The 70,820-nt window shown below is 45.5% G+C and overlaps 4 protein-coding genes and 1 pseudogene across 6 annotated transcripts; 1 reads left to right on the top strand and 4 right to left on the bottom strand.

Annotated features, from left to right (window-relative positions):
- The first annotated feature begins 18,760 nt into the window (after positions 1–18,760).
- Positions 18,761–25,233, top strand: LOC109761476 (phospholipase D gamma 1). Its single transcript, XM_020320290.4, has 10 exons — positions 18,761–20,781; positions 21,163–21,279; positions 21,590–21,784; positions 22,052–22,300; positions 22,400–22,468; positions 22,550–22,697; positions 22,906–23,054; positions 23,157–23,318; positions 23,912–24,109; positions 24,575–25,233. Exons 1-10 carry the CDS (start codon positions 19,045–19,047, stop codon positions 24,866–24,868), a joined length of 3,318 nt encoding a protein of 1,105 aa, XP_020175879.1. The 5' UTR covers positions 18,761–19,044; the 3' UTR covers positions 24,869–25,233.
- A 250-nt stretch (positions 25,234–25,483) lies between these two features.
- LOC109761481 (protein HOTHEAD-like) lies at positions 25,484–27,676 on the bottom strand. The gene is made up of 3 exons (XM_020320296.4): positions 27,448–27,676; positions 25,717–27,331; positions 25,484–25,626 (listed from the first exon to the last, which is right to left on the bottom strand). The coding sequence occupies exons 1-3, from the start codon at positions 27,554–27,556 to the stop codon at positions 25,584–25,586; spliced, it is 1,767 nt and encodes a 588-aa protein (XP_020175885.1). The 5' UTR covers positions 27,557–27,676; the 3' UTR covers positions 25,484–25,583.
- A 10,742-nt stretch (positions 27,677–38,418) lies between these two features.
- Positions 38,419–43,719, bottom strand: LOC109761482 (uncharacterized). Of its 3 annotated transcripts, none has more exons than XM_045234581.2 (9): positions 43,441–43,719; positions 42,918–42,965; positions 42,261–42,435; positions 41,878–42,044; positions 41,166–41,481; positions 40,397–40,563; positions 39,880–40,161; positions 39,630–39,776; positions 38,419–39,148 (listed from the first exon to the last, which is right to left on the bottom strand). In XM_045234581.2, the coding sequence occupies exons 2-7, from the start codon at positions 42,937–42,939 to the stop codon at positions 39,947–39,949; spliced, it is 1,062 nt and encodes a 353-aa protein (XP_045090516.1). In that variant the 5' UTR covers positions 42,940–42,965; positions 43,441–43,719; the 3' UTR covers positions 38,419–39,148; positions 39,630–39,776; positions 39,880–39,946. The 3 variants fall into 3 exon arrangements, with proteins under 3 accessions (XP_045090516.1, XP_045090518.1, XP_045090520.1); XM_045234583.2 differs by having other exon boundaries at positions 43,473–43,719; XM_045234585.2 differs by lacking the exons at positions 38,419–39,148; positions 39,630–39,776; positions 39,880–40,161 and having other exon boundaries at positions 40,220–40,563; positions 43,441–43,699.
- On the bottom strand, positions 38,693–39,912 carry LOC123495653 (uncharacterized). Its single transcript, XM_045232134.2, has 5 exons — positions 39,880–39,912; positions 39,630–39,776; positions 39,419–39,444; positions 39,145–39,148; positions 38,693–39,052 (listed from the first exon to the last, which is right to left on the bottom strand). The coding sequence occupies exons 1-5, from the start codon at positions 39,910–39,912 to the stop codon at positions 38,693–38,695; spliced, it is 570 nt and encodes a 189-aa protein (XP_045088069.2).
- A 503-nt stretch (positions 43,720–44,222) lies between the features above and the next one.
- LOC141028854 (uncharacterized) lies at positions 44,223–60,315 on the bottom strand (annotated as a pseudogene).
- Between the last annotated feature and the right edge of the window lie 10,505 nt (positions 60,316–70,820).

Raw genomic sequence — 70,820 nt, 5'->3', positions numbered from 1 at the left:
ACCATTGCTACAGTTCGTCGTGCCGAGACACCACGTGATGATCGGGTGTGATAAGCTCTATGTTCACATACAGGGTGCAAGCCAGTTTTGCACATGCAAAATACTCGGGTTAAACTTGACGAGCCTAACATATGCAGATATGGCCTCGGAACACTGAGACAGAGAGGTCGAACATGACTCATATAGTAGATATGATCAACATAGAGATGTTCACCATTGAGAACTACTCCATCTCACGTGATGATCGGACATGGTTTAGTTGATATGGATCACGTGATCATTTAGATGACTAGAGGGATGTCTATCTAAGTGGGAGTTCTTAAGTAATATGATTAATTGAACTTTAATTTATCATGAACTTAGTACCTGATAGTTTTTGCATATCTATGTTGTTGTAGATCAATGGCTCGTGCTACCATTCCCTTGAATTTTAATGCGTTCCTAGAGAAAGCTAACTTGAAAGATAATGGTAGAAACTACACGGACTGGATCCGTAACTTGAGGATTATCCTCATTGCTGCACAGAAGAATTACGTCCTAGAAGCACCGCTAGGTGCAAGACTCATTGCAAGAGCAACTCTGGACGTTATGCACGTCTGGCAGTCGCGTGTTGATGACTACTCGATAGTTTAGTATGCCATGCTTTGCGGCTTAGAATCGGGACTTCAAAGACGTTTTGAACGTCATGGAGCATATGAGATGTTGCAGGAGTTGAAGTTAATATTTCAAGTAAATGCCCGAGTTGAGAGATATGAAGTCTCCAACAAGTTCTATAGCTGCAAAATGGAGGAGAATAGTTCTGTCAGTGAACACATACTCAGAATGTCTGGGTACCATAACCACTTGACTCAGCTGGGAGTTAATCTTCCTAATGATAGTGTCATTAACAGAGTTCTTCAATCACTGCCACCAAGCTATAAAAGCTTCGTGATGAACTATAATATGCAAGGGATGGATAAGACAATTCCCGAGCTCTTCGCAATGCTAAAGGCTGCGGAGGTAGAAATCAAGAAGGAGCATCAAGTGTTGGTGGTTAACAAGACCACTAGTTTCAAGAAAAAGGGCAAAGGGAAGAAGGGGAACTTCAAGAAGAACGGCAAGCAAGTTGCTGCTCAAGTGAAGAAGCCCAAGTCTGGACCTAAGCTTGAGACTGAGTGCTTCTACTACAAAGGGACTGGTTACTGGAAGCGGAACTGCCCCAAGTATTTGGCGGATAAGAAGGATGGCAAAGTGAAAGGTATATTTGATATACACGTTATTGATGTGTACCCTACTAATACTCGTAGCAACGCCTGGGTATTTGATACTGGTTTTGTTGCTCATATTTGCAACTCGAAACAGGGGCTACGGATTAAACGAAGATTGGCTAAGGACAAGGTGATGATGCGCGTGGGAAATGGTTCCAAACATGTGATCGTCGTCGGCATGCTACCTCTACATCTACCTTCGGGATTAGTTATTCATTTAAACCAGAGAATAATGGTTGTTCTATTTATATGAGTAATATCTTTTATGGTCATGCACCCTTGATGGGTGGTCTATTTTTATTGAATCTCGATTGTAGTGATACACATATTCATAATATTGAAGCCAAAAGATGCAAAGTTAATAATGATAGTGCAACTTATTTGTGGCACTGCCGTTTAGGTCATATTGGTGTAAAGCGCATGAAGAAACTCCATGCTGATGGGCTTTGGGAATCACTTGATTATGAATCACTTGATGCTTGCGAACCATGCCTCATGGGCAAGATGACTAAGACTCCGTTCTCCGGAACAATGGAGCGAGCAACTGACTTGTTGGAAATAATACATACGTGTTGCTAAGTGTTAGTAACTCGAAATAAAAGCTGCGGAATAAACGGAGACTAGCTAAAAGTGAGATGACGATATGTGTTGGAAGTGTTTCCAAGGTTGATGTGATCAAGCATCGCATGCTCCCTCTACCATCAAGATTGGTGTTAAATCTAAATAATTGTTATTTGGTGTTTGCGTTGAGCATAGACATGATTGGATTATGTTTATCGCAATACGGTTATTCATTTAAGGAGAATAATGGTTACTCTGTCTATTTGACTAATACCTTCAATGGTCTTGCACCTAAAATGAATGGTTTATTGAATCTCGATCGTAGTGATACACATGTTCATGCCAAAAGATATAAGATAGTAATGACAGTACACATACTTGTGGCACTGCCACTTGAGTCGTATTGGTATAAAACGCATGAAGAAGCTCCATGTTGATGGATCTTTGGACTCACTCGTTTTTGAAAAGATTGAGACATGCGAACCATGTCTATTAGTATATATGCATGAAGAAAGTCCATACAGATGGATCGTTTGGACTCACTTGATTTTGAATCACTTGAGACATGCAAATCATACCACATGGGCAAGATGACTGAAAGGCCTCGTTTTTAGTAAGATGGAACAAGAAAGCAACTTGTTGGAAGTAATACATTTTGATGTGTGCAGTCCAATGAGTGCTGAGGCATGCAGTGGATATCGTTATGTTCTTGCTTCACAGATGATTTGAGTAGATGCTCAGTATATTTACTTGATAAAACACAAGTCTGAATTATTGAAAGGTTCAAGTAATTTCAGAGTGAAGTTGAAGATCGTCGTGACAAGAGGATAAAATGTCTGTGATATGATCATAGAGATGAATATCTGAGTTACGAGTTTGGCACACAATTAAGAAATTGTGGAAATTGTTTCACGACTAATACCGCCTGGAACACCATAGTGTGATGGTGTGTCCGAACATCATAACTGCACCCTATTGGATATGGTGCATACCATGATGTCTCTTATCGAATTACACTATCGTTTATGGGTTAGGCATTAGAGACAACCGCATTCACTTTAAATAGGGAACCACGCAATTCCGTTGAGACGACACCGTATGAACTATGGTTTAGAGAAACCTAAGCTATCGTTTCTTAAAAGTTTGGGGCTGCGACGCTTATGTGGAAAAGTTTCAGGCTGATAAGCTCGAACCCAAAGCGGATAAATGCATCTTCATAGAATACCCAAAACAGTTGGGTATACCTCCTATTTCAGATCCGGAAGCAAAGTGATTGTTTCTAGAAACAGGTCCTTTCTCGAGGAAAAGTTTCTCTTGAAAGAATTGAGTGGGAGGATGGTGGAGACTTGATGAGGTTATTGAACCATGACTTCAACTAGTGTGTAGCAGGGCATAGGAAGTTGTTCCTGTGGCACCTACACCAATTGAAGTGGAAGCTTATGATAGTGATCATGAAACTTCGGATCAAGTCACTAGCAAACCTCGTAGGATGACAAGGATGCATGCTACTTCAGAGTGGTACGTAATCCTGTCTTGGAAGTCATGTTGCTAGACAACAATGAACCTACGAGCTATGGAGAAGCGATGATGGGCCCGGATTCCGACGAATGGCTCGAGGCCATAAAATCCGAGAGAGGATCCATGTATAAAAACAAAGTGTAGACTTTGAAAGAACTACTTGATAGTCGTAAGGCTGTTGGGTACAGATGGATTTTAAAAGGAAGACGGACAATGATGGTAAGTGTCACCATTAAGAAAGCTCGACTTGTCGTTAAGATGTTTTCCGACAAGTTCAAGGAGTTGACTACGATGAGATTTTCTCACTCGTAGCGATGCTAAGAGTCTGTTGGAACTATATTAGCAGTTACTGCATTATTTATGAAATCTTGCAGATAGGATGTCAAAACATTGTTTCCTCGACGATTTTCTTGAGGAAAGGTTGTATGTGATACAACCAGATGGTTTTGTCAATCCTGAAAGATGCTAACAAGTATGCAAAGCTCCAGCAATCCTTCTAAGGACTGGAGTAAGCATCTCGGAGTTGGAATGTACGCTTTGATGAGATGATCAAAGATTTTGGGTTTTTTTACAAAGTTTATGAGAAACTTGTATTTCCAAAGAAGTGAGTGGGAGCACTATAGAATTTTTGATGAGTATATGTTGTTAACATATTGTTGATCAGAAATGATGTAGAATTTCTGGAAAGCATACAGGGTTATTTGAAAAGTGTGTTTCAATGGAAAACCTAGATTAAGCTACTTGAACATTGAGCATCAAGATCTATAAGGATAGATCAAAAACGCTTAATAATACTTTCAAATGGATACATACCATGACAAGATTTTGAAGGAGTTCAAAATAGATCAGCAAAGAAGGAGTTCTTGGCTGTGTTACAAGGTGTGAGTATTGAGTAAGACTCAAGACCTGACCACGGCAGAAGAGAGAGAAAGGACGAAGGTCGTCCCCTATGCTTAAGACGTAGGCTCTACAGTATGCTATGCTGTGTACCGCACCTGAAGTGTGCCTTGCCATGAACTAGTCAAGGGGTACAAGAGTGATCCAGGAATGGATAACATGACAGCGGTCGAACTTATCCTTAGTAACTAGTGGACTAAGGAATTTTCTCGATTATGGAGGTGGTAAAAGAGTTCGTCGTAAAGGGTTACGTCGATGCAAACTTTGACACTAATCCGGATGACTCTGAGTAGTAAACCGGATTCGTATAGTAGAGCAGTTATTTGGAATAGCTCCAAGTAGCGCGTGGTAGGTACATCTACAAGATGACATAGAGATTTGTAAAGCACACAGGATCTGAAAGGTTCAGACCCGTTGACTAATAACCTCTCTCACAAGCGAGATATGAAAAAACCCCATGGGTGTTGGATTCATTACAATCACATAGTGATGTGAACTAGATTATTGACTCTAGTGCAAGTGGGAGACTGTTGGAAATATGCCCTAGAGGCAATAATAAAATGGTTATTATTGTATTTCCTTGTTCATGATAATTGTCTATTGTTCATGCTATAATTGTATTAACTGGAAACCGTAATACATGTGTGAATACATAGACCACAACATGTCCCTAGTAAGCCTCTAGTTGACTAGCTCATTGATCAATAGATGGTTATGGTTTCCTGACCATGGACATTGGATGTCATTTATAACGGGATCACACCATTAGGAGAATGATGTGATGGACAAGACCCAATCCTAAGCATAGCACAAGATCGTGTAGTTCGTTTGCTAAGAGCTTTTCTAATGTCAAGTATCGTTTCCTTAGACTATGAGATTGTGCAACTCCCGGATACCGTAGGAATGCTTTGGGTGTACCAAACGTCACAACGTAACTGGGTGGCTATAAAGGTGCACTACAGGTATCTCCGAAAGTGTCCGTTGGGTTGGCACGAATCGAGACTGGGATTTGTCACTCCGTATGACGGAGAGGTATCTCTGGGCCCACTCGGTAATGCATCATCGTAATGAGCTCAATGTGACTAAGGAGTTAGCCACGGGATCATGCGTTATGGAACGAGTAAAGAGACTTGCCGGTAACGAGATTGAACGAGGTATTGGGATACCGACGATCGAATCTCGGGCAAGTAACATACCGATAGACAAAGGGAATTGTATATGGGATTGATTGAATCCCCGACATCGTGGTTCATCCGATGAGATCATCGTGGAACATGTGGGAGCCAATATGGGTATCCAGATCCCGCTATTGGTTATTGGCCGGAGAGGTGTCTCGGTCATGTCTGCATGGTTCCCGAACCCGTAGGGTCTACACACTTAAGGTTCGGTGACGCTAGAGTTGTTATGGGAAATAGTATGTGGTTACTGAAGGTTGTTCGGAGTCCCGGATAGGATCCCGGACGTCACAAGGAGTTCCGGAATGGTCCGGAGGTAAAGATTTATATATGGGAAGTCATCATACGGTCACCGAAAGTGTTCAGGGGTATGCCGGTATTGTACCGGGGCCACCGAAGGGGTTCCGGGGGTCCACCGGGAGGGTCCACCTGCCCCGGAGGGCCTTATGGGCTGTATGTGGAAGGGAACCAGCCCCTAAGTGGGCTGGGCACCAACCTCCCCCTAGGGCCCATGTGCCTAGGGTTGGGGGAAACCCTGGAGGGGGCGCCCCCCTTGACTTGGGGGGCAAGCCACCCTCCCTGGCCGCCGCCCCTCCCACCAGATGGGATCTAAAGGGGCCGACCCCCTCTCCCTTGCCCCTATATATAGTGGAGGGGTGGGAGGGCAGCCGCACCCCTGGCCTGGCGCAGCCCTCTCCTCCTCCAACTCCTCCTCCTCCTCCGTAGTGCTTAGCGAAGCTCTGCCGGAGAACCAAGAGCTCCATCGCCACCACGCCGTCGTGCTGCTGGAGTTCTCCCTCAACTTCTCCTCTCCCCTTGCTGGATCAAGAAGGAGGAGACGTCCCCGGGCTGTACGTGTGTTGAACGCGGAGGCGCCGTCCGTTCGGCGCTATTTCGGATCTTCCGCGATTTGAATCGCCGCGAGTACGACTCCATCAACCGCGTTCTTGTAATGCTTCCTCTTAGCGATCTTCAAGGGTATGAAGATGCACTCCCTCTCTCTCGTTGCTAGCATCTCCTAGATTGATCTTGGTGACACGTAGGAAAATTTTGAATTATTGCTACGTTCCCCAACAGTACATGAGTGAATACATAGACAAACACAGTGTCCCTAGTATGCCTCTACTTGGCTAGCTCGCTAATCAAAGATGGTTAAGTTTCCTGACCATAAACATGTGTTGTCATTTGATGAACGGGATCACATCATTAGAGAATGATGTGATGGACAAGACCCATCCGTTAGCTTAGCATTATGATCGTTTAGTTTTATTGCTATTGCTTTCTTCATGACTTATACATATTCCTCTGACTATGAGATTATGCAACTCCCGAATTCCGGAGGAACTCCTTGTGTGCTATCAAATGTCACAACATAACTGGGTGATTATAAAGATGCTTTACATGTGTCTCCGAAGGTGTTTGTTGAGTTGGCATAGATTGAGATTAGGATTTGTCACTTCGTGTATCGGAGAGGTATCTCTGGGCCCTCTCGGTAATGCACATCACTATAAGCCTTGCAAGCAATGTGATTAATGAGTTAGTTACGGGATGATGCATTACAGAACGAGTAAAGAGACTTGCCGGTAACGAGATTGAACTAGGTATGATGATACCGACGATCGAATCTTGGGCAAGTAACATACCGATGACAAAGGGAATAACGTATATTGTTATGCGGTTTGACCGATAAAGATCTTCATAGAATATGTAGGAGCCAATATGAGCATCCAGGTTCCGCTATTGGTTATTGACCGGAGATGTGTCTCGGTCATGTCTACATAGTTCTCGAACCCGTAGGGTCCGCACACTTAACGTTCAATGATGATTTGTATTATGAGTTATGTGTTTTGGTGACCGAAGTTTGTTCAGAGTCCCGGATTAGATCACGTACATGACGAGGAGTCTCGAAATGGTCGAGAGGTAAAGATTGATATATTGGAAGGTTATATACGGACACCGGAATGGTTTCGAAGAAGATCGGTGATTTTTCGGAGTACCGGGAGGTTACCGGAACCCCCCGGGAAAGTTAATGGGCCTATTGGGCCATAGTGGAGAGAGGAAAGCTGCCACAGGAGGTGGCGCCCCCCCAAGCCCAATCCGAATTGGACAAGGGGTGGGGGGTGCGGCCCCCCTTTCCTTCTCTCTCTCCCTCCTTTCCCCTGTCCCCTCTCCGTTAGATGGAAGGAGTGGGGGCGGATGTTGGGGAACGTAGTAATTTCAAAAAAATTCCTACGCACACGCAAGATCCATCTAGGTGATGCATAGCAATGAGAGGGGATAGTGATGTCTACGTACCCTCGTAGACCGAAAGCGGAAGTGTTATGACAACACGGTTGATGTAGTCGTACGTCTTCACGATACGACCGATCCTAGTACCAAAAGTACGGCACCTCCGCGATCTGCACACGTTCAGCTCGGTGATGTTCGAAGAACTCTCGATCCAGCTGAGTGTCGAGGGAGAGCATCGTCAGCACGACGGCGTGATGACGGTGATGATGAAGTTACCGGCGCAGGGCTTCGCCTAAGCACTACAACGGTATATGACCGAGGTGGATTATGGTGGAGGGGGCACCGCACACGGCTAAGACAATGTCAACTTGTGTGTCTATGGGATGCCCCCTTCCCCCGTATATAAAGGAGTGGAGGAGGGGGGAGGGTCGGCCCTCTATGGCGCGCCCTGGAGGAGTCCTACTCCCACCGGGAGTAGGATTCCCCCCTTCCCTAGTTGGACTAGGAGAGGAAGGAAGGGGGAGGAAGGAGGAAGGAAAGGGGGGGCCCCACCCAATTCGGATTGGGCTGGGGGGGGCCCTCCTAGTCTCCCTTCTCCTCTCTACCACTATGGCCCAATAAGGCCCATATACTTCCCGGGGGGTTCCGGTAACCTCCCGGTACTCCGGTAAATGCCCGAACTCACTCGGAACCATTCCGATGTCCAAACATAGTCATACAATATATCGATCTTTATGTCTCGACCATTTCGAGACTCCTCGTCATGTCCATGATCATATCCGGGACTCCAAACTAGCTTCGGTACATCAAAACACATAAACTCATAATGCTGATCGTCACCGAACGTTAAGCGTGCGGACCCTACGGGTTCGAGAACTATGTAGACATGACCGAGACACGTCTCTGGTCAATAACCAATAGCGGAACCTGGATGTTCATATTGGCTACCACATATTCTACGAAGATCTTTATCGGTCAAACCGCATAACAACATACGTTGTTCCTTTTGTCATCGGTATGTTACTTGCCCGAGATTCGATCGTCGGTATCTCAATACCTAGTTCAATCTCGTTACCGGCAAGTCTCTTTACTTGTTCCGTAATGCACCATCCCGCAACTAACTCATTAGTCACATTGCTTGCAAGGCTTATAGTGATGTGCATTACCGAGAGGGCTCAGAGATACCTCTCCGACAATCGGAGTGACAAATCCTAATCTCGATCTATGCCAACTCAACAAACACCATCGGAGACACCTGTAGAGCACCTTTATAATCACCCAGTTACGTTGTGACATTTGGTAGCACACTAAGTGTTCCTCCGGTATTCGGGAGTTGCATAATCTCATAGTCATAGGAACATGTATAAGTCATGAAGAAAGCAATAGCAAATAAACTAAACGATCAAGTGCTAGGCTAACGGAATGGGTCAAGTCAATCACATCATTCTCTAATGACGTGATACCGTTAATCAAATGACAACTCATGTCTATGGCTAGGAAACTTAACCATCTTTGAATCAACGAGCTAGTGAAGTAGAGGCATACTAGTGACACTCTGTTTGTCTATGTATTCACACATGTACTAAGTTTCCGGTTAATACAATTCTAGCATGAATAATAAACATTTATCATGATATAAGGAAATTTAAATAACAACTTTATTATTTCCTCTAGGGCATATTTCCTTCAGTCTCCCACTTGCACTAGAGTCAATAATCTAGATTACACAGTAATGATTCTAACACCCATGGAGTCTTGGTGCTGATCATGTTTTGCTCGTGAGAGAGGCTTAGTCAACGGGTCTGCAACATTCAGATCCGTATGTATCTTGCAAATCTCTATGTCTCCCTCCTTGACTTGATCGCGGATGGAATTGAAGCGTCTCTTGATGTGCTTGGTTCTCTTGTGAAATCTGGATTCCTTTGCCAAGGCAATTGCACCAGTATTGTCACAAAAGAATTTCATTGGACCCGATGCACTAGGTATGACACCTAGATCGGATATGAACTCTTTCATCCATACTCCTTCATTTGCTGCTTCCAAAGCAGCTATGTACTCTGCTTCACACGTAGATCCCGCCACGACGCTTTGCTTAGAACTGCACCAACTGACAGCTCCACCGTTCAATATAAACACGTATCCGGTTTGTGACTTAGAGTCATCCGGATTAGTGTCAAAGCTTGCATCGACGTAACCATTTATGACGAGCTCTTTGTCACCTCCATAAACGAGAAACATATCCTTAGTCCTTTTCAGGTATTTCAGGATGTTCTTGACCGCTATCCAGTGATCCACTCCTGGATTACTTTGGTACCTCCCTGCAGGTCTGGTACACAGCATTGCATACATGATAGAACCTATGGCTGAAGCATAGGGAGTGGCTTTCATTTTCTCTCTATCTTCTGTAGTGGTCGGGCATTGAGTCTGACTCAACTTCACACCTTGTAACACAGGTAAGAACCCTTTCTTTGCTTGATCCATTTTGAACTTCTTCAAAACTTTATCAAGGTATGTGCATTGTGAAAGTCCAATTAAGCGTCTCGATCTATCTCTATAGATCTTGATGCCCAATATATAAGCAGCTTCACAGAGGTCTTTCGTTGAAAAACTCTTATTCAAGTATCCTTTTATGCTATCCAGAAATTCTATATCATTTCCAATCAACAATATGTCATCCACATATAATATTAGAAATGCTACAGAGCTCCGACTCACTTTCTTGTAAATACAGGCTTCTCTGAAAGTCTGTATAAAACCATATGCTTTGATCACTCTATCAAAACGTTTATTCCAACTCCGAGATGCTTGCACCAGTCCATAAATGGATCGCTGGAGCTTGCACACTTTGTTAGCATCCTTTGGATTGATAAAACCTCCAGGTTGCATCATATACAACTCTTCTTCAGGAATGCAGTCTTTACATCCATTTGCCAAATTTCATAATCATAAAATGCAGCAATTGCTAACATGATTCGAATGGACTTAAGCATCGCTACGGGTGAGAAAGTCTCATCGTAGTCAACTCCTTGAATTTGTCAAAAACCTTTCGCAACAAGTCAAGCTTTGTAGACAGTAACATGACCGTCAGCGTCAGTCTTCTTCTTGAAGATCCATTTATTCTCGATGGCTTGCCGATCAACGGGCAAGTCAACCAAAGTCCACACTTTGTTCTCATACATGGATCCCATCTCAGATTTCATGGCCTCAAGCCATTTTGCGGAATCTGGGCTCATCGTCGCTTCCTCATAGTTCGTAGGTTCGTCATGGTCAAGTAACATGACCTCCAGAATAGGATTACCGTACCACTCTGGTGCAGATCTTACTCTGGTTGACCTACGAGGTTCAGTAGTACTTGATCTGAAGTTATATGATCATCATCATTAGCTTCCTCACTAATTAGTGTATGAGTCACATGAACTGATTTCTGTGATGAACTACTTTCCAATAAGGGAGCAGGTACAGTTACCTCATCAAGTTCTACTTTCCTCCCACTCACTTCTTTCGAGAGAAACTCCTTCTCTAGAAAGGATCCATTCTTAGCAACGAATGTCTTGCCTTCGAATCTATGATAGAAGGTGTACCCAGCAATCTCCTTTGGGTATCCTATGAAGACACATTTCTCCGATTTGGGTTCAAGCTTATCAGGTCGAAGCTTTTTCACATAAGCATCGCAGCCCCAAACTTTAAGAAACGACAACTTGGGTTTCTTGCCAAACCACAGTTCATAAGGTGTCGTCTCAACAGATTTAGATGGTGCCCTATTTAACGTGAATGCAGCCGTCTCTAAAGCATAACCCCAAAACGATAGCGGTAAATCAGTAAGAGACATCATAGATCGCACCATATCTAGTAAAGTATGATTACGACGTTCGGACACACCATTACGCTGTGGTGTTCCGGGTGGCGTGAGTTCTGAAACTATTCCGTATTGTTTCAAATGAAGACCAAACTCGTAACTCAAATATTCTCCTCCGCGATCAGATCGTAGAAACTTTATTTTCTTGTTACGATGATTTTCCACTTCACTCTGAAATTCTTTGAACTTTTCAAATGTTTCAGACTTATGTTTCATTAAGTAGATATACCCATATCTGCTCAAATCATCTATGAAGGTGAGAAAATAACGATACCCGCCGCGAGCCTCAATATTCATCGGACTACATACATCAGTATGTATGATTTCCAACAAATCTGTTGCTCGCTCTATTGTTCCGGAGAACGGAGTTTTAGTCATCTTGCCCATGAGGCATGGTTCGCAAGTACCAAGTGATTCCAAAAGTCCATCAGAATGGAGTTTCTTCATGCGCTTTACACCAATATGACCTAAACGGCAGTGCCACAAATAAGTTGCACTATCATTATCAACTCTGCATATTTTGGCTTCAATATTATGAATATGTGTTTCACTACTATCGAGATTCAACAAAAATAGACCACTCTTCAAAGGTGCATGACCATAAATAGAACAACCATTATTCTCTAATTTAAATGAATAACGTCTCGCATCAAACAGGATCCAGATATAATGTTCATGCTTAACGCTGGCACCAAATAACAATTATTCAGGTCTAAAACTAATCCCGAAGGTAGATGTAGAGGTAGCATGCCGACGGCGATCACATCGACTTTGGAACCATTTCCCACACGCATCGTCACCTCGTCCTTAGCCAATCTTCGCTTAATCCGTAGTCCCTGTTTCGAGTTGCAAATATTAGCAACAGAACCAGTATCAAATACCCAGGCACTACTGCGAGCATTAGTAAGGTACACATCAATAACATGTATATCACATATACCTTTGTTCACCTTGCCATCCTTCTTATCCGCCAAATACTTGGGGCAGTTCCGCTTCAATTTACCAGTCCCTTTGCAGTAGAAGCACTCAGTCTCAGGCTTAGGTCCAGACTTGGGCTTCTTCACTTGAGCAGCAACTTGCTTGTCGTTCTTCTTGAAGTTCCCCTTCTTCCCTTTACCCTTTTTCTTGAAATTGGTGGTCTTGTTGACCATCAACACTTGATGCTCTTTCTTGATTTCTACCTCCGCAGCCTTTAGCATTGCGAAGAGCTCGGGAATTGTCTTATCCATCCCTTGCATATTATAGTTCATCACGAAGCTCTTGTAGCTTGGTGGCAGTGATTGAAAAATTCTATCAATGACACTATCATCTAGAAGATTAACTCCCAGTTGAGTTAAGTGATTGTTATACCCAGACATTTTGAGTATATGCTCACTGATAGAACTATTCTCCTCCATTTTGCAGTTGTAGAACTTATTGGAGACTTCATATCTCTGAATCCGGGCATTTGCTTGAAATATTAACTTCAATTCCTGGAACATCTCATATGCTCCATGATGTTCAAAACGTCGTTGAAGTCCCGGTTCTAAGTCGTAAAGCATGGCACACTGAACTATCGAGTAGTCATCAGCTTTGCTCTGCCAGACGTTCATAACATCTGGCGTTGCTCCTGCAGCGGGTTTGGCACCCAGCGGTGCTTCCAGGATGTAATTCTTCTGTGCAGCAATGAGGATAATCCTCAAGTTACGGAGCTAGACCGTTGCTACCATCATCTTTCAACTTAGCTTTCTTTAGGAACGCATTAAAATTCAACGGAACAACAACACGGGCCATCTATCTACAACAACATAGACATGCAAAATACTATCAGGTACTAAGTTCATGATAAATTAAAGCTCAATTAATCATATTACTTAAGAACTCCCACTTAGATAGACATCCCTCTAATCATCTAAGTGATCACGTGATCCAAATCAACTAAACCATGTCCGATCATCACGTGAGATGGAGTAGTTTTTAATGGTGAACATCACTATGTTGATCATATCCACTATATGATTCACGCTCGACCTTTCGGTCTCAGTGTTCCGAGGCCATATCTGCATATGCTAGGCTCGTCAAGTTTAACACGAGTATTCTACGTGTGCAAAACTGGCTTGCACCCGTTGTATGTGAACGTAGAGCTTATCACACTCGATCATCACGTGGTGTCTCGGCACGACGAACTTCCGCAATGGTGCATACTCAGGGAGAACACTTGTACCTTGAAATTTAGTGAGAGATCATCTTATAATGCTACCGCCGAACTAAGCAAAATAAGATGCATAAATGATAAACATCACATGCAATCAATATAAGTGATATGATATGGCCATCATCATCTTGTGCCTTTGATCTCCATCTCCAAAGCACCGTCATGATCACCATCGTCATCGGCTTGACACCTTGATCTCCATCGAAGCATCGTTGTCGTCTCGCCAACTATTGCTTCTACGACTATCGCTACCGCTTAGTGATAAAGTAAAGCAATTACATGGCGATTGCATTTCATACAATAAAGCGACAACCATATGGCTCCTACCAGTTGCCGATAAGTGTGTTACAAAACATGATCATTTCATACAACAATTTATATAATCACGTCTTGACCATATCACATCACAACATGCCCTGCAAAAACAAGTTAGACGTCCTCTACTTTGTTGTTGCAAGTTTTTACGTGGCTGCTACGGGCTGAGCAAGAACCGTTCTTACCTACGCATCAAAACCACAACGGTTTTTCGTCAAGTGTGTTGTTTTAACCTTCAACAAGGACCGGGCATAGCCACACTCGATTTAACTAAAGTTGGAGAAACTGACACCCGCCAGCCACCTGTGTGTGAAGCACATCGGTAGAACCAGTCTCCCGTAAGCGTACGCGTAATGTCGGTCCGGTCCGCTTCATCCAACAATACCGCCGAATCAAAGTATGGCATGCTGGTAAGTAGTATGACTATTATCGCCCACAACTCTTTGTGTTCTACTCATGCATATAACATCTACGCATAGACCTGGCTTGGATGCCACTGTTGGGGAACGCAGTAATTTCAAAAAAATTCCTACGCACACGCAAGATCCATCTAGGTGATTCATAGCAACGAGAGGGGAGAGTGATGTCTACGTACCCTCGTAGACCGAAAGCGAAAGCGTTATGACAACGCAGTTGATGTAGTCATACGTCTTCACGATTCGATCGATCCTAGTACCAAAAGTACGGCACCTCCGCGATCTGCACACGTTCAGCTCGGTGACGTCCCACGAACTCTCGATCCAGCTGAGTGTCGAGGGAGAGCTTCGTCAGAACGACGGCGTGATGACAGTGATGATGAAGTTACCGATGCAGGGCTTCGCTAAGCACTACAATGGTATGACCGAGGTGGATTATGGTGGAGGGGGGCACCGCACACGGCTAAGACAATGTCAACTTGTGTGTCTATGGGGTGCCCCCTTCCCCCGTATATAAAGGAGTGGAGGAGGGGGGAGGGCCGGCCCTCTATGGCGCGCCTTGGAGCAGTCCTACTCCCACCGGGAGTAGGATTCCCCCCTTCCCTAGTTGGACTAGGAGAGGAAGGAAGAGGGAGGAAGGAGGAAGGAAGGGGGGGGGGGGGGGCGCCCCCCCACCCAATTCGGATTGGGCTTGGGGGGGGCCCTCCTAGGCTCCCTTCTCTTCTCTCCCACTATGGCCCAATAAGGCCCATATACTTCCCGGGGGGTTCCGGTAACCTCCCGGTACTCCGGTAATGCCCGAACTCACTCGGAACCATTCCGATGTCCAAACATAGTCATCCAATATATCGATCTTTATGTCTCGACCATTTCGAGACTCCTCGTCATGTCCGTGATCATATCCGGGACTCCGAACTACCTTCGGTACATCAAAACACATAAACTCATAATACTGATCGTCACCGAACGTAAGCGTGCGGACCCTACGGGTTCGAGAAATATGTAGACATGACCGAGACACGTCTCCGGTCAATAACCAATAGCGGAACCTGGATGTTCATATTGGATCCCACATAATCTACGAAGATCTTTATCGGTCAAACCGCATAACAACATACGTTGTTTCCTTTGTCATCGGTATGTTACTTGCCCGAGATCCGATCGTCGGTATCTCAATACCTAGTTCAATCTCGTTACCGGCAAGTCTCTTTACTCGTTCCGTAATGCATCATCCCGCAACTAACTCATTAGTCACATTGCTTGCAAGGCTTATAGTGATGTGCATTACCGAGAGGGCTCAGAGATACCTCTCCGACAATCGGAGTGACAAATCCTAATCTCGATCTATGCCAACTCAACAAACACCATCGGAGACACCTGTAGAGCACCTTTATAATCACCCAGTTACGTTGTGACGTTTGGTAGCACACTAAGTGTTCCTCCGGTATTCGGGAGTTGCATAATCTCATAGTCATAGGAACATGTATAAGTCATGAAGAAAGCAATAACAAATAAACTAAACGATCAAGTGCTAGGCTAACGGAATGGGTCAAGTCAATCACATCATTCTCTAATGATGTGATCCCGTTAATCAAATGACAACTCATGTCTATGGCTAGGAAACTTAACCATCTTTGATTCAACGAGCTAGTCAAGTAGAGGCATACTAGTGATACTCTGTTTGTCTATGTATTCACACATGTACTAAGTTTCCATTTAATATAATTCTAGCATGAATAATAAACATTTATCATGATATAAGGAAATATAAATAACAACTTTATTATTGCCTCTAGGGCATATTTCCTTTCAGCCGAATCCTACTAGGAACGGAGTCCTAGTAGGACTCCCCCCTTGGCGCGCCCTCCTTGGCCGTCGGCCTCCTCCTCCCCCTCCTTTATATACGTGGCCAGGGGGCACCCCAAAGCACAACAGTTGTTTCTTAGCCATGTGCGGTGCCCCCTCCATAGTTTACCACCTCGGTCATATTGTCGTAGTGCTTAGGCGAAGCCCTGCGCGGATCACATCACCAACACCGTCGCCACGCCGTCGTGCTGACGGAACTCTCCCTCGACCCTCTACTAGATCAAGAGCTCGAGGGACGTCATCGTGCTGAACGTGTGCTGAACACGGAGGTGCCGTACGTTCGGTACTTGGATCAGTTGGATCGTGAAGACGTTCGACTACATCAACCGCGTTACTAAACGCTTCCGCTTTCGGTCTAGGAGGGTACGTGGACACACTCTCCCCGCTCGTTGCTACGCTTATCCTAGATAGATCTTGCGTGATCGTAGGATTTTTTTTGAATTACTACGTTCCCCAACAGAAAGGGTACACTGCTCATGTGCAATGTCGAAGCATCGAATAATCTCTTTTGCGAAAAGGAATCGGAGCTTCACGCTTTCAATATGGCGGTTGCTCCAAGTATGAAGGGAGTAGGTTTGGCGAAGAGGAGTTGGAGTCGCCGGAGAGGGCCTAGCCTGCCAGGGGGTCATCCATGCGGTTGCGACGACTTTAGAGGAACCTTGGAATTTCATCCAGTATGACTCGACTGAACCGGGTATAGTGTAACATTGGATACAATCTCTACTATTAAAGGGGAGTTTGTTGGTTTCGCTTCCATCGCTTTCACCCCTCACACCGTTTTTTTTTCCTCGAAACCACGCGATAACCCCAGTTTCTCCAAACCGATCCCCACCTCCTCGTTTATGGGGAAATAAATCCCTAGCAAATCAATCAACAGAAATAAAAAATGGCAATAACAAGAAATTCTTTGCAAGAAAAAAATAAAATAAAATCAACTTACATAGTTGTACGTACGCAATCTGAATTGTATCGTATCTTCCTTACATTTGCTTATGGACCCCCCCCCCCCTCCATAACATATCTCAATCTGAACCTAATCAAAAATTTCTTATGTTCAACCACTAGAATAAAGTTGTCCTTGTTACATTGCACATGTAGTTAGCTAGTAATAGTATAATTTACTTCCATAAAGAAAAATAGTAGTAGCATTTGTCAACTGGTCATGCTTTTGGCATTGGTGTTGCCTAGCTTCTAACACGTGGAAAATAATTTCTGATATGTAAGACCGCTCTTAAGAGCCAACCAGGGGCTTATACAGTGAAGGTTTTTTAGTACGCTATAACATAACTATTGAGACCCACCATAGGACCAATTTAAAATGAAAATTGTTAAAAAACAAACGCCAAATTTGACCAGAATTAACATGCGAAAACAGATAAATCTGCCATACTGTTTGTAAGGGATTTGTTAGGCTCTAAAGCAAAAGTTGCCAAGTGGTAAAAAAAATGACAGGAAAATTGCCGCGTTGCCATATATTAGTGACGCTCTATGACGCCCTGTGTGTATCGTGTACAAGCACATATACTCAGACCAAGAGTTTTCACAACCAAAGCAATAGAAACTGCTCCCTCCCATGAATCACAGCTTTTTAGACGCACTGCTTGAACACCATGAAGCAAGATAGAGAAAAAACCCATGTCTAAGAAGACTGTTCCATCGTCTCGTCTACCCGCTGCATACACGATTGTGCGCATGCATTTCTTAGCAAGTAAGGCAATTTCTTAGCCAGTAAGACACGAGGAGGAGAAATTTTATGGCACATGCAAAGAAATTGTTGTTGCCCATAACTGGCATCCATTGAATGTCGCCGAAGGATGCAAGACCACGCGATGTATGAAAGTTACCTCTAGTGTACTGGTTGCCTGAATTGTCATCTCGGTGAGATCATAGCCAAGGGATGTGATAATAGGTGTTGAAGATAGAAAGGAAATAGCACCACCGCTGCAATTATTGAGGAGTGCTAAGCTAAACAAAATACTCCTCTATTTAGAGTTGTCATCGCACACCCTGTGGCGACTATGGATGTGGCTAGGAATGCTAAAAGCAATTTCTTAAAAGAATGCTAAGGAGGTGAATTAAGAGAAAATAAATGAACTGAAATATAGCACACTTTTGACGTCCAATCCATGAGCTTTTGGGATGCGGATGCAGTAGTCAGTACAGAAGAAATTGATTCTGATCCGCCTCCACGGATCCACTAAACAACGCTTAATTCCCATTCCAAAGCTACAGATTCGTGCCAGGTTCAGGGGAACGAGCACTTCGGCTAGAAGAAGAGTTCATCAGCACTAACTAATTTAATAAAATTTGTCAGAAAGCCAAAACTAATCAAATCGAAGTCAAAACAAGGCGTAATCGCATCCCGTCACGTTATCTTCCGGAGTTGCGTCCAGCGGAGGATGACATGTGGGCCGTCCGTGTACGCAGCATCGCACCGCACGGACAGAACCCGAACGTTGGAACCGAGGGCCGGTTCAGAATCGAGCGAGGGAACTGGTCAGCGTCCACATCCGGCCGGGCGTGGGGAACCCAGTTGGCCTTGGCCGCCGTCCCGGGCCCGGCCAACCCCAACGACCGTCCCCGATTTCGATCTCATTTCCGTCGTGGTCGCCGCCCACGACTCCACCATTTTCACGCACGCCACCCCGCGGCCGCCGCCCCTAGCCGCGCCCCCCTCACCTTCGTCAAACCGACGACTGGGCGGCGAGAGCCGGATCGAACAATTCGGGGGAAAACAATCTAGGGATACACATCCGCAGCGAGATCGGCAATGGAGGGAAGCAACCACGGGGGGCAGGGGCAGCCGCCGCACCAGTACCACCAGTACCCGCCGCATCCGCAGCCGGAGCCCTACCCGTACCCCTACCAGCACCAGCAGTACCCGCCGCCGTCCGCCGCGCCGGCGTCCCCCTACCTCGCTCCCTCGACCTCCTTCCCGGCCTACTCCCCCGCGCCGCCGCAGCAGTTCGCGCACCACTCCGGCCCTCTCCAGCCCTACCCGCCGCCGGCGCCGCACCAGCAGCAGGCCTACCCTCCGCATCCGCAGCACGCGTACCCGCCGCACTCGCAGCAGCACGGGTACCCACCGCCGTCTCCCTCGCCGTACGGTTACGACCCCTACCCGGCGTACCCCTCCTACCCGAGCCCGGCGCACCCCTCCTACCCGAGTCCAGAGATCTCCCATAGCTCCAGCTTCCACCACCAGCCCCATCCCTCGGCCCCAGACCCCACCGCGGCCTCCTACCCGAGTCCGGCGATCTCCCATAGCTCCAGCTTCCACCACCAGCCCCATCCCTCGGCCCCCGCGGCCTCCTACCCGAGCCCGGCGGTCTCCCATAGCTCCAGCTTCCACCACCAGCCCCATCCCTCGGCCCCTGAATCCCCCGCGGCCTACTACCCGAGTCCGGCGATCTCCCCTAGCTCCAGCTTCCACCATCAGCCCCATCCCTCGGCCCCCGAATCACCCGCGGCCTCCGCACTGCACTATCCCATCGTCGATGGGTTCGCCAACATGCACCTCTCCGGCCGCCATGACTACACGCCGGCGCCCATGTCGTCACCCTCCGTACTACCGCATTCTGCCTCCTTCTCAAACGGTGGAGGGATGCAGATGGTGCCGTACGGTACTGTGGCCGGAGGGTCACAGCATGGCAGCATGAGGGCGTCGCTGAAAGTGGTGCTGCTCCATGGCAGCCTCGACATTTGGGTGCACGAGGCCAAGAACCTCCCCAACAAGGACATGTTCTCCAAGAGGGTCAGCGAGCTCCTCTCCGTAGGCGGCAAGTCCAACTCTAAAATGACAAGCGACCCCTACGTCACCATCCAGGTCTCCTATGCCACCGTCGCTCGCACCTACGTCGTTTCCAATAGCGAGAACCCTGTTTGGGCGCAGAACTTCCATGTGCCTGTTGGCCATGAGGCTGCTGAGGTTGAGTTCGTCGTCAAGGACAGCGATGTCTTCGGAGCTCAGCTCATGGGAACTGTGGCCATCCCTGCCGAGAATCTCCTTTCTGGGGACAGGATTGAGGGCATCTACCCTGTGCTAGAGCCCAATGGCAAGCTGTGCGCTCCTGGTGCTGTATTACAGCTCTCTATTCAGTACATCCCAGTGGCTCGCCTTACAATGTACCACCATGGTGTCATTGCTGGTCCGGACTGCCTTGGAGTGCCCAATACTTACTTCCCGCTACGCCGTGGCATGAGGGTGACCCTCTATCAGGATGCACATGTGCCCGATGGTTCTCTCCCAGATATCTGGCTTGATCATGGATTGCGCTACCAACATGGGCAATGCTGGCGTGACATGTACAATGCCATAAGCCAGGCACGGCGGTTGATTTACATTGTGGGTTGGTCAGTGTTCCACACGATCGACCTCATACGGGATGGAGCTGAGAAGGCACCATCACTTGGGGACCTGTTGAAGATGAAGTCGCAGGAAGGCGTTAGGGTATTGCTTCTTGTATGGGATGATCCAACATCAAGGAGTATTCTCGGCTTTAAGATGGTATGAATTATTCATAGAGTCCAAACTGCTGTCTCGAGGTCTTTACACTACATGAGGAACTTTTTTTTGAGGGACAGTACATGAACAACATATCTTGCATTCAAACTGATAATTTATAGAACAACATTGTTATGTCTTTTCAAATGTTTAGATGCTCACCTTATTAAAGGATGGCATAGCCCATACATGTTTGTTGCTGTAAACATACCATCATATCTAATGTTATCAAGTAAAGGAGTTACTAAAATATCTAGCTGTCATATTAAACAATATCGAGAGGATATTCCTGAAACTACTGTCTGTATTTTCTATGTTATTTTCGTTAGATGCATATTCCATGTCTGGCCCCATTCCTGATTTTGGGAATTGATGTACTTGTAGGATGGTTTCATGGGCACACGAGATGAGGAAACACGTCGGTTTTTCAAGCACTCTTCAGTTCAAGTATTGCTTTGCCCAAGATCTGCTGGGAAGCGTCACAGCTGGGTGAAACAGCAGGTTATCCCTGCCGTGATGGCCCACAATTTATCCATTATAATAGATAATTTGTTTCACTGAAACTATATGTTCACTGCACGTAGTGAATGTGAATGGTTTCATTTATCTACCAGCCATGACTTATGTATCCTTGGATGTTATATGATATATCATGCTGTTGTGTTATATACTTCCGAGTAGGTTCACTGTTTGGCCAGTAAAATAAATATAATATATCTAATCACAAAATGCAGTTCTATGGTATATCAAGTATTGTATTGTGCCAATCATTAGTGCCATTTGTTTAACATATGAAGGTCTTGAAAACCAGGAAACAGGAACCATTTTTACTCATCATCAGAAAACAGTTATTGTGGATGCTGATGCCGGCAATTATAGGAGAAAAATAATTGCTTTTGTCGGAGGTCTTGATTTGTGTGGTGGGCGCTATGATACACCTGGGCATCCTCTGTTTCAGACTCTTCAAACTTCACACAAGGAGGATTATTACAATCCAAACTTTGCTGTAAGTTTCTGATTCCTTATCATATACTTGTGTCTTGAAGCAGATTGTTTAGAAAGACATACTTGTGTGTTGGTTCAGTTTCTCATGTACTGAGTAACAGTTACCATAGTCTTAATTTTGAGAAGAGTAGGAACCTTTTGTGATGTTTGGTTCTTAGTCATCAGAAGGAGATCATCTTGTACTAGGAATAATAATTGCATGTCACCATATTCTCAGTTTATTTTTGTCACTGCTCTGAAAGTATTTGTCCTTGTCATCTGCTTGCAGACAGTTGATGCCCGTGGCCCAAGGGAACCATGGCATGACTTGCATTCCAGGATCGACGGTCCAGCAGCTTATGATGTTCTGAAGAACTTTGAGGAGCGTTGGTTGAAGGCATCCAAACGCCATGGGATTAAAAAGTTGGGGAAATCAAACGATGATGCACTTCTCAAGATTGAAAGAATACATGATATTGTAAACATTGATGATGCAATTTATTTTAGCGACAATGACCCAGAGACATGGCATGTTCAGGTATTTACAGTTTTCTGTAATGGGAGATTCAAAGTGTTCTCCTTCTTGTTTTGACTCAGGCGTTCAACTCTCTTAGTCTCCTTTTACTTTAAAAAATAGGTGTTTCGCTCTATTGACTCAAACTCTGCCAAGGGATTTCCAAAGGACCCACGAGTAGCAACCATGAAGGTAACTGATAAACCGAAACACAACATGACATTATATTCTACAGTTTGTGCTGCTGACTAACACTTTTATTTTTGCTAACAGAATCTTGTCTGTGGGAAGAATGTACTAATTGATATGAGCATACATACAGCTTATGTGAATGCCATCAGGGCAGCCCAACACTTTATTTACATTGAGAACCAATACTTCATCGGTTCTTCATTTAATTGGGATTCAAACAAAGATATTGGTAATCATGTTCTAGAGTTCTCTGTTTCTTCTTTTGTATGATCTGACTAATGAACAGACACCCATCCTTAGAAGAATATTAGTGCACAGTCCAGTTGTATCCATTTCTGATACAACTCCTTGATTCTGTGTCCATCTAATGAAAATGCAGAATATACCAAATTCTTTGATTGATCCCAACTCATGATGGTAAAATTGTTGTCTTTCAGGGGCTAACAATTTGGTACCAATTGAAATTGCTCTCAAAATTGCAAACAAGATTAAGGCAAAAGAGAGGTTTTCTGCATACATAGTAGTTCCTATGTGGCCCGAGGGTAATCCAACTGGTGCTCCTACACAAAGAATTCTTTACTGGCAGGTTCGATTAAGCACCCTGTTTCTTCCTAATTTGTTGTGGTGGAGCATACCCAGTCTGTTTATATTGTGTAATCACTTGTTTTGTCTTTCTCTTATATTGTAGAACAAAACAATGCAAATGATGTATGAGACAATATATAGGGCCTTGAAAGAAGTAGGTCTGGATGATATATATGAGCCTCAGGATTATTTGAACTTCTTTTGTCTTGGCAATCGTGAAATTGGGGACAGCCCTAGTACTCCAAGTACTGCAAATAATCCTCAGGTGTGAATTTCTCTCTTGTTTTTCTTTCAAGTTTCAACACGCTATGCTGGCTCTAACCTGCAGTTTTGGTTTGTTCCAGTAAGGTTGAACTGGTTTAGTTTCAATCATGATAGTAAAGAGAGTAGTCATGACACGTTGAGCTTATGTGACCTTAGCATGAACCGAGTTTCTGTTATTCTTGGTAAAATATTGACATGATTCTGGTAGCCTTTATGATGCATGATGCACCACAGCATCAAAGTGTCAGTTTCTTTCTGCCACTGGCTCTTTGCAGATGAATCTTACTGTGAACGGCCATATCCCTAGTTCTTAAAAGTAACTTGATAGAAGGTCTTGTTCTTTTGGTCATACATGTAGACCAAATGGCCCGTGCATACAACTGAGTTTTTCTGCCAGAGACTACTTGAGCACTTTTGCTTAAGACAGGCCTTTGGATGAACAATTGAAGTGATTTCGCAAGTTATGTTGATGCTCTGCCAAAATTTTACATTTTTTGTGGGGATAGTTTGAACTTCTCGCAGTATTTGAATTTTCACTAGTTATTTGATGTACTAGTTGTTGTGACATGAAACTTATTTTTACTTGCTATTCAGGATCAAGCTAGGAAAAATAGGAGATTCATGGTTTATGTACATTCAAAAGGTATGATTGTAGATGATGAATATGTGATCATTGGATCAGCTAATATCAACCAGAGGTCGATGGAAGGGATCAGAGATACTGAGATTGCAATGGGAGCATATCAACCACAGTATACATGGGCAAATAAAATTTCTGCTCCCCGTGGACAGGTAATGCCTCATGTTTCAAGTTCAAGCTGCTGAATCACATTTTTTGGTACCTGCAGAAGACAGGTGTTCTCATGAGCTTGCATTTTGAGATTGTGCCTGCAGATTTTGTACTTGTCTTCCTGATGTTATGCGTTGCTTAGAACCGCTGCTTCATTACAATTGTTTTAACTTATTTTTTACGTTTTCAGAGAGACTGCCTCCAACTACACCTATTTAACATTTACCCTTTTTTATTATATATACACTAAACTATAGACACGTAATGGCACATAAATACTGTTGGTGGCAATTATACAAGTACAGTTCTTATGTGAATATAAATACTAATATGTGCATTCTAAAACAGCAAGTGAAAAAGGTTGTCGGGGTATATCATCTCATCTCTTATAGGGTAATAATCTAGTTATGACGCAGCTGGTATTTCTGGATTATACTCTAAATCAAGTTTGGTGATCTTTTATGTAGATTTATGGCTACAGAATGTCCCTCTGGGCTGAGCATATTGGAATTATCGAGGAAGACTTTAACCATCCAGAGAGCCTAGAGTGCATGAGGCGGGTTCGTCAACTCGGGCAACATAACTGGGATCAGTTCTTTGCCAATGAGGTGACTGAGATGAGAGGCCACCTCCTCAAGTACCCTGTAAGTGTTGACCGTAAAGGCAAGGTGAAACCCTTGCCAGGATGTGCGACATTCCCAGACATGGGCGGAAACATTTGTGGCTCCTTCACGGCCATCCAGGAAAACCTCACAATATGAATTCTGCTTATGCAAGAATGCAATTGTTGGTGACTTCTTGGGTATTCTGGACAACAGAGATGCCGAAGTAGCACTTTCTGGTTCCTGATAACATAGGTAGGGAGAGAATTTCGCAAGCCAATATGTAGGTAGCAGGCAAGTAGGGCAAGTTGGAAACAAGGAAAAAAAATTCAAGTCATTTCTGCCTTTTGGTTGTTCCCGTCTTAACTAATCATGTTCCTTTTACATGTATTCGGTCCCTGTATAGGTAAGATGATTACATGCTGGATCCCTCTGAAGGGAACCTGGCGTTTGTAGCAAGTGACAACCACCAAGAGAAATAGTAGTATGTTATAATTTGATGAAACTAAGTTTCTAGTGCAAAACTGTAAATGCATCCTGCACAGTTTTTTGAAGCAATGTTGGGCCTTGGTTTGCTACTCTTGTCATCAATGGAAATTGGTGGGTGGATGTTGCAACCGGTTTCCATTTTTTTACCGAAGTATTGTTGCTTGAATCACCATCATGCCTTTGCAACATAAGTTTTCCTTCTTATTTTGCAATGCAGAGAAATGCATGTTAAAGGGATGTCTGGGTTTCATAGTAATCAACAAACAGGCACTAAAAGACTATGCCTAGAGAATAAGTGGAAAAACCAAATTAATCTGTTCTAAACCAGGTCCCCCAAATACAATATTATGCCACGAATTACATGCAAATTTGGCTCCGTGAAATATCATTTCCTCCATCTCTCGGCCTGAATCTTTATGCCCATATACCTGTACAGAGTTATCATAGTTGTGTTAGTAGAGTTGATTCATTCATTCAGATCAGTATAATTGCGGGGGTCATCTCAGACTTGCGTTTACCTGCCGAGCATCATGACGGTGGCCTGTGGGTTGGTGCCGGGGGAGTACCTGAAGGTGGAGCTGTCGATGACCCTGAGCCCCCTCACCCCGAACACCCGGTAGTTGTCGTCGACGACGGCGCCGACGTGGCACCCGCCGTGGTAGTGCCAGATGGTCATGACGGTCTCCCTGCAGTACTGCTCCGGCGAGCGGGAGTCGTTGACGTGCCGCGGCAGCAGGTTGACGGGGAAGTTGGCCGAGTCGGTGAAGATGGACTCGACGGTGGTGTTGGCGTAGGTGAAGTTGGAGAAGGCGCGCGACTGGATCACCCGCTCGATCGTCTGGATCCCCCGGACGCACCGCTCCAGGTCCTCCGCCTCCTGGAAGTAGTTGAAGGTCACGGCCGGGTTGGCGCGCGGGTCGGTGCTGCGCAGCTCGATGTGCCCCGTCGACACCGGCCCCAGGATCTTCTCCAGGATGAAGCCGCCCCGGAACGCCCGCCTGTCCAGCCGCCTCATCGCCTCCGCCGCGCGCTGCAGCGCCTCCGGCGTCCTCTGCCCCGGCGGCAGCGTGCCGAGCTGCCCGGTCTGGGGGGAGAAGAGGCCGAAGCTGGCCAGGCGGCGGGCGCCGTCGGAGACCGGGATGCCGAACTCGGAGCCGCTCACGCCCTCGATGAAGCTGCCGGACTTGGTGATCCCGACGACCTGCACCAGGGAGAGCCCCACCGGCACCGGCGACGGGATGAAGACCGAGTTCATGGGGTTGTCGGCCACGCCCTGCCCGACCATGGGCTGGTCCACCAGCACCTGGATGCCGTGCGCCTCCAGGTGCGCCTGCGGGCCCACGCCGCTCAGCATCAGCAGCTGCGGGCTCCCCAGCGTCCCCGCCGACAGTATCACCTCGTTCTTCCCGCCGTCCCGGAGGTACACCCGGTGCTGCACCCCCAGCGGGTCCGCGAACACCACCCCGTACGCCACCGGGTACGGCACCCCCTCCTGGCTTCTGAACAGGATCCGCGACACCGTGGCGTAGAGCACGACGGTGAGCCCCCGGGGCCGGGCGTGCCGGAGGAAGTCGGCCGCGGTGTGGCGCTGCCCGCTGTTGTCGAAGATGGTGCCGCCGATCTTGGTCCCCGTGACGTGGTCGAAGGTGAAGCCGTTGTCGGGGGTGACGCCGGCCTCGAGCAGCGCGTCCCGGAGCGCGGCCTGCCACGGCGGCACGTCGGGGCGGAACACCAGCGCGCGCTCCACCCACCGGTACGACGAGTTGACGAGGCCGGCGTCCCACCCGGCCGTGCGCACGTACTCGTTGCTGGCCCGCGTGTAGAACCCGGCGTTGAGGCAGCTCCCGCCGCCCAGCACCCGCGCCCGCGCGTTCACCACGCCGTCCGTGGAGACGAACCGCTGGGCCGGGGACGCCAGCGACGTGTCGGCCAGCGCATCCGTGAAGTGCTCCTGGTTGGACATGTTGCGGTAGGGGAGGCCCCCGCGCTCCAGCAGCAGCACCCGCGAGTGCTCCGACAGCGTCGCCGCCAGCGGGCACCCGGACGTGCCGCCGCCGACCACGATGTAGTTGTAGTGCGACACCAGCGGCGCGTCCTGCGCGTGCTGCACGAACCGCAGGTTCTCCAGTTGCTCTGCACACGTATGGCACCATTGGTCATCACAGCGTCCAGTGATCATGATAAAAGAGACAACGCACGTAGCTGACGTGCAAAACCCCCAGAAAAACCATGCAGGTGAACACACGCACCGTCCTCCGAGAGTGCGACGACGCAGAGCGCGCCAAGGACCGCGGCGGCGAGCACCAGCGTCGGCGATCTCGCGCGGCCAAGTGCCATTTGCGCCGGCGAGCTCGGCATCCTTTGCGCTTCAGGGACGCGAAAAGTTCGCTTGGTTTATAAACCTCGAGTTAGCGCGCGGGTAGATCGAGGGTAGATCTGTTAAATAATGCGGAGGCGGTTGCAGTGCAAAGAACAGCTGCGAGGAGCCCATAAACTTGTGTTACTATAGAAAGGGAATGGTTATATCAAATGCAATGCATTGGTTGTGAAATGCAAAAGTGATGAACTTTCTTTTTACACAGAAGGAGTATATCAAATGCGATGGAGCAGTAAGCAGGAGGGTTTACTGGCCAATCTTGAGACGGTTTTTGCGCGTGCACTATATTTTTTTTCGAAAGGATTACATTTGACATTCTGACGTGAGGAGATCGGTCCAAACTATGAGAAAAATAATAAAATACTAAGAAAAACCTAGATACTAAAAGAAAGCGGTAAAGATAATCTGGGGAACGTTCGCTAGAAACCAATCCCCAGCAAACGCCCCATAGCACGGATGTCACTAAAGAAATTTGCCTCAAATAAATGAACCTTGGCCGGCTGGCCCGCCATCGCGACGGCTGGCCGGATGGCCCTCTCCGGTTTCCTGACATGCGCCACCCCGATCCGGGGGTGTGCGCGGCTTGCCTGGCACAAGCGAACTACACCAACAGGGTCGGCCCGTCACGCGCAAGGCAACCAACAAGAGGGCACAAACTGGTGTGATCGAAAACACCACATCACGATGGACCCAACCGTGCCCGCAGCCCCCCCGGCATGGACCCATAGGCAAGTCGTCCGGGTGTGAGGCGCATGCCTAGATCGGACGGCCCAGAGCGCCCCAGGGAGCCAATCGCGGGTGGCCAACATGCAACGAACAACGCGGAGGACATTTTCACACGCAAAGGCTCCCCGAAGACCTGATACTCCAACATTCTTTATAGAAGTAATAAATATTAGTTTAGTTCCGGGACCAGGAGTTCTAAAATCTGGCCCATGGGATCAAAATAAATGGACGGTGGACAATGGAAAGAGCCGTTTTCCTTCCCAAAATAAATAGAAGCAAAGCGCTTTACATGGAACCATTCATCAACTGGAACATCCATGGTGCACAAAAACCAAGCGAGAGATAACATGGTTTAGCTGAATCAAACATCCATGTAGCGAGACAAGCTGACCGACATAGTTGCATCATCCATGCAAACACAAGTACTTCCAATATCATATTTCTGCTTGATATATAATACCTAGAAATATATGCGTGAAGTCATCTCACTTCTCAAATCCAGCTCATTACTACTAATCACCCCAAGTTTTTAGTGCTGCTCCTTTTCTAAAAAAAAGTTTTTAGTGCTGCTACCACAACATCATCTCATATATAAGTCTTGCTAGGAGGATGAAAGGGCTTTATCTCTCCATAGGCATGAGGTAAAGATCTAGCCATCATTGTATAAACCAACGATAGTGAGATCTGCCTTCACAATGCAGCTCGACCCTACAACATAGCCTTTCTTGAGTTTCTTGAGTCCAAGAAAGTTAGGCCAACCCCATCCGCCATCACATACGAAGAGACCTGTGATCACCACAAAAGTAAGATCAACTGTAATCAGAGTAAATTGCATAAAACCACCACTTTGAGGGCTAGGTTTGCGGAAAACATTAGGTTACAGAATTGTTGCAGAAAGCACCACGTCTATCGTAATTGTTTTGCAAAAACCACTGATCGGCGGATCGGGCCGTGTTAAGTGAGTTTATGACAGGTTGGGCCCGTTTTTCGCCTACGTGGCACTCCAGGCCGTCCCGACAGCCGGCAGTCGGCGTTAGACGGCGCCGTTAGGGCTCGTCTTTAGTCATCCACTCCCGCATCCGTCTCTTTTCCCCCTCCTCGCTCCCGCCGCCGTCGCCCTCCCCCATTCTTCTTCCCCCTCCCCCTCGCTCCCGCCGCCGTCGCCCTCCCCCATTCTTCTTCCCCCTCCTCCTCGCTCCCGCCGCCGTCGCCCTCCCCCATTCTTCTTCCCCCTCCTCCTCGCTCCCGCTGCCGTTGCCCTCCCCCATTGGTGCCGTCGCCATTCCATAGAAACACAGAGATGCGCAGTCCGACGAAAGGTGGAGATGCTGGTGGCGGCTCTCCGCCCGGCAGCGCCGCACGCATCGTACGTAGTGGAGGAGGACCCGCAGTGGATCTAGGCGAGCTGTGCGCGAGTTCGAACCCTAGCAAGCCGTCAGAGGAAGAGGAGGAGGAGGACCCGCAGTATTCGATGGAATACAGGGCGGCCAGAGCATTCGCCGCGGCGGTGAAGGCCAATTCGACGGGAAGCCAGCACATCGCGTCATCCTTCGGCGGCGTATAGTGAGATCCACTTTTCTTTGCTCTTCCCTTCCCGTTCTCCATTCAATTGCGTTGCCAGGGTACTCCATTCAATTGTGTTGCGAGGGTACCCCTAGGGTTAGTGTTCATATTGTTCTATCCTATCAAATGCAGTACAAGTGTCAAATGTTGTGATTTTGTTGTCATGTGCCCTAGGACATTATTTAGATTAGTTCAGATTATGTGCTTTGTTTGTCCCGTGCCTAGGGTTGACATTTTTAGATTAGTTCTGATGTTGTGCTTTGTTTGTCCTGTGCCCTAGGGTTTACATTTGGTTATTAGTTTTATTAGTGTTTCATTAGTGCTTTATATTATTTGCAGTCTGGATGATGAGGTTTGGGAATTGAGGATGCATTTCCATGACAGAGACAACATTGAGAGATCTATGATGGTGTCAGACATAACATTTTACAACCTAGTAGCACTGATAGAAACAGAAGGTTATGGATTTAAAGATTACATGTACTATGTCAGGGATCCTGGGCTAGGGATAGAAGGAATGGAAGAAATAGATGATGATGACAAGCTTGAGGAAATTCTAGACAACATAGCATTGCAAAATCAGTAGATATTGAATGTGACAGTTGTTAGGGCCAGTTCTCCCAATGCTGCAAGTATAAACACCAGCTCCAATGTTATTGAGCAGCAAATCCCTCTAGAAGAAATTGGAGAGCCCAAACTGTATCAGATAGATGAAGAAGGAGTGTTGTTCAGTGCACCAGATGTGCATGTAGCAGCAGCAAGTTCAGAAGCAGCAGAAGTGGAGCCAATGCCCATACAGTTTCAAACACAGCATAGCACCAATTTGGAGGAGCAACTTGCTTTAGGTTATGTACAAGTGGAAGAAAATCATGTATACAATTCAGAGGAGCAAATGGAAATTGAAAAGGTTATGGAGGAGACAAGGAGGAAGGAAATTGAAATGTTTAGAAAGAATAAGAAAAATAAAGAGAAGGTCACTTCTGTGAAGAGAAAAGCTGCAGTGATGGATAATCAGGAGGACAGTGATGATGATGATTTGGAAGAATATGGTGATACCCTTGCTAGGCTTGAGGAGATGAAAAGACAGAGGGAAGATCCACTCCTTCATTTTGAAGGGGACACAGATGTTGAGGAAATGTATGAGACAGAGGAGGAGGATGCACTATATGAGCCTGAAAGTGAAGAAGAGGAGGAAGAGGATGAAGAGAGTACTTTGGAGGAAGAGAGTAATCTGGAGCAGGAGCAAGATGGACAGAAGAAGAAAAAGGAGAAGAAACACAGAAAAGGCCCAACAAGCAGATCACATGCAAGTGTAGAGGAGTTGTTTGAGGAGGACTGGATACCATCTTCTGATGAAGACAAGAAACCAATGGACTTGGGTGTGGAAGATGATGATGGTGCAGAGGCATTGGCATATGTTTTGCCCAATGGCAAGAAAAGCAGAGCTAAGAAGATGAAGAAAAGGTTATGGTATGATGAGAAGAGAGCTCATCCAGCTGAGCAATTTGTGAAGCATCTTTGCTTCATTAATGTGTACCAGTTCAGGAATGCACTTCAAACAATGCACATTGCACAGAACAGGAACTATGAGTACCATAGAAATTGCAGTGACAGGGTTATAGCACAATGCATAGATGAGACATGCCCTTTTTATTTAGCAGCTTCTCAGATTGCAAATGAGAAGACTTTTACCATAAGGAAGCAGTATGTGGTGCACACTTGTCCTTCTGTGTCAGAGAACACAAAAGTTACTGCTAAGTGGGTTGCAAAGTTTTGTGAGGAAGCAATCAGAAATGACCCATGCACAACAATCACTACTATAATTAACACTGCAAAGAGCAAGTATGGAGTGGAAATATCAACCCACATGGCATACAGGGCTAAGAAGGCAGCAAAGTGTAACACCCTGAGAATCATGCTACAGTAACCCCCTGTGATTAAGCTAATCATGTTGCTAAACAGGGCTTGATCACATTTGAATCACCTTCCTTTCAAACTCCTAGCTCAAACTTCAAATATAATTAAAGTGAAAAATAAAAGTTTTCAAAAATTCAAACAAAAATGTTCAGTGGGTGCTAAATAATACACTGGTAACTATGGTGGAGAAAACACATTTTTATAAAATGTCTAAATACTTTTAAATGAAATAAAACAGAAAAGGGAATAAGCAAATAAAGAGAAAACAGAAAACAGAACCCAGGCAGAGAAAAAGAAAAAAAGGGGAAAAAGGCCCGCTTCCCCCCCACTGCCCCCCCGGCCCAAACTGGGCCGCAGCCGCGCCCCCGGCCCAGCCCACCTCCTCCCTCGCCCCTTCCCTGTTCCCCCGACCGGGTCGGAACAGGGGCGCGCTGCCGCCCGACCCCCTCGCCGGCACCGACGCCGGAGGGGATAAGGTCGCCAGCTCCCCCGCCTCCTCGGGCCTCCCTCCCACTCACCCCGCTCTCCCTCTCGGCCCCCGCGCCTCCCTCTTCCCTCCCCCGGATCCGCGCCGCTCTCCTCTGCCCCACGCCCGACGCGCTCGCCGCCGTTCCCGTCGTTCACGCGGCCACGGTGCCCCACTCGCCACCTCGCCGTGTCGTACGACGTCGCCGCCCTCGACTACACCCCCTCCGCCTCTCCGTCGAAGCTCGGAGCCACTACAACGACCTCTCCGAGCTCGCCTTCATCTTCGGACGCCGGCGACCCCCTTCTTCCCCGGCGACGACCTGCTGCTACTAAGCCACCCACGGGCCTTTCTTGCGCCGCGCGGTGAGCTCCTCTACCTCCTCCCCCTCTCCGTTAGCTCGCTCGCGCTCCGTAGCTGCTTCCCCGCGCGCGCCCGAACGCCACGCCGCGGAGCTCGCCGCCGGCGTGTCTCCGGTGACCAAATGGTCACGGGCGTTGGCCCGCTAGCCCGACCGCACCGAGCCGCACCCGCCTAGGTAGTTAGTTCGGCCGTTCGCGCGCTCTAGCGTAGCTTCCGTCGGGCACCCGTAGCACCTCGCCGCCGGCGAGTTCATAGCGCTCGTCTCCGGCCGTTCCAGCCCCTCCGACCACCGCCGTTGGACGCGCGACGTCGAGCCGCGTCGAACGCGCCAAGCCCCGCCCCCGCAAACCCACTGTGGGCGAAACCCGAAGCACACCCGCGCATCGCCGCCGCGTTGGAGCTCGCCGGAGCCCCTCTCCGGTGCCCTGCCGACGTGGCCGGCCGGGCCCCCCCTGGCTCACCGCCAGTGGCCCCCACGGGCCCCAGTTGACTGGGTTGACCCAGTCAACTGCTGACTGGGCAGGCCCAGTCACTGACATGCGGGCCCCGCCGCAAAATTTAAAAAAAAAGAAAAGAAAAAGAAAATGTTTTATAAATAAAAATAATTAGTTTAAATAATCTCTCACTGACAGGTGGGCCCATTAGTTAATTAACTAAAAATTAATTAGTTTAATCCTCTGTTAACCCACTGTCTATGACAGGTGGGTCCCCCGTGTCAGTTTGACCAGTCAACCCGGACTGTTGACCGCTGACGTCACTCCTACGTCATGCTGACGTCATATCCCTTTTTCTGTTAATTAAATAATTCCAGAAATTCAAATGAACTTTGAAAATTCATATCTTTTAAACCGTAACTCGGATGAAAATGTTTTCTATATGAAAGTTGCTCAGAACGACGAGACGAATCCGGATACGCAGTCCGTTCGTCCACCACACCTCCCTAACCTATCGAACTAGCAACTTTCCCCCTCCGGTCCGTCTGTCCAAAAACGCGTAACATCGGGAATACCTCCCGGATGTTCCCCCCCTTCACCGATACCACTTACTGTCGCGTTAGGACACCCCTAGCACCGCTCATTGTCATGTCACGCGTCGTCATGCTTATGTTTGCATTGTATTTACTGTTTCTTCCCCCTCTTCTCTCCGGTAGACTACGAGACCGACACTGCTGCTGCCCAGTTCGACTACGGAGTCGACGACCCCTCCTACTTGCCAGAGCAACCGGGCAAGCCCCCCCCTTGATCACCAGATATCGCCTACTCTACTCTCTACTACTTGCATTAGAGTAGTGTAGCATGTTACTACTTTCGATATCCTATTCTGATGCATAGCCTATCCTTGCTACTATTGTTGATACCTTTACCTGCAATCCTACTTGCTTAGTCTAGGATGCTAGATTTCCATCAGTGGCCCTACATTCTTGTCCGTCTGCTGTGCTACACTATCGGGCCGTGATCACCTGGGCGGTGATCGCGGGTATATACTTATATACTATATACATGACACATGTGATGACTAAAGTCGGGTCGGCTCGTAGGAGTACCCGCAAGTGGATCTTTGTGGCGGAGCGACAAGGCAGGTTGAGACCGCCTAGGTAAGAGGTGGGCCTGGCCCTGGTCGGCGTTCGCGGATACTTAACACGCTTAACGAGATCTTGGTATTTGATCTGAGTCTGGCCATTTGGTCTATACGCACTAACCATCTACGCGGGAGTAGTTATGGGTATCCCGGCGTCGTGGTATCAGCCGAAGCCTTCATGACGTCAGCGACTGAGTGGCGCGCGCCGTGTTGGACCGCTTTGACGTAACCGCCGTGATCGTGTGGGTTGCTAGGTCTGCTCGCGGCCGCGTTCGCAACGTGCAGGTGTGCATAGGGCGATGGGCCCAGACCCCTGCGCGCTTAGGATTAGACCGGCGTGCTGACCGCTCTGTTGTGCTTAGGTGGGGCTGCGACGCGTTGATCTTACGAGGCCGGGCATGACCCAGAAAAGTGTGTCCGGCCAATTGGGATCGAGCGTGTTAGGTTATGTGGTGCACCCCTGCAGGGAAGTTTATCTATTCGAATAACCGTGTCCCTCGGTAAAAGGACGACCCGGAGTTGTACCTTGAGCTTATGACAACTAGAACTGGATACTGAATAAAATACACCCTTCCAAGTGCCAGATACAACCCGGTGATCGCTCTCTAACAGGGCGACGAGGAGGGGATTGCCGGGTAGGATTATGCTATGCGATGCTACTTGGAGGACTTCACTCTATTCTCTTCTATATGCTGCAAGATGGAGATGACCAGAAGCGTAGTCTTCGATAGGACTAGCTATCCCCCTTTTAATTCTGGCATTCTGCAGTTCAGTCCACTGATATGCCCCTTTACACATATACCCATGCATATGTAGTGTAGCTCCTTGCTTGCGAGTACTTTGGATGAGTACTCACGGTTGCTTCTCTCCCTCTTTTTCCCCCTTTCCTTTCTATCTGGTTGTCGCAACCAGATGTTGGAGTCCAGGAGCCAGACGCTACCGTCGACGATGACTCCCACGGCACTGGAGGTGCCTACTACTACGTGCAGGCCGCTGACGACGACCAGGAGTAGTTAGGAGGTCCCAGGCAGGAGGCCTTGCCTCTTCGATCGTTGCTACTTTTGTGCTAGCCTTCTTAAGGCAAAACTTGTTTAACTTATGTCTGTACTCAGATATTGTTGCTTCCGCTGACTCGTCTGTGATCGAGCACTTGTATTCGAGCCCTCGAGGCCCCTGGCTTGTATTATGATGCTTGTATGACTTATTTATGTTTTAAAGTTGTGTTGTGATATCTTCCCGTGAGTCCCTGATCTTGGTCGTACACATTTGCGTGCATGATTAGTGTACGGTCAAATCGGGGGCGTCACACAAAGAATGTTGTGTTAGGAGATCAGAAGGCCCAGTACACCAGGATTAGGGATTATTTGCAGGCTGTGCTAGATACTAATCCAGGTTCAAGGTGTATAGTGACAACAAGACATTTGAGGGAGCATCCAAGCACAAACCCTAGGTTTCATGCATTATTCTATTGCCTAAATGGATGCAAAGAAGGGTTTCTCAGTGGCTGCAGACCATTCATAGGTAATTCCTTGGTATCTAATGTGTGTTTGAATAATGTGTGTTTTCAAATAGTTTGCCTAATGTGTTAATTTGTTATAGGTCTGGATGGATGCTTCGTAAAGCTCACTACCGGTCAACAGATCCTTGCTGCTACTGGAAGAGATGGGAACAATAATATATTTCCCATTGCATTTGGAATTGTTGATAAGGAGGACACAGATTCCTGGACTTGGTTTCTGTATCAGCTGAAGGTAGCACTAGGTGGCCAATCTGGGAAGTTTGGCAACTACACAATAATTTCTGATAGGCAGAAGGTAATGAAATCCACTTGTGCTAGCTTTCATTTAGTTCTTTCTAATAGTTAGTTGCATTTAGGTGTAGCTACTTTCTGTACACAATCATTTAGTTCTTTGTAGTAGTTACACAATTATTTAGGTGTAGTCACTAAGTTAGCTTTACTTAAATTCACACAGGGCCTGCTTAAAGCCATAAACAGAGTCTTTCCCAATTGTCCACAAAGGTTTTGCCTCAGACACATTTACCAGAACTTTCAAAATGCTGGGTTTAGAGGGACAGAATTAAAGAAATACATGGATGAAGCAAGTTACTCATACACTGAACATGGTTATAATGTTGCAATGGATGAGTTGAAGAGAGAGTGTGAGGCAGCATGGGCTTGGCTTAGTAAAATCCCAAAGCACACTTGGGCCAGACATGCCATGGACACAAATTGCAAAACAGATTTAGTAGTTAACAACTTAAGTGAGGTTTTCAACAAGTGGGTTCTAGATGTCAGGGCTAAGCCAATAAGGACCATGGTTGATGGAATTAGAACAAAATTAATGGTCAAGTTTAATGCAAATAGAACCAAGACTCAGACTGTCAGATGTGAGATTTGTCCAACATATGCAGAGAAATTGGAGGAAGCAAAGAAGTGGTCTAGAAACTGCCAATCATTGATGGCTGGCCCCAACCTTTACCAAGTTACTAGTGAGGAGAGAACATATGCTGTCAACCTAGCACATAGGACTTGTGGTTGTAAGAAGTGGGATATGACAACAGTTCCTTGCAATCATGCTGTTTCTGCTATACACAAGGCTAAGCTTCAGCCAGAGGACTTTGTTGATGATTTCTTCAAAAAACCTATGTACCTGGCAGCTTACAGTCCTATAATATATCCTGTACCTGGCCCTGACATGTGGCCAAGGACAAATAGTTTGGACATTGAGGCTCCTGTTTTCAAAGAACACAAGGGCAGAGCACAGACTAAGAGGAGAAAGGGCCAATTTGAGAAGCCAGCTCCCAAAGACACTTCAAGAATGGCCTCAATTACCTGCTCCAACTGTAAAAAGGTGGGCCATAGGTACACCAATTGCCATGATGCTCTAAAGCCTGTACTTGCTATGAGAAAGAACAAACAACAGGTAACCACTCTGCTATGAGAAAGACTAAATTTGTTGTTACTTTGTTGCTTACTAATTAAACTACTTGTTTCATTGCAGCCAAGCACCAGCTCTTACCCACCTGATAGTAGAAGCACACCAGCTCCAGCAAGGACTGCAGCCTCTGCTGTTGCCACTGCTGGTGGATCATCAAGGAGGGCAACATCTGCTGCTAGTCCAGCTCCAGCAAGGACTGCAGCCTCTGCTGCTGCCACTGCTGGTGGATCATCAAGGAGGGCAACATCTGCTGCTAGTCCAGTTCCAGCAAGGAGGACAACATCTGCTGCTAGTCCAGCTCCAGCAAGGAGGGCAACATCTGCTGCTGCTCCAGCTAGGAGGCAGCCAGCTGCTCCAGCTGCTCCCAAGGGTAAGGCAGCAGCCAGTAAATCTTCATCATCTGCTCCCAAGAGTAAGGCACCAGTTGCTCCCAAGGGTAAGGCACCAGCAACCAGATCTTCATCAGCTGCTGCAAAGGGACCAAGGTTAGCTTTCATGCCTCCAAGACCAAGTGATGGTTCCCAGAGAGCCAGGAAGCCCAGCAACAAAATGAAGGATTACTTGACTGCCTCTGGTGCAAAATGGTGATGATGGTGATTTGGTTGTGTTGATGTTGTATCAAACTATGGCATTTTGGTTGTGTTGTGAAACTATGTTGTGTTGTTCTGCTACTCCAGCTATGCTACTCTGGAATTCTATTAGTCCTGTGATCATCAACTGTTATGATCAATTTGTGTCAAACTATGGCATTCTAGTAGTACTGCTGATGCTGTGATACTCTTGATGCTGTGATAGTCATGATGCTGTGATAGTCATGATGCTGTGATATTCTTGATGCCTCGGCGTCGACAAAAAGCCAAAAACCCTAACTTGGCCTACTTGATGCCTCGACATCGACAAAAAGCCAAAAACAACCCTAATTGACCCTACTTGATGCCTCGGCATCGACAAAAAGCCAAAAACCCTAACTTGGCCTACTTGATGCCTCAACATCGACAAAAAGCCAAAAACAACCCTAATTGACCCTACTTGAAGCCTCGGTGTCGATAAAAAGCCAAAAACCCTAACTTGGCCTACTTGATGCCTCGGAGTCGATAAAAAGCCAAAAACCCTAACTTGGCCTACTTGATGCCTCGGCGTCGACAAAAAGCCAAAAACCCTTACTTGGCCTACTTGATGCCTCGGCGTCGATAAAAAGTCAAAAACAACCCTAATTGACCCTACTTAACTCAGAATCATCAGTTGAACAGGAACATACTAAAGCAAAAATCATCAATTGCAAACAGATTACTTAAGATAACATTAACCAGCTCTAAATACCACCAAATTCAGCACTAGTTCAACTCCATACATAATCATAGTTTGACATTCAGCACTAGTTCAAATAGCACCACATTCAACACTAGTTCAAATGCAAACATCTTACTTAAGATTACATATCCATAGTTCAGGAGTACTTATAGTTAATAGAATTTAAACTACTATCATTACAACAAATGCCAAACCACACCCTGCAAAAGGTCAGCAAATGCCAAATGATATTGCCCATTCTTCTCTTGCATTGCTTATCCATTTATGATGGCCTTGATCCCCTCCAGCTTCACATTGCTCTCTTCAATTGTCTTCTTGAGCTCATCAATGTGGATCTGCAAATTCTTCTTCTCTCTTGCTAGCTTCAACTTCATGTTCCTAATGACAGTACCTTGAGCAGCTGCTATGTTCTTCAAAGTGTCATACTGCTCCTGCAACTTGGTTGTTTCAGCATCTTTCCTTTCTATCACTGCCCTCTGCTCCTGGGCATCCATAAGTGCATTGACATCTTCAATCAACTTCTCATAGCTGGCCTGGAGTTTCTTCTTCTCTTGTGTCAGGTCATGAACAGTAAATGAATGCATCAGACATTCCTCATTCCTGTCCATCTTACTCTGTTCATACATAGACCACAACTTGGACAGTGCATTCTCAAGGGTAGTGGGCCAAGATGGATCAATCCATTCTACTAGTCCACAGTTTTTACCTTCCTGAAAAAAGAGTATTAACAAAACGAATTACATAACAGTGACTTGCTTACAATGATAGGCTAGATTACTTTATACTAAAATTCAGATCATGCTCTAAAGTAAACAACTACTAAGTAAACAATGCTGGTGTGCTAACCCATGAATATTCTGTCCTAAAATAAGCTAACATGGCAGAGTTAAAAAATGACCTAACTAAACAATATTGCCAGATCCAAACTAAACAATGCTGGTCTGCCAACCCATGCATCTTCTCTCTTAAAATATGCTAACCTGACAGAGTTAACAAAATGACCTAACTAAACAATGTTGCCAGAACCAGACTAAACAATGCTGGCAGAGTAAACAATTAATGAATCCACTGTCCGAACTTCACATTATAATACAATGCCTGCTGGAGTGCCACATTACATGTCCATGGCAAACAAATGACAGATCTGTTAAGTTAATCAACAACTTCCAATTAGTTAAGTTGGAACCATACCTTCTCTGCACAACAAAGAAACCTCCTGCCAGTGTGAATCCCTTCGAAAGCAACACGCCTTTCTGCTGCCTTCCCGTGTCCATGGCACAAAACATACATATCTGTCTCAGGGCCCTCGAAATCCGAGTCTTCGGTGCTAGCAGGAACCTGGAGTGCGAAGGAATGACAGAGATTTGGTCCAATGTTTGAAAAGAAGCTCATTCCAGAAATCCCCAAATATCAAACCCTAACCCTAACTCTGAGAACTGACCTTAATGGTGCCGTCGTCGGAATCTGAGCTCATGTACTGCCTGGTGTGCTCGCTGCTATCCGACCCATCACTCCACGACACCATGGCGCTGCGGCGGCGGCGCGGCGGCGACGGGTGCGGCGACCAAGAACAGAGCGAGAGCGAGAAGAGAGCGAGCGAGCAGAGTGGAGAAGGAGTAACGGTTCGCGCTTTTGACTGCTAGGACCGAACGGCGCCGTCTAACACCGTCTAACGGCTGTCGGGACGGCCTGGAGTGCCACGTACGCGAAAAACGGCCCCCACCTGTCATAAACTCACTTAACTCAGCCCGATCCGCCGATCAATGGTTTTTGCAAAACAATTACGCAAGACGTGGTGCTTTCTGCAGAGAATCTGTATCCTAGTGTTTTTCGCAAACCTAGCCCTCAAAGTGATGGTTTTATGCAATTTACTCACTGTAATCATCATGAGGTTACAAAAACTAGCTGCTTGAATCACACACATGAGTAGCACTGATACTTGCTAAGGAGAGTTGAACCTGAATTTTTAGTCAAGTGTTTCCCATTCTTTTGGTTCAGGATGGACAGAGTCATTACAGCCACCTTCTTGGACTCGAGATGGAGCTCATCCGAGGCATCCAGGAATAAGTACAAGCTGAGGCAATCAGTGCTGTACAAGTCACCACGCGGGTACATGCGGATGTACCTGTTGACAAAAATATAATTAGGTACCCGGGAAAAATTTATTTACAGAATGTGGTTAGTTATTGAAATCAGAAAGTTGTGGCTGAGCTTGGGTGTAGCCAGCGATTAACTTTGGACACAACTTCATGGCATTACACTTGTTCAAAAAATTTAAGCAAACCATCACTACGGGTACAAGATAATACAATGTTCCGCAAAAACAATCTGAGAAAATAATTGATGGTATGTGACACATACTAGGACCATACCAAATATATACGTTAGAATGAAATTTCTGTGAAAAATATATCCTAAACAACATAACATATGACCATGACATTTTACGCCAACATAGATTTTAGCACTACATTGTTTCAAATTTGTTCCTGAATTTTGGCACACCGTGATTACAAAACCCCTATGCTATTGAAATTGGAATGCGCTACCACATATCTGTAAATATCTGTATTGCATGCTTAGAGATTAAGCTAAAATATCCAGTTGGAATATCTGGAGGACTGGTAAGCTAAAGGATACGTTTAAGCTAAAATGTTGGATAACACATGCATACCATTTATATAAATTATTTGTGATGTAACTGTCTAATTGGTAATAGGTGCATACCATTTATGCCCGCCAACTTCAAATGTAGGAGAACGGACAGAGTGATCCAAGTCCAGTTCAAGGAAATTGTTCATGTTCCAAGTGTATGTCCCTTTGACGAACCCCTTCTCCTGGACAAAGAGGTTCTGAACTGTGGTAGGCTTCTTCTGAACCACAACAGCCTTCTTTTCCGGAGAGCAGGCATCAATTTTTAATATCTCCACAGCAAAGACACAACTATCTTCAACTAGAAAAGCAGATGATTTCAGTAGCTTCTTAAGAGGAATCAAGCAATGCTCCTTCGAGTAGAAATTCTTGAAATCAAAGCTGTAGCTAGCTGCGTTTAGGTAAAGGTTAGAAGATTAGAGAACAAATAACTTGTACGTAAGGTGCAAATATACCAAATAATATATAGCCAACCCCCACTAAAAACAGGTATATATTATCTATATAACCAACCATCACCCCAGTTCAGAAAGCCAGAGAAGATATCAAGATAGTGAAGTACATCCAAGTAATGTTGATCAAATTTAAAGAGAACATGTGTATGTAGTCCGAATCAAACAAACTTGACGGCAAAGAAAAATACAAAACGACTTCTTCATGGCAAAAGTAATATTTGATCGTAATGATGGAACCATGGTATTTATATCTCAAACTTATGACACACAGACTACGAACTCCTAGCTGTAATAGGATGGATGTGCTTGAAAAAATAAATCCATAAGACTACCTTTGCATCCATAGTACATTCCTTTTGAATGGTTGTATATTGACAACTCAAACACCGCATGCACTGTGTGAGCTGGCACCAAGCTTAGTTCGGATGGCACAAGACGAAGAGCAGCATATGGAGTTACAGAACCAGCTTCTTTATGCATTAGACTCACTTGCAGGTCCCTGGAAAATGAAATCATGGGAAGAAACCAAAGTCAGTCTAGAATTCATAACTGAAGTAGGAGTGAAGTCCAATTTCCTCACTTCATGCACCGTATCAAGCGTTAGCATCTGACTGTTTGTTTATGAGACATATAACGTGTATTAGAAACAAACCATATGGTATTTACATCTAGTACATAAACTCTGCAGAGTTTCTTTTGCAATTATGATACATACCAGTTATAACCAGAGCAGTGAAAAGGGCCAGATGTTGCTCTCTTAGCTCCAGTCTTAAGCAGTGATGAGAAGTCATCAATCCTCCATTCGAAATCTGGAACATGGGTCTTTCCGAAGTCCGGAATCCTCCATTCTGGATCCGGAACAACATGGGCCTTTCCTAGGAGTGCACGAGCTGATGTTTGCACAAGTGCAATAACTCAAAATTACAAAACAAAGAAAGAGAGAACATGCAATGGAAAAATTCATGTGCATGTCGCAGTTCCAATAAACAGGCTACAATATCGACCAGCGCAAGAATGGCCAACAACATATAAGTTCTTTATGTTCTGATTATATGAATCAAACTCTTGGATGCAATTATTTGTGATATGTTATTCATGTAACCAAGCAAGGGTAGAACAAGGCAGAAGATACCTGTAGTTTCTTATATATCATCATTCTGATATATCAACAAGACATCAAGACCAACTAGTTAGCAATCTTGCTAATTTATCAGCATGATGGTGATGGCAAGTACTTGTTCAATTCAGAGCTAGGATTTCATATTCTTACCTTGACTTTTGCCAAGGAATTAATGCTGTCAATTGCATCTAAGTTTTAGTTTATACTGTAAAACATACAGTCCAAACATCACAATTAACCGGACAAACATACATGAACTCTTGCAGTTGCCCATAGATCTGCCCCTTCCTCTTGTCTCCTCTGCAAGTAAGATCAAATCATACCACATCTCAGAGAAAGGTAGCAGATCATGCAAATACTACTGTACTAATTACCACGGCAGACAAATAATATTATCACGCCATAATGCAGGGTTAAGAGCATACAGATTCTTCAAGGGTAGAGCCAATCTTGGTCAAAATAACTACCACGGCAAGTGAAAATTATTGCCGGCGAAAAAAATAAAGGAGAGAACAAGAAGTGGAAATCCCTATACACGAGCAGGTCGATTAAAAATCTACGCGCTTTAGGCTTTAGACCTCGATTGATTACGAAATAAAGACAAGAACTTGCAGCGCAAAACCATGGATCCATGTTTCGTGAAAAGAAAAGAAAAAACTGCAAGTCTGAAAAACCCTCAGGTCCAGAAGAAAAAGTGAAGAAGAGTAGGATGCGATAATCCGCGGTAAGAGACGGGATTTGCGACTTCCATGAAGAATCCAAGGAAGAGGGAGACCTGGATTTGGGGGCAGAATGAGAGTAGCTCACAGTGGCTTCCTCGGCGTTCGTCGGGGTCCCGGAGCCGGAGGTGCGAGGGAGTGGGGTTTTAATCCAAGGAGAAGGGGATGGTCGCCTCTCCACCCTCCACAGTCACGAGTCACAAAGAGGAAGAGCACCTGCCCCTCACTTTTCTCTCCTCTCTCTCTCCGCCCGTCGCTCCGTTTTCCTCCCCAGCTCCCTTCTCGCTTGTTAAAGGACTTGCCATTCAGGCGCAAGGTTTGCCATTCTCGTGCAAGGCTTACTAAAGCAGACTGACGCGTTCACTGTTCTTACTTCTCTCCTTTTTCCTCTGCTCTGTGCTTTACTTCACTCGGCATAGGAGCTGTTGGTGGGTGGTAGCTGCTCTTTTCTTTAAAATAAAGGAAAACTTATTGTGTGAATAGGAACTCAAATTCACATTCAACTTAGAACCGGGATGCAGAGCTCAACTCCAACCGGCTGACCAAAACGGACAAGTTTGGGTCGGCCCAGCGGACACCCATGTCCGCTTTGGCGTTGCGCTGACCCGACCATTTTCGAGGTCGCCTGAAAAAATAAATAATGCAAATATTTGAAACTAAAAAACGTTAATTAAACATAAATACCGGCCACAAAGACCGGCGAGAGTTCGCGAGTCCACATTACATTAAATAAAAATATTTAATAAAACTAAAAAGTAGGAGGACGCGCGCTATCCTAGGCGTCCTCGTCGTCGTCGTTGGGGCTGATGAGGTCGATGAGCGTTGACGCCAGCCCAGCCTAGGGGAACGCCGTCAGCCAGGCTGTGGCGACGTTCTCCGGCGCCGGCGCGATCGCCACCGGCTGGGCTGCGCGGGCACGGTGCTCCTCTTCCTCCGCCTCGCGTCGCTCCTCGTCGCGCTCCCACTGCTCGAGCCGCTCCTCCGCCAGCCAGCGCCGCGGCCAGCGCTCGAGGTAGATATGCTCTTGCGCCGGTGTCGCCCCGTACCAGACGGGTGGCACGCTGACCCTCCCGCGTGTACCGCTTGGTCTTGACGGGGGTCGGTGCCGGTGTTCGCACACGAACACGTCACCGTGTACCCTCGACGCCGGGGGTGATGCACCGCAGCTCATGTCGAAGGAGACCTGCCGGAAGCGCGGTACGCAAGACAATCCGGCGGGCGCTTTTGTAGACCCGAAACCCCACACGTCCGGGAGGGACCCCGTCAGGGCGCGCGGCGGCTATGGGCTGCCCTAGGTCGGCCTGACCGCCCCTAGGGCCTCGAGGTTCGCCGCCCTGCAATGAAGAAGAACGAACGAAAAACGAGGAAGAAGAAGAACTAGAGTTAAGGAGAAAAGATAAAAGATAAAAAATGGTAGATGTGTTGTTCGATTGTGTGTTGTTCAATCGGCCGTCACCCCTTAAGTATATAAGAGGCGGCTGAACTTCCCGTGCAAGGAAAAAGCTTCAATTCACGTCCAAAACCCTAGTCCAATTCGGATTTGTTTGGTCCGAACTTTCCAAAACTGTTCGGTAAAATCTGGCTGCACCTTGCGAGCCATGTTTGGGGGAGTAAACGACCTCGGATGGAAACGAGCGCAAAAGCAATCTTGACCGTTTCGACGAGACGAACAACTTTCATGTTAAACGTTTTTTGATCTGAGGCCATCTTAAGAGGGTTTTCGGCTGTTTTCCAAAGTCTGCAGCAGCGAAATTCAAAACCCGGACGAACATACCCGGAGTGTCCAGCCATCCACACAGAAAATCAAAACCCGGATGGTTTGTCCCCGGAGTGTCCAGCCATCCACACAGAAAATCAAAACCCGGATGGTTTGTCCCCGGAGTGTCCGGCCATCCAGTGCAGCAGCGTCTTGTACTGACTGTAACTTTTGCATACGACCTCAGATTAAGACGTTTTTTTTATATCAAAATCGACCGTTTCGACGAGACGAAGACAATTCGTGTAGAAAATTTTCTCATATGAGGCCATATTGGGGGAGTAATCAGTCGAATAGTATTCTGGATACAAAATCTCATTACTTCGAACACAACTTCGGCCTTAGAGATGAGACGGGATGGCTATGGCCCAAATATCAAAGTTTCTCCTTTTGACGATCCGGAACTTTCTCACACTTTTCCATTTGAGGCCTTCCTAATTATGTTTTCGACCATGCCAAAATCTGGTGTCAACACATGCCCCCCTGTTTTTCGGCAAAGCTCGTGTGCCGAAAAATAACTTCTGCATAGCTTGTTCTAAGGACGATGTCAACACTCCATCGGCTATTTTGCATGTTCTTAGGACGATAAGTATATATCGGCCATTGCTTGTTTGAACCTCTTGATGCAAACTTGGGTGAAGACTTCTCAGCTTCTATAACGATCCGGTGATAAGGTTCCATAGATCAAAACCATCCTCCGAACCATATTTTTCACCATTTCGCTAGGATTTTGCAGATAATCAAGAATTAACTTCCTCCAATCCTTACTTCGCCTGCATAAAAGTTTTATTAGTGGTCGAAGCGGTGGGCTTTGGTTCGGCCTTGCCTATGTTGACAGGACCTAGCATCGGCTATTGATAGAAATGCAATACACCATGGTTAACATAGTAGCCGGATGCTTGCTGTGCCAACTCTTTCGAATTGTCATGTCTAGATATATGAACAATTTTAAAGCAACCCAAGGTAAATCTTGCATCTAGACATACCAAAAGATAAACTATAAGTGATTCGTCAAAACGTTGATAACTCTTGGATATTTGTTGCACTACTAATAACGAATCACCGGAAGCCTCAATATGTATAGCACCTATAGCAAGGCAAAGCTCCAATCCGAATAACAATGCATATTCGGCTTTGATCATTGTGCAAAAATATTTTAAGCGGCATGAGGCTTCACAAAATAGCTCCATATGGAGATAAATAAACAACACCAACACCTTGGCCATTGCTACAAATTTAACCATCAATATATAATCTCCATGGTACTAGAGAGATCAAGCTAAAATCAATATTATGCATGATGTCAATATGATGCTCAATAATAAACTCAACCATGATTTGGCCTTACGTAAATTCTGAAAACTAATAAGCCAAAGCACACCCAATCAAAACGTAAGTTCACTTTGCAATTTTGGTGAATTGGTTTATGTATAATATCTTCAATGGCATCAATTTGACAAATTCCTTTGCAAGCACTTATTTCAGTCTCTGCTCAAACTAAGGACGATGTTAGAATACCACACCGGACATTCTTAGATATATTCTTAGGGCGATAGATAAGTATCGGCCATTACCATGAGGTCCATGTAGAATTCACCCACCAAAGTATGTATAGTCAAAATAAACAAATGAAATAGCAATAAAATATTTCAGCCCCATTGTATTAGCAACAAAAATGTAACTAACCAAATGTATAGTGATTTGGTAATACCCTGTCATGATATAGAATATTATGTTGCATCCATGTATCAAAATAAATCCATGGAGGGTAATTGATCATACCTACGGATGAATTCCATGGCAAAGGAATCAACGGCATGGTTGAAGAAAATGGATGATGTGCTAACCGAAGATTTTGATGTTGTGATGCACACCTTCGGCTTAATTGTTTATTGCTTCCATTCTTCTCTTTCTTCACTTTTATTGTACTTATTGCAATAGAAGCATGCACATCATTTTTGTTATGATTGATCCTCTTGGGAACCCATGCCATGTTCTTCTGTCTCCGCTCTTGTGCACTAAGATTTTGTAATTCCCTCTTTTGCCAATACGATAAACTGAGTGGGCATCTCGGCTGTGATTCTGTTTTGACCTTGTGCACTCTCAACTTCTTTTCTTCAGATTTGGCACTTTGACTCTCAATAATTGGTTGCTTCGTCTCGTTGCCTTTAGTAGCCAATGTCAACACTTTAACAGGTTCTTTTTCATTTGAGATCAAATCTGAAGTTGCACTCTTACGACCATCTCTTTTAACACGGTAAATTGGCTTGACCACCTCTTTCTTCTTCCTTGAGCTCTGGACCGATTTCCTATGATTGAAACGGTCTTTAACATGTGATCGTTCAAATGATGATCTTCTCGGAGCTGCATAATATTGATGAGATGGTCTAAAATAAGATGGAGAATGTGCCCTTGTATCATACCTGTCCCATGATGGATATGGATCTACATGAGCATAGGGAGGCATCCACGGCATTGGTGAAAGTGCGTTATATCGACTAGAGGGGGGGGGGGTAAATAGGCGATTTTTATGAATTCTTCACTGAGGAATTTGCGGGTGAGGAAATTCCTTAGCGAAGAACTACTTGCAGCGGAATAAGTACTCAAGAGTAAGCATAGCAGAACATAGGCATGGTCATCATGATGAAATGAAGACAAACACAGAGTACAAAAAGCGTAAACACGGGATAGCACAGGATGAAGACAAACAGACTGAAGAAATTGAACTGAGGAAATTGAGAAAGTCTTCTGTCAAAGTCTTCAAACACAGATATGACAAGCACACAACACAGTAATGAGGAAATGAAAGAGTTGAGGAAATAGAACCAGTAAGCTTGGTGAAGACAATGATTTGGTAGACCAGATCCAACTGTTGTCTCAGTTGTACATCTGGTTGGAGCGGCTAGGTATTTAAACCTGAGGACACACAGTCCCGGACACATAATCCTTACCGTATTCTCCTTGAACTAAGGTCACACAGACCTCGTCCAATCACTCGTGGTAAGTCTTCAGGTGACTTCCGAACCTTCACAAACTCGGTCGCTCGGCGATCCACAATTCCTCTTGGATGCTCTAGACCATGACGCCTAACCATCTGGAAGAAGCACAGTCTTCAAAGGTAACAAGCGTCAGATCCACGCAGGGTCAATCTCCTTCAGTGATGCTCAATCACTTTGGGTTTGTAGGTGTTTGGGTTTGGGTTTTCCTCACTTGATGATTTTCGCTCAAAGTCCTCGGAGGATGGGATGCTCTCAAATGACAAATGTCAGTTTCTCTCGGAGCAGCCAACCAGCTAGTGGTTGTAGGGGGCGGCTATTTATAGCTTAGGGAGCAGCCCGACATGATAAGACATAAATGCCCTTCAATGATATGACCGTTAGGTGGGTAGATATTTTGGGACAGCTGGCGCATAGCACAGCAACGGTCAGAAATTTGAGTATCAAATTCCTCAGGGCTGTCATGTTCCTCACTGTGTAGGCAATCCGCACTGGCGAATTCCTAACTCCTCAGTCAGAACAAATTCCTCAGAGACCAGAAGAACTTCGTCTCTGTCACTGAAGAATATGACTAAACTGTATGGGATTTCCAATGGCTTCACTCGAAGGGATTGGTAGGTGTAGGATTTTTGAGTTGAGCATCACATGGAAATATCTCCTTAGTATTTCCTCGACCCCCTTTAACAGTACGGTGTTTCCTAGGACTCAAGAAAGAGAAAATGAAACTACGAAAACAAAAGTCTTCACGCTTCATGTTCCTCAAATGAATGCCAAGTCTTCAAGGTCACACCAATTTCTTCACTTTCAAAGTCTTCAGAAATCCAAAGTCTTCAGTCGAAGAACTTCATTTTTAGGGGTCGACTTTCTCTATAAATATCAAACTCCTCATAGACTTATAGACCTGTGTACACTCATAAACACATTAGTCCCTTAACCTATAAGTCTTCAGTACACCAAAATCACTAAGGGGTACTAGATGCACTTACAATCTCCCCCTTCTTGGTGATTGATGACAATATAGGTTAAGTTTTCAACGGGGATAAACATATGAAGTGTAAATACTGATATTGAGGAATTTGATTGCAAGATATAGAAGAACTCCCCTGAAGATGTGCATAATGAGGAATTTGCTTTTGAAGCAATGCACACTTGAAGAGTTGAATCATGGAGATCTCCCCCTATATCTTATAATTCATACACGCATTTGACATAATATATGAAGAATTTGAAATGCATGATGAAATATGGTGACTGATGTAATTCAGCATGCGTGCAATAAAATTAACGAGGAATAAGCATGCAGAAGAAACAGCAAAAGTATCAGGCCACCATAGAGTTTTAAGTTTACAACTCGATCCAACAAAGTCATCAGAAGAACGAGAGTTGTAACTTAGAAAAAAAACGCCCATAGAAGATAGACCTGCTTGAAGACTAACTCAAATTTCTCCCCCTTTGTCATCGAATGACCAAAAGGTTCAAAAATGAGGACTAACGCCCCTGAAGAATATCAAGTTGATGAAGGAGCGCCAGCGTTGTTGGGGTCGTTTGTTGATGTAGGGCCTGCCGCAGTGTCGTCCAAGTCTTCATGCTCATCAGTTTCGCGCGATGAAGAATAGGAGCTGGCCACCAAGGAAGGAACCTTGACCTTCTTGTATTTCTTCGGTGGAGGTGCAGACCAGTCAAAGTCCTCCTTGGGACCCATGTTCTTCAGATCTTCTTCGCTGTAAATGTGAGACAGAACAGCCCAGGTGCGACCGAAGACTTCATGGAGGTAGTAATGGTTTTTCTTCACTGCATTATGTGTAGCAGTCATGTTGTGAAGAATTGAACCAAACTGACGCTTAACCCATTTATGGTTTCGATCCACCTTCTGGTGAAGACTTAGCAGAAGTTCACGGTCAGTCATCACACGAGGAGCAGTAGCTTGAGGATTTGGCTTGGAGGCATGGGCAGCAGAATCATGAGTGGAAGAGTCATCATTGGTGGAATAAGATGCAGCCTTGCGAAATTGACCATCCAATGGACGAATGCCTTCATCTATAACAGCTGGTGCCTTGCCCTTTTCGTCAGCTGAGGAATAGGTCCGCTTGAGGACTTCAATCGGGGGCAAGTAGTTGAGGTGATTCTGAAAATCAGCTTTGTAGTTGAGTGAAGACCTTGTTCTGATGAATCTCATAATCCACGGTGCATAAGGCTTCAGCTCAAACGGTGAAAGTGCAACATTTGCCAGAGTCCTCATGAAGAAATCGTGATAATTGACAGGAATGCCATGAATGATGTTGAAAACCAGATTCTTCATGATGCCAACAATTTTCTCATCAGATGAGTCGTGGCCTTTGATTAGACTCATAGTCTTCGTCAGAATGCGATAGACTGTCCTTGGTACATACTGCAATTCCTTCACGAGGAATTTTGTCCTTGAGGCTTGACCTGGTTTCAATGGCTTCATCAGCACTTGCATATAGTGATCAGTAAGCTCAGGTTCTTGGTACATGCAACGAGCTCCTTCAGGTGGAGAACTGATGGGCAGGGCGTGAAGTAATTCAGTGGCCGGTGCCTTATAGTGAGTATTTTCAGTCATCCAGTCCAAAACCCAGGAGTTCACATTGTCAGGATCTCCTGTGATGTGCAAAGTTGCGTAGAATTGAAGAATGAGTTCTTCATTCCAATCAACTATGTCTGTGCAAAAGTTGAGGAGGCATGTGTCATGAAGCACACTGAGAACAGGAGTGAAGCATGGCAGTGATTCCATGTCCACATGAGGAATATGCTCATGGTCGAAGACTTTGTCCTTGTTGAAGAGCAGTGAAGAATAGAAGTTGGCCTGGCTGGCGGTCCAGAAGCGCTTCCTTCTAAGACGAGCAGAATCATAGGGATTGTAGTCTGTGAAGAACACGTGCTCGCCAAAGAAATCATCAGCCTTGAATTTCTGCTTCTTTGAGAATGGATCCTTTGGCTTGGGCTGAGGAGTGTCAGTCAATTGCATTATCACCTCAGGAATTGCAATCTCAGGTTCTTCAGGCTGAGGAATTTCAGCTTCTACTCCAGTGACAGCCTGGGTCTTCAATTCTTCATGTACATTTTCTTCAGCACTAGTGGCTGGAATTTCTTCATGGACAGATGGGGTTGCACGAGGTTCTTCAGATCCCATTTGTACTTCAGTAGCAACAGGGGACTGAGGAATTTGCTGTAAAGGTGTGAAGAGTGGAGAGTTGGGGTGCTGACTTTCCCAAAAGTCATCATTCATCACTGGTGTGGTACATCCAATGTCCACGTCTTCATCTTCTATTTCTTCAAAGCCGGCCTCTTCAGCAGTAAACTGAGGCATAGGCGAGGAAACAGCTGGAGTTGAAGGGATTTCATCCACTTCAATTTCTTCATCCATCTGCTCTGACGAAGCAGCAGAAGGATTTTCTTCATCAGATCCGCTAGGGATCACATATTCTTCATCAAAAGGAACAAGGTCCTTTGATGGCATGGTTGAGATCGGAACAACATCAATGGGGTTTGCAACTGAGCTGGTCAATTTCTTCATCTTCTTCGGAGCTGAAGAATCTGATGAAGCTGATGCTTTCCTTTTCTTCACTACTGCACGCTCTGCAGCCCTGGTCTTCTTCACATCTGATGCAGATGGAAGAATTGGAGTTGGGGTAGGCGCAGGAGGAGCAGAGGAATGTGGTTGATTTTCTTCAGGCACAACTGATGCAGTTGCCCTGACCTCTTCATTTTCTTCAGGTGCACCACTAGTGGATGCCCTGGCAATTTCATCAGCGGCTGGAATGTAGTCATCAGCCCTGGAACTCACATTTTCTTCAGTAGCCTGAATGTCATCAGCGGTGCTGGCATGTTCTTCAGTTGGCTGAGCAGATGCTTCAGTCTGAGGAATTTCTTGTTGCGATGGGGCTGCAACATTGTAGGTGAACTTCTTGGTCAGTTTAACAAACCTGACCTTTGCTCCTTGCCAATCAGCATAGTAAGCATTGAAATCATCGCCGAGGACTTTGATTTCAGACTGGATCTTCACAAGATCATCAGTTGTCATAGAGACAACATTGTTCTTTAGGAATTTCTCCTTCCTGTACTGCGCTTTCTTGATCTGCCTGGCCTTCTCAAATTTCCATTTCTCTTCTTGCATGAAGGCAGTCAGCATATGATTTTGGCCAGGAGTCAGCTTGAAGTCAGGCATAGGAGTGTTTGGGTCCTTGTGCCAGAGATCAATGTAATCGAGGATCAACTTTGGACCAAAAGCAGAGGCACATTTGTGCCCTTGGCTCTAGCGGCCCTGACTTGCCTATCTTTGATGATTTCAGTAAGTTCTTCATCATCAGCTTCGTCTTCTTCAGACGGCACTTGGAAGGCGACCTGCTTCTTGTGAGGACTTGGGCGAGAACCTCGTCCAGCAGTGGTCTTTGTCTTCAGCAGAGAGGGTCCTGTTGAAGAATTTGGAGCAGCTGAGGAACTAGCTGAAGCTCCAGAGGCAATAGAGATGCGTGTAGTCCTTTGGCACGTGGCCAGATGCACAGGTGCTGAGGATTTGGTCGGAGCAGCTGAGAACTTATGCGGAGGAGCTAAGGATTTTGGAGGAGCAGGAGCAGCATGAGGAATTGGCCGTGAGGGCTTTGAGGATTCTGGCCGTGAGGGCATTACTGAGGAACTTGGCCTTGAGGGCATTGAAGGTGAAGCACTTGGCTTACGCGCAGGCTTCTTTGCCATGGATTTCTTCGGCTTGACAGAGGCCTCAGCGGCAGTAGCAGCAACAGAGTCTTCATTGAATTTCCTCACTGCTTCTCTGGCTTGTCTAGTCAGCTTGGCCTGGCGCTTGGCCCATTCATCAGGATAATCCTCACCACGCTTGAGGCTGGTGGGATCAGCTTCTTGGCCAGGTGCCAACGGAGGTCTTGGGCATGGAGGATTGAGTGCGAATTTCTTCATGTACTTGGGAGTCACATACCTGTACTCCGTCCACTCTCTTGCTCATCTCCTCTCTATCTTCTGAATGCGCACCTTGCGCTGATTTTTATCTTCCTCAGGGGGTGTGCAGTACCCAGCATAGATGTCCTCAGGGATTTCAAATGCAGTGTTGACCTCAGGCCTCTTTCCTCCTTTCTGTGGCTTCTTTCCATCAGCCATTTTCTTCAGATGAGGAATTTGAACAATTGAATTCTCTGAAGAAGTATGCAACTTTTCTTCGAGGAACGCTGCAAATGAGTTAAGTTGATGAGAACCTAGAGATTCAGCAGCGGACATGAGTACCTATGAACAGAGTATAGTTGCGAGGAATTTGGAGAGGTCATATGCGTTCTCAGAAGGTTAAAAAAAAACAAGTTTGAGGAATTTGACCAGATGAGTCTTGAAGAATTTCACTAAGCGTTCTTTGTCTTAGGTTCCAGAGTTGTATAGATCGAAGATCCACACAATTGAGGAATCTTGAAGAAAAATTATTGCTTAGAGAAACGAATCAAGAACAGATGACATGTGAGGTGTTTAGTGTGTGAAGAATTTGAAGAATAAACATCTTTGAAGATTTTGTAGAAATCATTTGAATCAAAGAGGGCAGTAAAAGTAACTTTTAATTACCCTGGACAAAGAACGCGACGAACTGTGAGGTAGAGATGAGAAGTTCATCTGTGCAGATCTTCCACGCCCTAACTCGGCGGAGGAAGATGGCTACGGCAGCGGCGGAGTGAAGATTTCCGTGGCCGGCGCGAGTACGGCGGCGACGAGGTCGAGGCAGTGAAGCTCTTCCTCACCGGCGACGATGAAGTAGCGGCGGCGCTAGGGTTTGAGAAGCTCGAGCTGGAGAGAGGTCGAGCGGAGTAAAGGAAGTGAGGAAGGGGAGAGGGGGTATTTATAGCCACGGTGAAAAACTGTTCGCCCAAAGATTTTGGACGAACGTGCCCCTGACCCTTCTCATTCGCTTGACATGTGTCACCCACGTACTGAGAAGTGGAGATCGTGTTAGATCGTGGGTGAATTGATAAGTATTTCGTGGGATGCGGAACGGTTTGAGCGGCAAAGCCGAAAATTTGGATAAGATAAGTTAAAAGTTCCGTTCGCAAATTCTTCAGCTGACAAGGACACAGTGAAGATTTTGAACGAGTTTCAAATAGAACGCACATGAAGAATTTGTGAATAGATTGGGTTGAGTATAGCATAGAGGGCGAAGGGTCCGATCACATTCACTTAGCAGAAAAACCAACTTGAAGAATTAGCCATAAGTGAATGTTGTAGAGGACGTAAACACACACACACACACACACAGATATATATGTTGTAGAGGACGTAAACACACACACACACACAGATATATATATATATATATATATATATATATATATATATATATATATATATATAGCCAATGAAGTAAAACGACGGAAACAGTGAAGACAATGCAAAGTTGAAGAAAATGAACAACTGAGGAATTTCACTGAGGAAAAACTCAAATAGAAGATTTTCAACTTTTGGTGGTGGCGTGACCCACCGTATAAGAATGATGATTTCAGACACCGCGTACAATTGTCGTAGTGTTCCGAGAATCAAATTCTTCGTTAATTTCTTCACACTTAGAGTGTTATTCTTCATTGATTGAAGAAAAACGTTTCTTCATGTGTTGCACATCTAAGTCATCAATTTTGCATAAGTGTTAGGATGAGTGTCCTTTTCAAAGAACATTCGAAGATTCTAAGATATTTAGCTCACACCGCAACTTGCTAAATCTCTTCTCATCCAAGGGCTTTGTGAAGATATCGGCTAGCTGTTCTTCAGTCTTCACATGCTCAATAGAAATGTCGCCCTTCAACACATGATCACGAAGAAAATGATGACGAATCTGAATGTGCTTTGTCTTCGAGTGCTGAACTGGGTTGTGAGCAATCTTGATGGCACTCTCATTGTCACAGTAGAGAGGCACATTCTTCATGTTGACGCCGTAGTCCTTGAGAGTTTGCTTCATCCACAGCAATTGAGCATAGCAAGAACCAGCAACAATGTACTCAGCTTCAGCAGTAGACAGTGATACGCAGTTCTGTTTCTTCGAGGACCAACAGACCAAAGATCGTCCGAGGAAATGACATGTACTAGATGTTGACTTGCGGTCCACACGATCACCAGCATAGTCAGAGTCAGAATATCCAATGAGATCAAAAGCCGAGCCCTTGGGGTACCATAATCCAAGTGTTGGTGTGTGAGCTAGATATCGAAGAATATGCTTCACAGCCTTATGGTGTGATTCCTTCGGTGTAGCTTGAAATCGGGCACACATGCAAACACTAAGCATAATATATGGCCTAGATGCACATAAATACAATAAAGAACCAATCATGGAGCGGTATACCTTTTGATCGAAGTCAATACCATTTTCATCAGTGCACAGATGGCCATTTGTGGGCATCGGAATTTTGACGCCTTTGCAATCTTGCATGCCGAATTTCCTCAGTACATCCTTGAGGTATTTCTCCTGAGATATGAATATGCCATTGCGCTGTTGACGAATTTGAAGACCTAAGAAGAATTTCAATTCTCCCATCATAGACATTTGATATTCTTCACTCATCATATAGGCAAATTCATCACTATAATGTTGGTCAGTACAGCCAAATATAATATCATCAACATATATTTGGCACACAAACAATTCACCATCATAAGATTTAGTGAAAAGAGTAGGGTCGAGTGAACTGGGTTTGAAGCCTTTCTTCGTGAGGAATTCCTTCAAAGTATCATACCATGCCCGAGGGGCCTGCTTGAGGCCATAGAGGGCCTTATTGAGTCTGAAGACTTTGTCAGGATGCTTTGGATCTTCAAAACCTGGGGGTTGAGCAACATATATTTCTTCCTCAAGCTTACCATTGAGGAATGCACTTTTCACATTCATTTGATATAAAGTGATATCATGATGGTTAGCATAAGCAAGTAATATGCGAATAGCTTCAAGTCTAGCAACAGGTGCAAAAGTTTCATCGAAATCAATTCCTTCAACCTGTGTGTAGCCTTGAGCTACAAGCCGTGCCTTATTCCTCACCACAAGGCCATTTTCATCTTGCTTGTTGCGGTAGATCCACTTTGTGCCAATGATATTGTGCTTGCGAGGATGTGGACGTTTAACCAGTTCCCAGACATTGTTGAGCTCGAATTGATGTAATTCTTCTTGCATGGCCTGAATCCACTCAGGCTCCAAAAATACTTCATCTACCTTAGTGGGCTCTATGATAGAGACAAAAGCATAGTGCGCACAAAAGTTAGATAAATGTGAAGCTTTTGAGCGTGTGAGAGGACCTGGTGCTTCAATGTCATCGATGATCTTTTCAACTGGCACTTCTTTTGCAACGCGAGGATGAGCTGGTTGTCGTCGAGGAATTTGATCAGCATTTTCTTCAGCACCATTTTCTTCAGCATTTTCTTCAGGTGCATTAGCTCGACGTTCTTCACGTTCTGGAATGAATTCTTCAGCTGATTCTTCGGTAGGAATGACATCCTCAGTAGCCTTGAACTTGATAGTTTCCTCAGGTGCTGGTTCATCTATCACAGAGGGTAGGTGCTCTCTTTGCGAGCCATTAGTTTCATCGAACCGCACATATACAGTTTCAACAACCTTGTGAAGAACGTTGTTGAAGACTCTGTAGGTGTGCGAGTCCTTTCCGTAACCAAGCATAAAACCTTCATGTGCTTTCGGTGCAAATTTAGCATTGTGATGAGGATCTCTAATCTAACATTTAGCACCGAAGACTTTGAAATAACTCACATTGGGTTTCTTGTCAGTGAGGAGTTCATAGGCAGTCTTCTTGAAGAATTTGTGAAGATATACCCTGTTGATGATGTGGCACGCAGTATAAATTGCCTCAATCCAGAAGTGACGAGGCGTCTTGTACTCATCAAGCATAGTGCGAGCCATCACAACAAGAGTTCTGTTCTTGCGCTCCACGACGCCATTCTGCTGTGGAGTGTAAGGAGCAGATAACTCATGAGTAATACCAAGTTCATCAAGATAGTCATTAAGACCAGAATTCTTGAACTCAGTTCCATTGTCACTTCTGATGTGCTTGATTTTCACACCGAAGTTGGTTGAAGCCCTCGAGGAAAATCGTTTGAAGACTTCCTGCACTTCATGTTTGTAAGTGACAATATGTACCCAAGTGTAACAAGAGTAATCATCAACAATAACAAAGCCATAGAGAGATGCATCATTTGTGACTGCTGAGTAATGGTTAGGACCGAAGAGATCCATATGAAGCAATTCAAATGGTCGAGTAGTGGTCATGATAGTCTTTGCTGGATGCTTAGCCTTGGTCATCTTTCCAGCTTCACAGGCTCCGCATAAGTGATCCTTGAGGAATTTGACATTCTCAATGCCAATGACGTGCTTCTTCTTCACAAGCGTGTGCAAATTCCTCATGCCTGCATGACCAAGTCGTCGATGCTATAGCCAGCCTTCTGAAGCTTTTGCAAGTAGGCACACGGCTGGTTGCGGTCCTGTAGAGAAATCAACAATATACAAGTCTCCTCTCCTAAAGCCTTCGAAGACTTTGGAATTGTCAGCTTCCATAACCACAACACAACGATACTTGCCAAAGACAACAACCATATCAAGATCGTAAAGCATTGAGACAGACATGAGGTTGTATCCTAAGGACTCAACAAGCATGACTTTGTCCATGTGTCGATCCTTTGTGATCGCAACCTTACCTAGACGCAATACCTGACTTTTGCCTTTGTCAGCGAAGATGATATGCTTCAGATGCGATGGTGATAAGGGAGCATCCATCAATAGATTCTTGTCACCAGTCATGTGATTTGTACATCCACTATCAAGGACCCACTCAGTGGCTTTGGGTTGATCATCCTGCAGATGAATTAGTGCAGCTTACGAACTTCATATACTTCATCAGTGAAGAATATGATATCACAATTCATCAGACCAATTTCATCAAGCAATGCAACAGTTAAAATAGTATGAGGACGTGAGAAATGAAAGTTCATTTCTTCATGATTAGCCTGCGTCCTTTCAGGCACTTTTCAGGTCTCCAGCAAATTCTTCAGACGTTTGAGCACGCCTGGAGACCTGACCCTACATAAGAGATTAGTCCTTTTTCTTCACCACCCACATCTGAAGGGGTGGCAAAGAGTTCATCACTCTGCGAGCTCCATACGAGAAAGGTGGCATAGAAGCCAATCCATTTCGTTTCACATAAGAGGAGTTAGGGTAAGCATATGAATAAGCAGAGAAATTCTTCGAGGACTTATGAACATAATGATTAGAAGAATAATGCTCATATTCATAGCCCTTAGCTCTTCCCTGCGAAACAGAGTTGTTAGCACGATGATGTTCATATGAGGACTTTGATCCTTTTGAGGAATATGATCCACGTGAGGAATTCGATCCGTATGAGGACTTGGATCCATATGAAGAATTTGATCGGGGGTTCCTGTTCTTCACAGGTGGTGTCATGAGGACATTTACCTGAAGACTTTCAAGGCACCTTTTGGGAACCCATATTTTCTTCATAGGAGAACCGTTCCTGCAGTTAGTGCCAACATATCTAGCAAATACTTCACCATTCTGTTTTTTAAACAGTTTATAGTTGGAGTCAAATGACTTATCAGAAGAATGAGAAGATTCACATGTAAAGCCAGATAAATTAGATGGATCAACTGGAGGTCCCTTTGCAGCAACCCATGAGGTTTTGGGGTACTGCTCAGGCTTCCAATATGTACCATCAGCATTGAGTTTCCTCTCAAAGGCAATACCCTCTTTCCTAGGGTTCTTGTTGAGGATATGCTTTTTAAGCACATCACAAAGAGTCTGATGCCCTTTGAGGCTTTTGTACATGCCTGTCATGTACAATTCCTTCAGCCCTGCATCGTCAGTGATACTAGCAATGTCCTCAGATGAGGAATTAGTGATAGCAGAGACAGTTGAATAATTTGTAGCATTAGAAGCATTTGAACATTCAGGTTAAGAATTAGCAGATTCACGTTCAATGCATTTCAAACATGGAGGAACAAATTCTTCCCGAGCAGCGCTGATTTGTTGAGCAAGTAATGAATCGCGCTCTTTCTGAAGATCTTCATAACTCACTCTTAGCTTCTCAAGATCTTGCTTTCTTTGAAGAAATTCATAAGAAATCTTTTCATGATCAGATAAGAGAGTGTTATGATGACCTTGAAGGTTGTCAAACCTAGTCTGAAGTCTCTGAAGATTTTCAGTCAAGGTTTTAGTGCGATCATTTCTTCACCCAACATATCATCAGTTTTGTCTAGCATGTTTTGAACCTTTTCAAAAGCCCTTTGTTGTTTCACAGCAATCTTAGCAAGTTTAGAGTAGTTGGGCTTGAGGTTTTCATCAGATTCATTCTCACTAGATTCAGATGAGGTATATTTGAGTACCTTGGCACCCTTTGCCATGAAGCAATAGGTGGGAGCGTAGTCATCATTGCCTTCATCAGCCTTGTTGGTGAAGCCATTTTCTTCAGAGTTGAAGATAGACTTGCTGACGAAGGCAGTAGCGAGAGCTAGACTCGCTACTCCAGACTCGGACTCCTCAGATGCTTCCTCTTCCTCATGTTCCTCAGATTCAGCTTCATAGTCCATTTCCTTGCCAATGAATGCCCGAGCCTTCTTGGAGCTGCTCTTCTTGTGAGATGAAGACTTTGAGGATTTTCATGATGACGATTTTGAGGATTTCTTCTTTTTCTTCGCATCATCAGAACTGTAATCCTTGTATTTCTTCTTCTTTGATTCCTTTTCCCACTGAGGACAATCTTGAATGTAGTGTCCAGGTTTCTTGCATTTGTGACAAAGCCTCTTCTGGTAGTCACTGGATGAGGAATCATTGCTCCTTGAGGATCTTCCAAAGCGACCACGTCTTGAGAACTTTTGAAATTTCTTCACGAGCAGTGCTAGTTCCTGGCTCAGTTCTTCAGCATCACCAAGGCTGCTGCCAGAGTCTTCATCTTCAGACTCAGAAACTGCCTTGGCCTTCAGTGCACGTGACCTGCCATAGCTCAAACCATAGAGGTCTCTCTTTTTAGCAAGATGGAACTCGTGAGTATTTACCCTTTTGAGGATATCAGCGGGATCAAGTGACTTGTAATCAGTACGTTCTTGTATCATCAATGCCAGAGTATCAAATGAGGAATCAAGCGATCTCAACAATTTCTTCACCACCTCATGGTCGGTGATGTCAGTGGCACCAAGCGCTTGAAGCTCATTTGAGATGTCAGTGTGACGCCCCGAGACCGACGCTCCAGAAGACTTCCATATATTTCGTGTTCGCCGTGTGTTTTATTTTTGTTTGTTGCATTCATCATGTCATCATGAGCATTGCATCGCATGTTTTCTAAAAAACTTGCACCCGTTGATAGTTGCCGCTTCTTCCTCGTCTGTGTTGACCTTTCTCAAGACCGACCATTCGTTTGTTGCCCGACCGCTTGACCCTCTCTACACAATACTCAAACCCCTCGCGTGCGTGTCCGAAACTTCTCCGAACCCGACCCGGGCAGTCATGACCGTTGGATTCGGATCATCCCCAAACATCTATAAAACATCTTCAATTCTTATTTAGGCTTTCCTAACCTATTTATTCCGGACCGTCCGATTACGATCGGAGGGACCGAATAGACCCTAAGATAACCAACCACCTATATAAAGAACCTAACCCTAGCCCTAAGCTGTCCCATCCATCCATTCCCTCACCCGTTGCCGCCACTCCGTTTTCCTCGGGATCCCTCCCGATCCAGCCGACCCGACCATCTCCCTAGTTTTCAGCGCGGGCCAACCACCTCCTTCCTCCCGTCCTCGAGCTTGCCGGAGGCCTCCGATGCCGCCGGAGCAGCAGCAGCAACAGTCCCAAATAGCGCCGCCCATGACCTCGTCTCCAGCCAGAACGAGACTCCCCGTGCTCCTCCACCTCGCCTCGTCGTCCGACGACCGGCGCCGCCGCCGGTGACCACGAGATAAGCTCCGCTGCCCTTCTCCTCCTCATGTTGTTTCTCCGCCTCCCTCGTCTTACCTCCGTGTCTCTCTTTCTCTGTTCAAACAGGAGCGTGTCCGACTGTCCTTGCCACCGCCGCACCTCGCCGGATCCGCGACACCCACCACTGACCTGCTCCGTGCCGGCCAGTCCTCGGTGAATCCACCCCAAGCCTCACGCCATCACCCACCGGAGCCAGACAGCGCTGGATCCCTTCCTCCTGACCTCCTCGGCTCCGGCAACCAGGTCATGCCGCCGCTCCCCGTGCCTCCTCTCTTTTCCCTGCTGCTCCTCTCTGAACTTACCCCGCCATGGCCGCCTGTCTGCAGGTCGCCGATGCACCCGACGGGATGAAGCTGCCGGTGCCCCTGCTCCAGCCCTGTGTCGCCTTCCCCCGCACCGATCCCAACCCCATCGACCCGCACGGCCACCCCGCGCCATGCCCGTGCGCGGGTGTCCTCTGCATCGAAGCCCTGCTTCGGTTGCAGAGAAGAACGAGCGCCTCGACCCACCCTGCAATGTCGCCTCGCCAGCCCATATCGACCGCCCGGATCCGTGCCTCCGCCGCCCTTGCCCGTTCCGGTCGGATCCCGCCGGCTGGGCCCCCTCCCCGGCCACCGGCGCCCTCGCCGGAGACCACCTGCGCCGCCCGCCAAGTCCCCTGCTTCACCTGCTGCTGCCTGCTTCATCCACAGACGCACGCAGCCACATCGACCCAGCACATCCGTTGACCGATTCGTCAACTCGGCCTCCCGTGCCAGATCGCGAGGCCCAGCGCGCCAGCCTCTGCACCGAACGGGCCTCAGCCCACTAGGTGAGGCCAACCCCAGCGCCCAGCCGCCCCTGTTGCGGCCCAGTTCTTTTTTTTTCAGTTCGGCGATTTTATCTAATTTCCAGGAGACTGCAGATTTGCAGAAAAACCCACCATGTTCATGCATGTAATAACTAATTAACCATGCACCATATGTAACTAATTTATATATGTAAAATGCTCAGAATTTCATCTAGTTTCATAATCTGCTTCTCTCATCCATGTTTAAAATGTTTAACTTGCTGTTTGCATTAATTTGCTTAAATGCCATGCTAAAATGCTTTATTTCATAACTAATTAACCGTAGCTCCGAATTTAATAAAGTTTATATGTAAATGGGGTAGAAAAATGCCTAGTTTAACTTGGTGCACTTTTCTTTTACTGTTTAACAACATTAAAATATGTTTTAGGGCAGAACAGTAGCTAATTCGAAAAGTGGACATGGGGATTTTCCGGAATAGTTGTTTGTTGTTCCGGCCTCATTTAAACTTGCCTAGATAGGTAGTTTTCATATGCTTCATCCCTTGCCATGTTTAAAAACATTTAATATTGTTGGGTACATAAACAAGAGTGAACTAAATAAATGTTGTGAAGTTTCGTCAATATGCAACTCGTTGCATATTGAGCTCCACTTAACTTGTAGTGTTGTTTGTTGCACTTTGCCATGCCATGCTATTTAAACCGGACATGCATCCTACTTGTTTGCGCATCATGCCATGTTTATGTGATGGTTGTTTACCATGTTGTTTGCTTCTTTCCGGTGATGCTTCTTCTTGTTAGTTCCGGTTATGTTGCGATTGTGAGGATTTGTTCGACTACGTCCGGTTGTCTTCTTCATGGACTCGTTCTTCTTCCTTGCGGGATCTCAGGCAAGATGACCATACCCTCGAAATCACTTCTATCTTTGCTTGCTAGTTGTTCGCTCTATTGCTATGCCGCGCTACCTACCACTTGCTATATCATGCCTCCCATGTTGCCATGTCAAGCCTCTAACCATCCTTTCCTAGCATACCGTTGTTTGGCTATGTTACCGCTTTTGCTCAGCCCCTCTTATAGCGTTGTTAGTTGCAAGTGAAGTTGAAGATTGCTCCATGTTGGAACATGTTTATGTTGGGATATCACAATATCTCTTATTTAATTAATGCATCTATATACTTGGTAAAGGGTGGAAGGCTCGGCCTTATGCCTGGTGTTTTGTTCCACTCTTGCCGCCCTAGTTTCCGTCATACCAGTGTTATGTTCCTTGATTTTGCGTTCCTTACGCGGTTGGGTGATTTATGGGACCCCCTTGACAGTTCGCCTTGAATAAAACTCCTCCAGCAAGGCCCAACCTTGGTTTTAACATTTGCCACCTAAGCCTTTTTCCTTTGGGTTCTGTAGACTCAAGGGTCATCTTTATTTTAACCCCCCGGGCCAGTGCTCCTCCGAGTGTTGGTCCAAACTAGAGCACCGTGCGGGACCATCCCTTGGCAACTTGGGTTACGTCGGTACCTGTACGCTTAGCTTATCCGGTGTGCCCTGAGAGCGAGATATGTGCAGCTCCTATCGGGATTTGTCGGCACAGCGGGTGGTCTTGCTGGTCTTGTTTTACCATTGTCGAAATGTCTTGTAAACCGGGATTTCGAGACTGATCGGGTCTTCCCGGGAGAAGGAATATCCTTCATTGACCGAGAGAGCTTATAATGGGCTAAGTTGGGACACCCCTGCAGGGTATAAACTTTCGAGAGCCGTGCCCGCGGTTATGTGGCAGATGGGAATTTGTTAATGTCCGGTTGTAGAGAACTTGACACTTGACTTAACTAAAACGCATCAACCGCGTGTGTAGCCGTGATGGTCTCTTTTCGGCGGAGTCCGGGAAGTGAACACGGTTTTTGGGTTATGTTTGACGTAAGTAGTTTCAGGATCACTTCTTGATCACTTCTAGCTTCACGACCGTTGCGTTGCTTCTCTTCTCACTCTTATTTGCGTATGTTAGCCACCATACATGCTTAGTGCTTGCTGCAGCTCCACCTCATTACCTCATCCTTCCTATAAGCTTAAATAGTCTTGATCTTGCGGGTGTGAGATTGCTGAGTCCTCGTGACTCACAGATTCTACCAAAACAGTTGCAGGTGCCGACGATACCAGTGCAGGTGACGCAACCGAGCTCAAGTGGGAGTTCGACGAGGAACGTGGTCGTTACTATGTTTTGTTTCCTGATCAGTAGTGGAGCCCAGTTGGGACGATCGGGGACCTAGCATTTGGGGTTATCTTCTTTTTATCTGGATTTGACCGTAGTCGGTCTATGTGTGTATCTTGAATGATGTATGAATTTATTTATGTATTGTGTGAAGTGGCGATTGTAAGCCAACTCTTTATCCCATTCTTGTTCATTACATTGGATTGTGTGAAGATGACCCTTCTTGCGACAAAACCTACAATGCGGTTATGCCTCTAAGTCATGCCTCAACACATGAGAGATATAGCCGCATCGTGGGCGTTACAGTCAGTGAGGCGATCGAAGGTTTGTTGAACATTTTCATTGTCGAGTCTTTTGAAGCGGTTGAAGAGATTGCGAAGAACATCAACTCGAGAGTCACGCTGAGTTAAGACTCCTTCATTCACTTTGGACAGCCTATCCCAGATAAGCTTAGCAGTCCAAAGCACTCACTCTTCCATACTGTCCTTTGCTCAGATGGCCACATATGATATTCTTCGCTTGAGAATCGAGTTGCTTGAATCTCTTCACATCGGTAGCGTTCAGTGAGGGTGAGACAGAGGGAACACCATTTTCCACAACATGCCAGAGATCGTTATCAATTGCCTCAAGATGCATTCACATCTTATTCTTCCAGTAGGGGTAGTCCGTCCCATCGAAGGTAGGACACCCAGCAAAGACCTTGATCATACCTGCGGTCGACATAACTAAAACTCCAGGCGGTTAAACCAAAATCACAGAGAACAAGGGAGTACCTTGCTCTGATACCAATTGAAAGTGCGTTATATCGACTAGAAGGGGGGTGAATAGGCGATTTTTATGAATTCTTCATTGAGGAATTTGCGGGTGAGGAAATTCCTTAGCGAAGAACTACTTGCAGCGGAATAAGTACTCAAGAGTAAGCATAGCAGAACATAGGCATGGTCATCATGATGAAATGAAGACAAACACAGAGTACAGAAAGCGTAAACATAGGATAGCACAGGATGAAGACAAACAGACTGAAGAAATTGAACTGAGGAAATTGAGAAAGTCTTCTGTCAAAGTCTTCAAACACAGATATGACAAGCACACAACACAGTAATGAGGAAATGAAAGAGTTGAGGAAATAGAACCAGTAAGCTTGGTGAAGACAATGATTTGGTAGACCAGTTCCAACCGCTGTCTCAGTTCTACATCTGGTTGGAGCGGCTAGGTATTTAAACCTGAGGACACACAGTCCCGGACACACAGTCCTCACCGTATTCTCCTTGAACTAAGGTCACACAGACCTCGTCCAATCACTCATGGTAATGAGGAAATGTAAGAGTTGAGGAAATAGAACCAGTTGAATTGGTGAAGACAATGATTTGGTAGACCAGTTCCAACTGCTGTGACAGTTGTACGTCTGGTTAGGGCGGCTAGGTATTCAAACCTGAGGACACATAGTCCCGGACACCCAGTCGTGAACACGTAGTCTAGGACACTTAGTCCTCACCGTATTCCCCTTGAGCTAAGGTCACACAGACCTCGCCCAATCACTCGTGGTAAGTCTTCGGGTGACTTCCGAACCTTCACAAACTCGGTCACTCGGCGATCCACAATTCCTCTTGGATGCTCTAGACCATGATGCCTAACCGTCTGGAAGAAGCACAGTCTTTAAAGGTAACAAGCATCGGATCCACGCAGGATGAATCTCTTCAGTGATGCTCAATCACTTTAGGTTTTAGGTGTTTGGGTTTGGGTTTTCCTCACTTGATGATTTTCGCTCAAAGTCCTCGGAGGATGGGATGCTCTCAAATGACAAATGTCAGTTTCTCTCGGAGCAGCCAACCAGCTAGTGGTTGTAGGGGGCGGCTATTTATAGCCTAGGGAGCAGCCCGACATGATAAGACATAAATGCCCTTCAATGATATGACCGTTAGGTGGGTAGATATTTTGGGACAGCTGGCGCATAGCACAGCAACGGTCGGAAATTTGAGTATCAAATTCCTCAGGGCTGTCATGTTCCTCACTGTGTAGGCAATCCGCACTGGCGAATTCCTAACTCCTCAGTCAGAACAAATTCCTCAGAGACCAGAAGAACTTCATCTCTGTCACTGAAGAATATGACCGAACTGTATGAGATTTCCAATGGCTTCACTCGAAGGGATTGGTAGGTGTAGGATTTTGAGTTGAGCATCACATGGAAAATTTTCCTTAGTATTTCCTCGACCCTCTTTAATAGTACGGTGTTTCCTATGACTCAAGAAAGAGAAAATGAAACTACGAAAACAAAAGTCTTCAAGATTCATGTTCCTCAAGTGAATACCAAGTCTTCAAGGTCACACCAATTTCTTCACTTTCAAAATCTTCAGAAAGTCTTCAGAAATCCAAAGTCTTCAGTCGAAGAACTTCATTTTTAGGGGTCGACTTTCTCTGTAAATATCAAACTCCTCATAGACTTATAGACCTGTGTACACTCATAAACACATTAGTCCCTTAACCTATAAGTCTTCAATACACCAAAATCACTAAGGGGCACTAGATGCACTTACAATTGGCATTGGCGGCCCAAAATAAGGATATGAATATGTTGCATTAAAATTCCCACTTTGCCAATACCGATCCTCACATTTGCGTCTTGGAGGTGATCTTGGTTTCTTCGGCCGATTTGGCCAATAAGCATTCTTTTCTTCACTCTTCTTTTAATATTTATCCAATAGTTTAGCGAAGGTGATTTTTGATCTCTTACACTTGCGCTTATTACGACCTTTGTTTTCTTTTGGTTTGCTTTCATCGATCATTGGATTTTCTTGTTGCCCCCCAGTCCTTGGCGTCTCCATTGTAGCTTCGATGGAATTCTCGCCCTCAAGATTATGTTCATTATGCTCTTTAACAACTTCTTTACTTGAAAGCTTGATCCCATCACCTGCAGTTTTTACCTTCTCTTTAAATGGATCACCTTGAATCAGCCGATGCAAAAACCTTTTACCATCGGGACCAATTGGAATAGACTCGTTATCTCTTGGTGTCTCAACAAATTTCAATCGTCCTTTATCAATGGCCGATTTAACTATTTGACGAAACATATTGCAATCCTCAATACTATGCTTGAATGAATCATGCAACTTACAATAAATTTGTCCTTGGATAGATGGCTTGACATGGTAATCAAGAATTCTAATGTAATTATTTTTCAACAACAAATCAAAGATTTGATCACACATGTTTGAATCGAAGGTATACTTTTATTTTTTTAGCCGATCTTGGTGTGCGAACGGCTTTGGAAGTAAGCAAACGAATCGTTCAGATTCAGAATCTCCCCATTCGGCTATGCATTGTGTTTTACACCCTATCTCTGATGTATTTGGACAAGATATTATATTAGCATCGGATTTCTCAAAAGAATTTGACCTTGGCTTTAAATTTCTGAAACGAAAATAGTTAGAATACACATGTCTCAATTGAGACCAAGTGCTAGCCAAGTAAGAAACAAGCAAAGCTACCCAATTAGATATGAAATTTTGATAAAGCAATGGGGAAAACTTGGCTGCAATAATAGGTCACTATCGGTCTTTATAAATGGCACAATAGATTGACCGATATGTTCTATAATAGTTTTATTCCTAACAAGTAAATTTGCCTTCGTCATTGGTCAAAATTACTTATGATAATTTCTCTTATAGAAGCATCAACAATAAAGTTGCGACCAAATCGGAAGATAGGTAAATCACTTGCTAGACATACCTTTTCAAACACGTTGGGAGAGCATGATGGTTGCGTTACTTGAACGATAGGTTGTTCCTCTTTCGAATAGCTCCCCAACACCTTGTCATCCTGTTTTTCTAGAATAGATTTGGCATACGTAATATTTGATTCGGTCTTTTCAATAGCCGAATTAATTTTGTTATCCGAATCACCATCTTTTTTGATAATTCTATCCACACCCAATGCTTTCTCTTTTTGACATAATCTAGCTTGAATTGCAGCAGAATTAATAGGCTTTCCCTCTTTTATTAATTCATTTAGAACAACATTGCATTCGTCCCAAAAAGACGTAAGATTTTTCTTAATGACCCAATCTGGATAGAATTGCCCCCCGACACTTTTAGACTCTTTTGGTAACGAGATGTCACCAAAATTATGTAATTTTGCAGGGGAAACATTGTATGTTATGATACTAGGTGAAGACACATGTGATCCTATAGAATTTTCACTTATTCGGCTATTAGCGTGAAGGTCCGAAGCCGAATTATGAATACCCATAGTTGCATATGGTGCCAAACAATATGTAGCATGAGGTGTAGCATATGATGATTGAGGGTAATTGGCCGGATGACTAGTAGTAGCATGGCCAATTCCCGCATCCACCGGCATGTTTTGATTAACATATTGCAAGCTAGTTGCCGATGAATAAAAAGGTGAAACACTTTGTTGCATACTATCAGAAGTTCCTATGTGAAGTGTTCCAACTTGATTAACGGAACTCATCATGTTGTTCATCGGCATATGGATTTGTGGGGCTGCCGATGCATGGGAGTTCGTATACATATGTTCCGTGTTGCTAAAATTATATGAGGTAGAAGCATGGAGATTTTGTTGCATCGGCTCTTGCACATAATTAGATGCATGATTGATAAAGCTAGGGCTAGCCGATACATTATGCTCATTAAACGATCTAGCAACAACATATGCATTATTTGCATCTACATAAGTGAATTAGGTATTCATATTACCTTTGTAGATTGCAAACCCTAGATGGCGATCTCTTCGTAGCAAGAACGGGCTGGAGACCGTTCGAAGCTTCTTCCCCAGTGGAGTCGCCAAAAAGTGTGTTCGCACACGAACACGTCACCGTGTACCCTCGACGCCGGGGGTGATGCACCGCAGCTCACGTCAAAGGAGACCCGCCAGAAGCGCGGTACGCAAGACAATCCGGCGTGCGCTTTTGTAGACCCGAAACCCCACATGCCCGGGAGGGACCCTGTCAGGGCGCGCGGCGGCTATGGGCTGCCCTAGGTCGGCCTGACCGCCCCTAGGGCCTCGAGGTTCGCCACCCTGCAATGAAGAAGAACGAACGAAGAACGAGGAAGAAGAAGAACTAGGGTTAAGGAGAAAAGATAAAAGATAAAAAGTGGTAGATGTGTTGTTCGATTGTGTGTTGTTCAATCGGCCGTCACCCCTTAAGTATATAAGAGGCGGCTGGACTTCCCGTGCAAGGAAAAGGCTTCAATTCACGTCCAAAACCCTAGTCCAATTCGGATTTGTTTGGTCCGAACTTTCCAAAACTGTTCGGTAAAATCTGTCTGGACCTTGCGGGCCATGTTTGGGTGAGTAAACGACCTCGGATGGAAACGAGCCCAAAAGCAGTCTTGACCGTTTCGACGAGACGAACAACTTTCACGTTGAACATTTTTTTATCTGAGGCCATATTGAGAGGGTTTTCGGCCCTTTTTGGAAGTCTAAAGCAGCGAAATTCAAAACCCGGACGAACATACCCGGAGTGTCCAGCCATCCACAGAGAAAATCAAAACCCGGATGGTTGTCCCCGGAGTGTCCGGCCATCCAGTGCAGCAGCGTCTTGTACTAGCTGTAACTTTTTGTAAGTACATCTAGTGCCCCTTAGTGATTTTCGTGTATTGAAGACTCATAGGTTAAGGGACTAATGTGTTTATGAGTGTACACATGTCTATAAGTCTATGAGGAGTTTGATATTTACAGAGAAAGTCGACCCCTAAAAATGAAGTTCTTCGTCTGAAGACTTTGGATTTCTGAAGACTTTCTGGAGACTTTGAAAGTGAAGAAAATTGGTGTAACCCTGAAGACTTGGTATTCATACGAGGAACATGAAGCGTGAAGACTTTTGTTTTCGTAGTTTTATTTTCTCTTTCTTGAGTCATAGGAAACACCGTACTGTTAAAGGGGGTTGAGGAAATACTAAGGAGAAATTTTCATGTGATGCTCAACTCAAAATCCTACACCTACCAATCCCTTCGAGTGAAGCCATTGGAAATCTCATACAGTTCAGTCATATTTTTCAGTGACAGAGACGAAGTTCTTCTGGTCTCTAAGGAATTTGTTCTGACTGAGGAGTTAGGAATTCGCCAGTGTGGATTGCCTACATAGTGAGGAACATGATAGCCCTCAGGAATTTCAGCCTCAAATATCCGACCGTTGCTGTGCTACGCGCCAGCTATCCCAAAATATCTACCCACCTAACGGTCATATCATTGAAGGGCATTTATGTCTTATCATGTCGGTCTGCTCCCTAGGCTATAAATAGCCGCCCCCTACAACCACTAGCTGGTTGGCTGCTCCGAGAGAAACTGACACTTGTCATTTGAGAGCATCCCATCCTCCGAGGACTTTGAGCGAAAATCATCAAGTGAGGAAAACCCAAACCCAAACACCAACAAACCCAAAGTGATTGAGCATCAGTGAAGAGATTGATCCTGCGTGGATCCGACGCTTGTTACCTTTGAAGACTGTGCTTCTTCCAGACGGTTAGGCGTCATGGTCTGAGCATCCAAGAGGAAATTGTGGATCGCCGAGTGACCGAGTTTGTGAAGGTTTGGAAGTCACCTAAAGACTTACCATGAGTGATTGGGCGAGGTCTGTGTGACCTTAGCTCAAGGAGAATACGGTGAGGACTGTGTGTCCTCAGGATTAAATACCTAGCCGCTCCAACCAGACGTACAACTGAGATAGCAGTTGGAACTGGTCTACCAAATCATTGTCTTCACCA

The sequence above is a fragment of the Aegilops tauschii genome, chromosome 1 (genome assembly GCF_002575655.3).
Source record: "Aegilops tauschii subsp. strangulata cultivar AL8/78 chromosome 1, Aet v6.0, whole genome shotgun sequence".
NCBI lineage: Eukaryota > Viridiplantae > Streptophyta > Magnoliopsida > Poales > Poaceae > Aegilops > Aegilops tauschii.
Note: the sequence above shows the minus strand (reverse complement) of the source record. Positions and strands in the feature narration are given on the sequence as shown.

What these genes read in the sequence shown, in the direction of transcription:
- LOC109761476 (XM_020320290.4), top strand. Translation starts at nt 19,045, where the DNA reads ATGGAGGGAAGCAACCACGGGGGGCAGGGGCAGCCGCCGCACCAGTAC. An exon ending in ATTACAATCCAAACTTTGCT is followed by an intron (nt 21,785 to 22,051) that starts GTAAGTTTCTGA and finishes ATCTGCTTGCAG; the next exon opens with ACAGTTGATGCCCGTGGCCC. An exon ending in CACGAGTAGCAACCATGAAG is followed by an intron (nt 22,469 to 22,549) that starts GTAACTGATAAA and finishes TTTTGCTAACAG; the next exon opens with AATCTTGTCTGTGGGAAGAA.
- LOC109761481 (XM_020320296.4), bottom strand. Translation starts at nt 27,556, where the DNA reads ATGCCGAGCTCGCCGGCGCAAATGGCACTTGGCCGCGCGAGATCGCCG. An exon ending in CGTCGCACTCTCGGAGGACG is followed by an intron (nt 27,332 to 27,447) that starts GTGCGTGTGTTC and finishes ATACGTGTGCAG; the next exon opens with AGCAACTGGAGAACCTGCGG. An exon ending in ACCGTCATGATGCTCGGCAG is followed by an intron (nt 25,627 to 25,716) that starts GTAAACGCAAGT and finishes AACTCTGTACAG; the next exon opens with GTATATGGGCATAAAGATTC.
- LOC123495653 (XM_045232134.2), bottom strand. Translation starts at nt 39,912, where the DNA reads ATGAGCTCAGATTCCGACGACGGCACCATTAAG. An exon ending in CCGACGACGGCACCATTAAG is followed by an intron (nt 39,777 to 39,879) that starts GTCAGTTCTCAG and finishes TTCGCACTCCAG; the next exon opens with GTTCCTGCTAGCACCGAAGA. An exon ending in TTCTTTGTTGTGCAGAGAAG is followed by an intron (nt 39,445 to 39,629) that starts GTATGGTTCCAA and finishes AACATTGTTTAG; the next exon opens with TTAGGTCATTTTGTTAACTC.
- LOC109761482 (XM_045234581.2), bottom strand. Translation starts at nt 42,939, where the DNA reads ATGGGCAACTGCAAGAGTTCAT. An exon ending in AATGTACTATGGATGCAAAG is followed by an intron (nt 41,482 to 41,877) that starts GTAGTCTTATGG and finishes ACCTAAACGCAG; the next exon opens with CTAGCTACAGCTTTGATTTC. An exon ending in ACACTTGACTAAAAATTCAG is followed by an intron (nt 40,162 to 40,396) that starts GTTCAACTCTCC and finishes AGTTTATGACAG; the next exon opens with GTGGGGGCCGTTTTTCGCGT.